Source organism: Cetorhinus maximus, chromosome 8, assembly GCF_964194155.1.
Source record: "Cetorhinus maximus chromosome 8, sCetMax3.hap1.1, whole genome shotgun sequence".
Taxonomy (NCBI): domain Eukaryota; kingdom Metazoa; phylum Chordata; class Chondrichthyes; order Lamniformes; family Cetorhinidae; genus Cetorhinus; species Cetorhinus maximus.
Window position 1 is genome coordinate 127,798,396 of NC_135886.1, and position 72,089 is coordinate 127,870,484.

The 72,089-nt window shown below is 44.2% G+C and overlaps 1 protein-coding gene across 1 annotated transcript; it reads left to right on the plus strand.

Moving 5' to 3' along the window:
• The first annotated feature begins 20,867 nt into the window (after nt 1-20,867).
• On the plus strand, nt 20,868-48,039 carry LOC144683339 (G-protein coupled receptor 83-like). Its single transcript, XM_078546277.1, has 4 exons — nt 20,868-21,344; nt 29,021-29,146; nt 35,655-35,788; nt 46,719-48,039. The coding sequence occupies exons 1-4, from the start codon at nt 20,949-20,951 to the stop codon at nt 47,335-47,337; spliced, it is 1,275 nt and encodes a 424-aa protein (XP_078402403.1). The 5' UTR covers nt 20,868-20,948; the 3' UTR covers nt 47,338-48,039.
• The last annotated feature ends 24,050 nt before the right edge of the window (nt 48,040-72,089 follow it).

Sequence of the window (72,089 nt, forward strand, 5' to 3'; positions counted from 1 at the left end):
TGCCTTACCCTGATGGCACAGATGAGATCATTCATTCTCTTTCCGCACTGGATGGCCAATCTCTTCTGTGCAGCATTGGCACTGGTCACCATTGCCATCACCTACGAAGCCAGAGTGGTGAGATTGCTGTCCCTCCTGCGGCAAGAGAGGGGCTAGAGGGCATCATGACGGTGTTCCACGGCATCCAAAAGGCATTCCAGCGATGCGTCACCGAATCAGGGGGCAGCAGTCTTCTTGCCTTTTGGGGCCACATCTTCTGTGCAGCAGTCCTGGGCTGGAAGCACTGAGAAGCGTGCATGCAGCTGCACTTTAAATATGACACTTGGCGTGAGGAAGTGGTGAGGTGACGACATGGTGGGCAATGAAGAGCCTGCCCGCCTTTGAAATGGCATGTTTCCCAGGAATACATGATTAATGAGGCGGGACTGAGATGATACAGTATGAAAAGCCGCCATTATGGACAGCAGGTAAAATGTCCTTTCTCCTACTTGCTACCGCACTTAGTGCAAACCTAGGACGATGCGGCCCTAGATTTCTGATAAAGAGATTTGATAAGGCAAATTTTTGGAGCAGAGGGGGTAAGAACATCGAGACCAGTGAAGGGACAGGACCCTGCCTAACAACCACATGTAGGCAGATAACCAGGTTGGCCTTGATCTCTCTACTGAGGACCAGGGTTTCGCTATTGGGCTTCTAAATTGCACCTTGACTAGAGTGGATCATGAGAAATCTGCTGTTGCCAACAGTAAACAACAGCGAATTAGTCTTTCTAAAACCTCCAGACTCTTCTTCAGTGGACCGAGAAAATGATTAGAGGCCTGCAGTGTTTCATGGCTTCACCCCAGGGAAAAGCAAGTGTGACAAAGAACTCTTGAATTCTTAAGACCTAAATGTACGCTCCCTTTGTAATCATAATTTTCTCTTGAGTCTGCATGTATGTGTATGATTGTTCAAGTCGGTGTGGTTGCATATATTCGCAGGGGTTGAATAATAAACTTTGATCTTTCTTTTAAAACTTACAAGAGAACCTGTTATTTATCCTTTCAGTTACAGCAATCAGGGGTTACAATATATTTTTTATATCACCGCTGTCTTTCGTCAGTCAAGATCTGGAATGCAGAGGAACTGTCCCTATCATCTCTCCCCTCTCCGTAACAAAGGACCAGAATCAGATTCGCCTTGGGTGTTCTCCAGATACCAACATCCAGCAAGTGTCCAAAGGCTGATAATGTTATCCACTGATTTGCGAATAGCATCAGTTCTGATTTCCTGAACTCCTAAAAACAGACTCTCGCTAATCATGCTCGTGTTCTTCCTGCCAGAATCTCCCCCAATCCCCCACCATTAAATGGAAAACTCAAAACATGAGAACGTTATGAGGACCCCAATCCTTGATATCATTCTGCTGTTCATGAGCTGCTGTTCCTTTTCGAATGCTCCTTTCGATCTAGAAGCTCAGGGTTAGGTTTTCCATTTTTAGCGCCGAGGCACTATCTGGGCATATTGCAGGAAAACCTGGCATGCTGTATTGCAGGCCAGTAGTAGAACCCACCTTGATATTTTTCAGAGCAAAATCCAATGAGTTAGGCAAGGACCATGAGAACATCCCTGCTCCAAGGGTACGTGGAAAAAGCAGGAAAGTGGCAGATGCTCATTTGGAGAGCCGGTACAGACATGATGGGCTGAATGGCCCCCTTCTGCGCCATAAGAATTCTGTGGTTCTCTGTGATTCTACATTTTCCTTTGCGCACTCCACTCTAGCAATGATTATAGGAAGTAAACATTTCAGTGTTTTCAGCATTATTGCTAAATGTAAGCTCTTGTCTCCAGTCAGAGAATAAGACAGTGCAGTAGGTAGCAGTTCAGCCCATTGTACATGTACTGGCTCTTTGAAATAACTAACCAGTTAGTGTCCTACTCTTTCCCCACAGGTCACACGTTTCCTTTTTCAGTATTGAAGCAATCTTTGATACCAACTACCATAAACTATTTGTTAGACTGCAGTGAGGAAGGTAAAGTAGGGGGAGAGGTTGTCAATTAATATTCTAATTTTGGAATGAGTTTTTAATTTGATATGGCAATAACTCTTTCACTTCAAATGCCATTGGATGTATTGGATGTTTACAACAATGTGGAACACTGGTGGCAAAATGAGTCACACTGTCCTAGCAATTGAGAACAATCATGTCAAGAACATAAAATTTAATCCTTTGTTTACTGAAGATAATAATTGTGAAACAGAAGTAAAATACTGCAGTTGCCAGGTTTCTGGACCATTCAATAATACTAGTGAGATCGATGACTGACCATAATTTGTAATCACTTGGTTGATGAATCATACGAATTAGGAGCAGGAGTAGGTCTCTTGGCCCCTCGAGCCTGCTCTGCCATTCAATAAGATCACAGCTGATCTGAATGTAATCTCAACCCCACATTCCTGCCAATAACTTTTCACCCCTTGTTAATCAAGAATCAATCTAGCTCTACTTTAAAAATATTCAAAGGCCCTGCTTTCACCGCCTTTTACGGAATAGAGTTCCAAAGGCTCACTACCCTCTGAGAGAAAATAATTCTCCTCATCTCTGTCTTAAATAAGCGACCCCTTATTTTTAAACAGGGACCCCTAGTTCTAGATTCTCCCACAAGAGGAAACATCCTCTCCACATCCATCCTGTCACGATCCCTCAGGATCTTAAAGGTTTCAATTAAGTCTCCTCTTACTCTTCTAAATTCCAGTGAATACAAGCCTAACCTGTCCAGCCTTTCTTCATAAGACAGCCCGCCCATTCCTGGTATTAGTCCAGTAAACCTTCTCTGAACTGCTTCTAACACATGTACATCCTTCTTTAAACAAGAAGACCAGTACTGTACACAATACTACAGGTGTAGTCTCACCAATGCCCTGTACAACTGAAGGATAACCTCCCTACTTTTGTAATCAATTCCCCTCACAATAAATGATAACATTCTATTAGCTTTCTTATTTACCTGCTGTACCTGTATTCTAACCTTCTGTGATTCATGCACTAGGACACCCAGATCCTTCTGAATCTCAGAGCTCTGCAATCTCTCACCATTTAGATAATTTGCTTCTCTTTTATTCTTCCTGCCAAAATGAACAATTTCACATTTTCCCACATTATACTCCATTTGCCAGATCTTTGCCCACTCACTTAACCTATCTATGTCAGCAGAGGTATAATGAGGCAAAGTGTGAAAAAAGCAAATACATGACTATTAATATTTATACATGTCAATTCTGGCCTGTTTACTGTAAAGTCAAAAACCTCTTTTTCTATTCATTAATGGGATGTGGGCATCACTGGCTAGGCCAGTATTTATTGCCCTTATTAAGAGGTAACCACTTTGCTGTGGGTCTGGAGTCACATGTAAGCCAGACCAGGTAAGGGTGGCAGATGTCCTCCACTAAAGGACATTAGTGAACCAGATGGGTTTTTATGACAATTGATTCATGGTCATCAACAGACTTTTAATTCCAGATTTTTTATTGAATTCAAACTTTACTATCTGCCATGCTAGGATTCAAACACAGGTCCCCAGAGTATAACCCTGGGTCTCTGGAATACCAGTCCAGGGACAATACCACTTCACCACCACCTGCCCTAAATGTTCTTAGAAAGCGAACCAATATATTGTGCAGTGAAACAATTAAAACAAATTATTAAATATTTCATGTTTGCTGAGAAACTAAATTAATTTTTCTGGTACTTATGCAGTGGATATTTATTGCAGCATTTTTTCAAATTGTATGTTTCATATTCAAATTCCATTCAAATTTTCCACTTGTGTTCTCTCTGGGAGTTATTTCGGCTTCAAGCAGTTCTATAAAATGGACAATGTCAACTCAGCTATTCATTATGCATCTCTTCAGGTTTTAGTTTTGGGAGAGGTATGTAACGGACATAGGGTGGTCTTGAGGTGCAGTCGTAGTGCTCCTAACTCTGCACCAAAAGCATTGGGTTCAAATCCCACTTCAGGACTTGAAGGCCGTGGAAGATGCATGCACAATGTGGCCAAATAGGCTGATTACTGTCCTGTAAATCCTTCCAATACACCTGATGGCAGGTAGTGAGAGCAGGAGAGTTTCCTGGCAGAAGGCAACAGCAAACCATTGCAGTACTTTACCAAGCATAATCATGGACCAATCCAATGGAAGTTCGTAGTTGCCAATGCCCTCTTAGGGCACGGTACCTGAAGGAGGAGAATATAATGGGCAGCTTGATATTGCCCATGTTTACAATATCACAGAAAGTTGAAACAACCCATTGCTTGTGGACAGGATCCAAACTTTAGATGCTTCCCATTTGCAAGCCAAAATGTAAGCAGGAAACCATCTTACATCCTAGACATGCACAGCAGCCTTTTAACATCCAGCAGAATGCAATGGGGACCCAGAACCCCGGTAACTGCTGATAACAATCTTACTGAGTAAACTTACTTAGGTGTAGTTCAGCTTTAGATATGTTTCAAAAATGTCAATACTGTATTAATCCTTAATTTTCATCATGTACAGTGCATTAATTGACCTTGCTTTCCAATCAGAGCTACAAGTTTGTTGTTCTCCTAAAATCCATTTATCAAGGAAATATTAAGTATGCTACATTTCAGGTGTTAAAATCAAAGAGTCTGCATTCTTGAAACACACTAAGCTAACTCCCATTGTGCCCTCTTATCTCAAACAAATGCCTTCAGAAGATATTGCAGTCTTTAATGAAAAATCCATCATCATCTTTAAAACATCTTTGGATGCATAAGAGGAATTGGTTGCTAAATAATAATTCAGCTGCATTAAACAGTTGAACACATGACTAAGAAAGAAACTGGATATAACTACTTAAATCTTGAAATATTCTCATTTAAAGGTAAAAGGATCCTGCCTTGAATTTCTCATGCCCTCAGTTGTTTGAAAGGGAGATTTTTGTCTTCTTAGATAAAGCTGGATGCCAGCCTGCCATCTTGTTCTGGCCGTTGGCGAACTAAACACTCACTGGTAAAGACCAGTGGCCAGAAACCTAGAGCCGCATGGTGTGTATTTGTGTGCAAACCAGTGAGAGGACAATGGTTCTATGCAAGGTTACCCAGTGGGAACACATCATTGCAACAAATTTAACTAATGGCCTTTTACCAGATTCCATTAGCACGATCTTCCATGAAGTACTATGGGGAGGCTACACCCTACACAGGTGCGGTAATTATGGTTTTATCTGATGTATAATATACCTTTAAGAAGAATATTATAAAGGAAGATCACATGATCTTGAGTAACCGACAGAAGAGTAGCGTGGGCTACCTCTGTAGTGAGTAGTCAGTAGTGTAGAGATAGGGGTTTGAGTGAAAGCACAGGTGAGTTGCTGCTGAATACCTTTGTAAATAAACATGATGTTTTCCACATTAGAAGCGTCTGCTGATCAACTCTATCTATAATACCAACTCAGCCACCACTTACAACAAGCGTGTGACAAGGATCCACAAGACTAAACAAACTGGCGATGGGAGTAAAATAAGTTAACGGAAGAAATCAACAAGAATGAAATTGGTCTGCACCTCGCAGAGTAATTGTAAGTATAATTTCTGTTCAGATCGACAAAACTACTTCCTCACAGAATGCCGCAATTCAGAAGAATTGATCCTTTCGTTCCAGCGATAGACGATTGATCTCATTATATTATATTCTTTTTCCAAGCGAGCAAGATTACAGGAGAAGAGAAGAGGCGAGCGATCCTTTTATCCACGTGTGGGAATAAACCTTACGGCTTGATTCAAAGTTTGACGGCACCTAGTGCCCCAGATTTGAAAAATTTTGATGAATTGGTGGGCCTCGTGAAGGGTCATTATCAGCCAAAGCCCTCAGTAACGATGCAACAGTTCAAATTTAACTCCAGAATTAGGGCCTGGGGAAGCCAGATGCTCGTTATGTGGCAAGTTTGAAGCAGTTAACAGAATATTGTAAGTTTGGTACATCTCTAAACGACATGCTCAGAGATCGATTAGCGTGCAATGTGAATGAGGACACGATTCAGAAGAGATTATTGTCTGAAAGAGATTTGGATTTTAAGAATGTGCTAGAGATAGCACTGGCCATGGAAAGTGCAGTAAGGGATTCAAAAGCCATACAGGGAGTGCAAAATGGTGCTGTCCTCCACTTTGAGCAGGTCACCCCAGCCAAAAAGAGTGCGAAAATGCAAGAATCTGCCGAAAAGCGGGAAACGGAAAATGAAAAGAAATGACTTCGCAGCAAAAACAAAGAATGATTTCAATGGCGGTCGAAACAAGCAGTCTTTTAATGATTGGTAGTTTAAAAAAATTGAATGCTTTTGCTGTCATAGAAATGGACACAAAGTGAGACAGTGCAAGGAAAGAATCAGGCAGACTTTCAAACAAAAGAAAAACCCCGTGTGATCTACCATGTAGAAGAGCCTGAAGCAGCAAGTTCAGATATTTATTCATTGTTTAATTTGAAGGTTAGAAAGACAGAACCAATATACGTAACAGTGAAAGTAAATGGCAGACCTGTTAGAATGGAAGTGGACACAGGAGATTCCACGACAGTAATTAGGGAACATATCTTCAGCTTTCTGAATTATGGTGAACACCAATTAAATTTAGAAGAAACTGATGCCAAACTATAAACATACACGGATGAAAACATTCAGGTCAAAGGCATAAGCAGAGTAACTGCCCATTATGGAAGCCAATTGGTAAAGCTGCCAGTGCTGGTATTGAGAGGCAGAGCACCAAGCCTTCTAGGGCGAAACTGGCTAAGCGAAATCAACCTTGATTGACCACTGAGGTTCTGAAAGGAAGCTGGAAACGTTCCTGTTTTTGAAAAAGTATGTGTAAGGGCTCAACAGCCTGAAAAAGAAGCAGGCTATCTTCAGCCAAAACATGGTAGAACAGCAGAAGGAACTCTAGGAGACCATGCTTGATGACAGAGTTCGAGATGAGGTGAGCAACCTTTGAAAGCTAAAAGAAAACCGACTGAAAGACCTTCACACACTACAAGATTCCCTCAGGTCAAAGTTTGTACCTCTGGAAAAGTATGAAAAGAAACAGAAAGAATTCAGCATTTCTCTGAATAAACTGAAGGATGTTTCAGCAGAGAAGACACAACAATGCTCAATTTTCCAGAAGACGGCAAACAAATACAAAAGAGAGATGGAAGAGCTGAAGAGTCAGATAAATGAAACCAAAGAGACTTTGGAGGCAAAAGTTGCAGAATATTCTAAGAAGCAGACAGATGATGAAATTTTGGGAGACCCAACCATGGAGTTCATTCAAGTGGAGCTTACATCTGAGAGTAGCCTGGCCAATATTGAAGTCGAACAGAAGGCCGAGATTAAAGTCAGTGCTAGAAAGAAGAAGGCATGTAGAAAGAAGACACAGAAACACAAATAAGGCTTTAATCCTGGCAACATATGAGTACACTTCTGTACATAGGCCTGGAAATCTAATTGCAATGTCCCAGTTCCACAAGAGCTTGTTTTATTGTTATATTTCTTAGACTCCTCGCTGGTATGTGCTAGACAGATCAGAGCCTGGACAAGTAGGGACCCCATCCTATCTGAACTACAAGAACAAGTGCTTCATGGTTGGTCACAAGAGCCTGTATCTGATGAAATGAAACCATACTTTAACAGAAGACATGAAATAACCAGCCAGGATGGCACCTTATTGTGGGCAGCATGAGTGATAGTTCCTCCAAAGGGAAGAGAGCCACTTTTAATTGATGCCCACTCAAAATGGATGGACATATATAAGGTGAAGTCACCAACGTCTTCTGCTACAATTGAGAAGCTACGTCAAAGTGTTGCCATTAATGGAGGGGAAATTTACCGTGGGGGAGGCAGTATAAGTGAAGAACTTTGGAGAAGGACCAAAGTGGTTACTGGGCGAAATAAGTGCAGTGACTGAACCTCTATCTGGAGATGAAAGGCCAAGTCATGTGGAGACATGTGGATCATCTAAGGAAGAGAGAAATAAATCAGCAAGAGTTGATTCCACCAGTGTTCACGACCAGGTCAATGTTTCCCGATGAGATAACCCAGCCCAGTACAGACATGTCTGATGTACCTGCAAGAGTTGAGGATACAGATCTGCAGGTGCCCACTGAAACACCTGATGTTCAGACAACTCCAGCAAAGGAGGTTCCTAACAAAACATCTGAAGCTGTAGAGCTGAGACGTTCTACACGCCTAAGGAATCCCCCAGAAAGACTGAATTTGTAAATTACTTGCCAGTGTAAATAATTTGCTATCTTGAGAAAATTGTACTTGTAAATATAAAATGTATTTCTGAGTAAAGGGGAGGGGTGTGGTAATTATGGTTTTATCTAATGTGTAATATACCTTTAAGAAGAATGCTATTAAGGAAGATCACATGATCTTGAGTAACCAATAGAAGAATAATGCGGGCTACCTCTGTAGTGAGTGGTCAGTAGTGTAGAGTTAGGGCTTGAAGTGAAAGCACACATGAGTTGCTGTTGAGTACCTTTGTAAATAAACATAATGTTTTTCACCTAAGAAGTGTCTGCTGACCAACTCTATCTATAATACCAACTCGGCCACTACTTGCAACAAGCGCGCGACAAGGATCCACAAGATCCTATAACAGGTGTTCGTGTATACACTCAATCTGCCATGCACATGCCTGGATCTGAAACTGCCTGAATGAATTGACATGCCATGTCTTAGGTGATTTTCTAGTGGAGGGCATAGGCATCAAACTTGCTGATGACCTTCTACTGTGTGGTAGCAGTCCTAAAGAGCTTCTTCACAACTTGCAATGTGTAAAAATGCTCTGTTACAATGTAAAAAAATACTTGTGCCTAACAGCCCCTAAAACTGTCATCTGCCCTAAGACTGTGACTATTCTGGGATGAGTTTGGCCCCAGAGCACCTTGGAGGCTAGCCCACACTGCCTGGCCACCCTCTCTAGCTACACTCCACCGGAGAAGATTTCTGACATGAGATTTTTCAACAAGGTCCTTCCATGAGTCCTTCCTCCGTGTTCTCCTTACACAGCCCCCTTGACTGCCATTACCACCAGTTGCCAGTCCAATGAAAGGATCAGGTGGACAGATGATCTCGCACAAGCTTTCAGTGGCACAATCTACTCTTTCATCTACTAAAACCCGTTACCCTTCCCGGTCCAGGCTCTGAGTTATCACTGATGGCGCTGTTATGAAGCATGGAATTGCATCCACCCGGTATGTGACCTGTGGCAACAGCCTCAAATGTACCGGTTTTTTCAGTGCTAACCTGTGTGTGGTCATCAAATCACCTGGTTGCCTTGAAGAATTGAAGCTCTCTCCATCACAGCTTCTGTCAAGCACTTCAGCCCATATATTGTGCAGGCCAAGCACTGTCCTTGTGTCCCCACAGACAGCGGGCGTCTGAGAAACTGTGCAGAGGAGAATTTTCTGTCAGTCCCTGTGTTACTACCTTCCTTTCCACAGGTAGTTGCAACTACGCCTCTGTCAGACAACTCGCTGGATCTGTGAATATCCCTTTGGGTTTTGCAAGCTGCAAAGCACCTGACCGTGAGGGCCCCATGGGCTAAGTCAATTCCCTCATACAGCAGACCTCAGGTTCCACCATCCATCAGATATTTATTGATGACATTGTGTTAGGCTCCATTAGACCAGCTTTTATCAGCAGACCAGCACGGCTAGCTAACCAGTCTAACTGACCCCTCCTTCGTCGTATGCATGCCCACCATCCTTTCAAAGAAGCTTACCAGCATTCGCAATGTCAAACAGTACCTCCACTGAGCAGTGCACTCCACTGCACGAGATGGTTTGCTTATCGGTTGGTGTGATGAACCCTTGATCCCCTTCAGGGAATACATTATCGTTCCACGTGATGTTCCTGGAAGGCCTTATCACCACCTACGTCTTGGTCATCCGTCATGTCATGAGCTCAGACTGGTCACCCACCAATACTTCTGTTTGCTCAATATGGATGCCTCCATTTAATAGGTTCAGCTAGCTGCCATGCTCACACTGCCCTCCAGACCATCCCCCACACTGTCGTCCCCCACAAATGGTTAGTGTTTCATTTGCTGCTGATGTTATTAAGCGTGAGCGACATGAGAGTCTGTCACTTCTTACGCTATCACTTGCATCATTGCCAATAAACAACACAACATCTTGAGGGATGCTTTCGGCTTGTGCATTGGGCCACGTCCAATGGATGGCACCCTCGCTGTCAGGTGGACTCATTCTGCCCCTGGGTTTTCTGTCCTGTTAGGTGACAAGCTGCTCCAGGAACACCACATTGCTCCTGAATTCGGGAGAGCGAAGAACCCTAAAAAGCACCAGGTAGCAAAGAAGGCAGCACATTAATTGGAGGATGTGCTCCTACGCCACGAACTACATGGAGGCCCTATCACACCATTAGCCCTGTCCATCGCCACTGCACGACTCAACTCACGCCTTCGTTTTCAGGGCCTTTCTGCTAGGTTATTACGGACACAGATAGACCAGTTCACCAATGTGCAGACTCTCCTGTCCGATGAAAGGATTACTGAGAATTAACATCGGTTCCGCCAGGTCAATCACCGAACAGTCAGAAGTCCAATGCTCCCCTGGGACTGCAACCGACATACACCTCAGTTGATATTGGTCATCTGGTCTACCTTCGCACTGAGTGCACTAAGCCACAGGGCCCACCAAAGCTACTTTTTCACCTCGTCAATAACAACTGGTGCAATATTCGCAAATTCACTGGTTCCCAGCTCCGTATCACAACTTATCGAGTTAAGAGACCTGAATGCAGCAAGGTCCCTTACTTCTGCACTGGCTCTACGACCCACTCCACTTCCGGCCACGATCTTAACACCCGTGGTGAACCCGGGTGGCTGGTCGGCTCTGTTCTTGCAAACCCTGACATACCAGCTGAGCTACATACGCCGTCCACAGCTCCAGTGGTGTCAGAAGTGTCAGCTGTTGGGTCCACTGCACAAACTCCTATGATGGATCCCATGGTCCTGTCTCCATCACTGCATTCGGGACATACCCATGAGTTTCCCCACTATGTAGAGACAGTGATACCTGATCCAGGGCCATGGTCTTCGTTGTCTATTCGGTCTAGTAGCCCTCAGCTTATGATCCTGATCCTATAGCACGGGTTTGTAGCACACCTAGTCAGCAGTCCTCCGGTACCACTAGTTCTGTTCCCTTGACGCCTGTTTTAAGACATTCCACTCATCAGAGATATCCCCCAGACCATCTAACAGATTTCATACTTCTGGATTGATGCTGGAATTCGGTTGCTGAATAAACCCAGTGTCTACAGGGTAGTTCACCCTATGAAATGTGTTTGTCTGCCCAGTATGAACACCATTTGCTGTGATTCCTAAGCATCTGTTTGGTCTACCTTTCACAAAGACATTTTTGTTTCTTACATTTGCGATGTTGCATCCTTTGGCCACATTTGTTCACTTGCAAATGCATTTTGGTGCCAGAGCATTGTTTATGTGTATTCATACTGGTTGTTTATTTTGGGCATCGTTAGTTAGCACAAGTTGGGTATGTGGTGTACAGTTGGAGAGAGAGAAAGAAAAAGGTCAAAGCACTATAGGTTGTCGCCCTCTGGTGGCTGGGAGCCATTTGTTCCTTTATGGTTGCAGCCAGCTTGCTTCATTACTTTGCACTGTTGACTTGTATGGTGGCTGCCTTAAAGTTCAACGTTTTCACCTCAACACTGTTGTGATCCGGTGTGTGTGCCAATCTGAAAGTAAACACAGCCTACTGGCACAACGCTTCAGGTTGATGAACTTTCATTGGAGCCTTGATATGTTAACTCTGTTTCTCTCTCCACAGATGCATCCAAACCTGTTAAGTATTTCCAGTGTAATCTTTTTTATTACAGGATATTGCGAGCAACGGCAAATTCCTGGTCCTAAAGGATGCAAAGGACTATGAGGTATCAGTGAACCTGACAGGATGTCCACTGCAGGTCTGAAACATGTAACATGAAAGATTAACCCGGGCATATTTGTTTTACATGTACTCCTGTTTTTCTTTCAAGGCAGCAAGGTAAAGCTGCATTATTCATCAAGCTTTTTTGGGCTCACAATTCCCCCATACAGTTTTACTGCCTTCACCATGACTTAAATGGACCTATGTCACACATACCAAGGAGGTTTGGTGGGTGAAGGGTTACTCCAGGTCAAAACAATACAAAAGAGTGAGGATTCTCTCTGGTCTGCATTTCTCGTGAAATTTTGTACTTTTGGAACACATTTACAATTTTGCTAGAAATATCACCCCAAAAGAAATCTTACTAAACACAATTACAGTGTCAAAGCACATAGCAACCAGAGCAATTCACCACTTTCTGGTCATCACCAACCTGTGCTGAATTCGCTGATTTTAGCTATGATGCTTAAGGAATACTTAAGGCATTTCAATTTGGCCTGGTTTGCATCTACTTGTCACTGATACCAAGGGCAGGATTTTTCCCGCAGGCTTCGGGATCTCGACATTTGGGTCAAATGGGGTCTAGATGTCTGCACTGTATGGAAAACAGCCACCCAGGAGTGTTTTCCCCCAAAGGGCAGGCACACTTTCCAATTAATGATGGTGGGAACCTCTTGAAACTGAGAGCCAGTAGGATGCCCTCCAGCCCTGAAAAGCCGAAGCTCATCTTGCCACTACTGGGTGAACAGAAATTTCCTCCAATTAAATACTGGGAAGGCGGAAGCCATTGTTTTCAGTCCCCACTCAAAATTCCATTCCCTACATATGGACTTCACCTCTCTCCTTGTTTAACAGTCTGAGATTAAGTTAGACTTTTCACAACCTTGGTGTCACATTTGATCCTGAGATGAGTTTCCAAATTCATATTCACACACCATCATTAAGATGGCCTCTTTCTGTCTCCATTACATCAGTGTTCAACCCTGTCTCATCTCATCTGCTGCTGAATCCCTCATTCATGCTTTAAATTCCTCTAGACTTGACTATTCCAACACACTCCTAGCTGGCCTCCCACATTCTACCCTCGGTAAACTCGAGGTCATCCAAAACTCTGCTGCCCGCGTCTTAACTCGTAGAAAGTCCTGTTCTCTGAACATCCTGCTGTCCTACATTGACCCATGATCAAGCAACATTTGATTTTAAAATTCTCATCCTTGTTTGCAAATCCCTCCATGGCCTTCCCCCTTGTTGGGCTGGATTTTTGTCACCTCATGGAAGCAGGAATCGGCTCACAAGATGTAGAACATTGAATGTTTTGGCAGAAGAAGTGATTTTCCTATGCCTTCCCGACTCTGCGCCATTTTTATGCAGTCTTTTCATGGGTTGGGAAAGGCCTTGGGTGAAAATCGCACACCCGCCTCTTCCAAGCTCATGGTTACTATTGTAAAGACCACAGGAAAATTGCATTTCCTCCCACACATAAACTTGTGTGCTGGTACAGGTTTTGGAAGCCCTAAAAAACGCGCCTCCTTGGTGAGTTGATGACCACTGGGGGAAGCCTGCTGAGGAGTCGGGAACATTCTGCCAAGTAAGTGTAAAATTATTTGATTCCTTCAAATGTCACTATTAGATGCTGTATTGTAATGCAAATGTGTTTTTAATTCAATGATTCATCATAGGGCTCTATCCTGCAAAGGTAAGTTGACAATTACATTGACCAGCATTGTGGAAGTGTTGACATGCATGACAGTACTTTATCTATTGATGAAAGTGCCATAATGCATTCAAAAATGTAAAAAAATGTGTTGTTAAACACTCCTTTAATATTTGCTGCAGTGATTTAAATGCACAGACAGCTCTGAGTTTGAAAAAAAATCCCTGCTGTTGAAAGTTAAACAAAATCTAAGTACCAGCTCCCCTCCATTGATTGACAGGCAATTTGCTTTGAGACGGAAATGTGACACCACCTGTTACTTGAATTTGTATCTTGGAGCTGCAAGTTGATGTTTTTGCAGCTGTAGCCATTATGAATGCTTTGCTGGGTTACAAAATCTGATAATGGCCTGAGCTCAGCAGATTTTCTATTGAGACAGCTGCTCAGGGGAATGATTGACAGTTTTAAGGGGTTGTAATATCATAATCTGCCATTGATGTGGTTTCTGACTACATGGTTGTTTGTTTAAGAGATTTTTTTTCTATAGGAATACAGATTTTTCTTTGCAGCATGAATGACACATTTTTGAATGAGAGCTTTACTAGATTGTCGCAGGTTTAATATTTTTACACCTGCATTTAAATGGATTCCTATTGTTATAGCTTGGCTTCTGAGGATTATACCTTGTGAATACTGGGTGAGTGGCTATGAAGGTAACATGGGAAAATGGGGTGGCATGGGACATCTGAAGGGGCATGGATGGGCACAGCTTTAGAGGGGCCTTTAAATAATGTTGGGAGCTGGGCTGCTGCCTCCAAAAACCAAGGGCCTTCTACCCAGCAGCGTCCACACTCCATCAAGGCTCGCAAACTGTATCGTGACCCCAAGCCCTGCGTGAAAAAAAAATCCTGGCCAAAGTCAGTCCTGAGTCACCATGTGCATTTTGGAAATTGGGAAAAGGGCCCAACTTACATTTTGCACACTCACCATGAGAATCCAGCTCCCTATCTTTGTGACTTGCTCCAATCCAAAACCTTCTGAAATATCTACGCTCCTTGAAATTTGGACCTTTGTGCATTCCAAATTATAATTGCTCTGCTCCACCATTGGTGGCTGTGCCTTTTAGTTGCTTAGGCCCCAAGCTTTGGAATTTCCTTTCTGCACGTCACAGACTCACTTTCTCATCTTCTTCCTTTAAGACACTTCTGAAAACATACCTCGTCCACCAAACTTTTGGTCATCTGACCTACTGAGTGGAATTAACACAGCCCGCAGCAGTGGGAAACATGGTGGCTGCTCCCACTTATTCCCAGGAGAGGCCACTCTTTTGGTCTGCTGGCAGCGGGAAAACCTCTTTCGTTTGCTTTGGAGGCAGGAAGGAGCAAATGCGAAAAGCCTTGCCCATTTGTAGCAGGATGTCAATTAGGTTCATTAATTCTCTCTGAGCTGACTGGAATTTAATGCTGGCTCAGAGATTAAATGGGAGTTGCATGGCTTTCTCATGGCTCCTGAAGGCCACCCAGCAAACCCTATTGGGTTTGCCAGTAAGCTTGCGGGGATGTTGCTTGTCGCTGTCAGTCACTGTATGCACAAACGAGGGGCCTGGCATCTGGAATGGTGGGGAGGGGGGTGGGGTTGGGGGTGGCGTGGCAGAAAACCACCACCTTGCCCTTGCCTCCAACCCCCCAGCCCCCACCCCTGTGAGCCCCTCCACATGATTCCCCCATCCCTCCCTCGCCTACCTGTGTTCCGGGACCTTACGACACAATCCCTGGTGAAGTCCTCAAAGCATTACCGGCAGCAGATACTGCCCCCGGTGGGCTTGCCAGCAATGGCGAGCTGCCAGCTTCTGATTGGCCAGCAGCTCTCAGTGGGTGGAAAGGACCACTGGGGTCCAAAATTCCAGGAAAGGCCTGAGTGCCTGAGTTGAGTGTCTGAGAGGCATTTTTTTTTTTTTTTTTTTTGTAAAAATATACTTTATTCATAAAAAATCTTCAATCACATTCCAAACCATTTCAAAAACAACATTACAAGGGTACAATCCAGGTTAAACTTTTACAAAATGTATCACCAGGTGCATCAGTACAAACAATATTACAATCATTTACAGCCTTTCATTTTGATCTGTACAGCCCGAGGGGCTCTAAACAGTTCCCAGTCTCTCGGTGCGCTGTGGTAGAAAGGTCTTAGACAGCGACCCTTCCCCATTGCGCCTTTGCGGCAGCTGCCCCAAGCTTTAGTGCGTCCCTCAGCACGTAGTCCTGGACTGAGAGGCATTTAATTTGATTGATCCTCCCCCCACAGAAGTGACGCAGGTCTCCGACCGGTTCTCCAATCAGTGGGCAAGATCCTCATCGCCCACATTAAATCCAGCCTGATATCTACTTATTTGGCTGTATGTCATACTTTGTTTTATAATGTTCGGGTGAAGTGCCTTAGAATGCTTCATTACGTTGAAGGCACCATATCAATAAAAGTTGTAAGAGAGAGAGGGAGTGCCTCAAAATGAAGATGCCCTCTCTCCAACTATTTTAACTTTTAAATTTAAAAGTCCCCACAGCATTGGGCCGGTATCATCATGGCGACCTGCACCTACAGCTGAGGCCAAGCAGCTGGGAAGGGCCTCAAAGCCGACTTGCAACCCTGATGACCTGGTTTCCATCCGGAGGCTGCCTCCAGGCAATTGGTCTAGTCCCTGACACCTTGGGGATCCTGGAGACCAACTGAAACATTTCAATCAGCCTCTGACCATAGACCTTAGTTGGCTTTCAACAATTGTTATGAGGCTATTCATATACCTTGCGGGCAGGTAGTCCTGCCATCTTCAATCCTGCCTCTGGAAAAATGGCTCTGGCAAACTGGCATAAGGGCAAACGGTCTGAAATGCCATGCCCACCCGCCCCAGCACTCGCCCCCATCTGGGATAAAAAGGTCCAGTCCCAAGCACCCGGAATGGAAATTGTTCCATTGCCCAACATTAACATTCTCCATTTTAATGAGCAAATCTAAACTCAGCAGCAATTTCAGTCTTGATAAGCAGCTGAAAATTGTATGTAAGAAGTCTTTTGTTCTGGTTAAGATTGTGTTCAGCTGTGAATCTCTCATAGTCCTGCCAATGTCTGTCAAGACTCACACAGGAAGAATGCCCACGCGGGTGTTGTATTTGAAGGCAACTTGCACCTGTGGAACTGTACCCCAGCATGAGTCACCAATTTCAGGAGAGGAGATGAGAAAACTTAAAGGGAAAACAAAACATTCTTATTCCCCTCAACTGTCTAATCTGCCAAATATTTGTTGTCACACCTGCTCTTTGATTTAGAATGTGAAATTATATGAGTCAGTCCCAGCTCTCTATTTATGGGAGTTCAACAGAGGTAGATTGAAACATCAAATCACTTGGAAATAACTTCCTGCGCAATAACTTTCTGCCTGATTAGAATTCTTCAGGTAAAATATTCAATGTTATCCAGTTGCAAATAAAGTTGCAATATCGGATTTTGTGCTGGCCTATTATTGTATGACATTTTTCTGATTATAATTTTACTAATTTTTTTTTTTATAGATGTTGGATATGGGGCTAAAGGATAGGAGTTTTCCTAACTTGGCACTTATTGGCAATCTCATTCAGATACAGCTGTTATGGAAAGTGGAAAGATGTCACCCAGAAAAGAAGGAGTGCTCATATGAGGGCAGAACTGATAACATGGAATTCCAAGGAATTTACAGCAAAGAAAAAGGCAGCTAGGTCCACTGGTCCATGCCTGTTCTTATGTTGCACAAGAGCCTCCTCCCAACCCACCTCATATAATCCTATCAGCATAACCTTTTATCCCTTTCTCTCTCAGGTACTAATCCCATTTAATGCACCTGTGCAGATTCATCTCAATGACTCCATGGGATAACAAAGTTCCAAATTCTAACCAGCCCCTGGGTAAAGAGGCTGCTCTAGAATTCCTTATTGAATTCGTTGGTGACTACCTTTTATTTATAATCCCTGGTTTTGGCCTCCCTCACAATTGGGAATGTTTTCTTTATGCTTACCCTATCTAACCTCTTCATGATTTTAAAGACTTCTATTTGGTCACTCCTCAACCTTCTCTTTTCTCAAGAAAAGAGCCTGAGGCTGTTCAATCTTTCCTGATATTCAGGATCTCTCAATTCTGTTATCATCTGATACCACAATTTGCAACCAGAATAGAAGACAGTTCCATTTTGAGCACCTGGCTTCAGCCATTCCTGGCTCAGGGTGGTCTGTTGCTGACACAGGTTGTCCAAAAATGGAAAACTAGTTTTTGTCTTGATGAGCACAAAATTCACCTTTAAAACAAGTTTGGTTAAATAGCAATGAACAAGTTTCAAGTGTTTAGAGCCAGGAAGTTACTGTTTGCAAGAGTATCCAATGGATGTTTGATATTTTTGTATGTCCAAGCCCCAGGGAATTGCATATTAGCCTAAAATTGCACCTACAGAAGAGGAGTGGCATCATATCGAAATGAAAATAAAAAAATTATAATATTAATAATTGAAAAGAGAAGGTCATGTTAAATGGAAAGTGAATTGCTTATGAGTTGCAATGATGAGTAGAGCTCCTTACAGTCCTTTCTGAGTCTTGTTTGCTGTTCATAAGTTATGTGGATGAGGCTACATCTTGCCATAATATTATAACATTTTCTTATGAGATCAGGCTGTAGGATCAAAGAAAAGTAAGAAAAATAAGCAAAAATTCCAAGGATCAGATGTGTCAATGAACAACCTAAATAAAAGCTTGATAAATATGTAATTTGGAATAGGATTGAAGGGTATATGGCTAAGTATAGACAGGTATAGTGGAATACAGAATATGGCATATAAGGAAGGAGCTGGCAAGAGTATATCACGTAGGCTATCTGTTTGAATTAGTATTCTGTTCATCTGCTTGATTGACTTTTGGACAGCTGGCAATAATTTTGCAGAACCTTTCACCAGAGAATTAAGTGGTTTGAGTAAGATACAGGATTGATGGTCCATGTGACTTTGTCCAATCCCTTGCTTTCATATGCTTATATATCACTGTGACTGTCAGGGTGCATATGAGCCACTCATATGCACACCAGGAAATATTTATGCAAAACATGAATTAACAGATGGGTTGCAATAATAAACATTAAGCAACTAACACAAGGTAGCGTTATAAAATTGGCCAGCATAGCCACATTTTTAACACAACCAAAATGAGCCTGTTTAAAATTAGTATAGTGTTATAATTTCTCTTCAGGCTGACTGATTTTAGATCAATTACTCCTTACTGTACAGCCTCCTCTTGCTCGCGTATTGCTTTATACAACATTACACTCAAAATCTATTGCCAGTTCCAAGATCATAATTCACTTAAATTCAATCTCTTATGCCACACATTTTATCATTTAACCCATGAACCATTAACAAATAAGAATGAGAAAGAGGGAGCTGTTTTATTCTAAGTGAAATAATTAAGCTCCATAAGCCCTTTTTGGAGCATTTTCTTTCTTTTTCCTGAACACACTGACTTCTGCTGGTGGTAAGGTTACAAAAGAAGCCTTTGGGTCGTAAGTGATCATTCTTCAAATTTCAGCCTGTTAAGCTCCGGAAACTATTCATTGGGGGAATGGGAAAAAGTTATAGCTCTGTCCAATTCTGTCTTTACTTGAAATCCACTCCCTAACAGGAATCATTGGTCAGGAGTGAGAGCCTTGGTTTCTTTTGCTCCTTGGGAACATAGGAACAGAACTAGGCCATTCAGCCCCCTGAACCTGCTTCTCCATTCAGTTAGACAATAGCTGGCCTGTACCTCAACTCCATTTACCTGTCTAGCTTCACATCCCTTATTACCCAACAAAAATCTATGGATATCAATCTTGCGAGCTCCAAGTTCTCCAGCATCCACAGCCTTTGGGGCTGAGAACTCTAGGCTTTGATGATCCCTTGTGTTCAAATGTGCTTCCCAATTTCCCTCCTAAACAACCAATTTTATGATCTTAACCTGACCTTAACTTCCACATGATGGGAAAAAGTTTCTCTGCATCTAGCCTATCAAAACCTTTCAATATGTTTAGAAAGTTCCTTCTCCAGGGCCACATCAGCAAATTGCATACTCCTTCCTACATTCTGGCTAAAATCAGCCAATGCAGCACAGACCTTGGCATTTTCCAGTGTCTATGACCAATTAAAAAAATAATAATTGTCTAGTGAGTCATAAAGACAATTTGAAAGGATTTTTGTTTGTTCTTTTGTGGAATCGTATGACGCCCACCCGGTGTCTTTTCTGCCTTCAATGAAAATTTTCTTCTAACCTGTGTGTATAAAAAATACTTAGGGCTGCCCTACTACCCTAGTGGTGGCACCTCACACCTGATCAGCAGATGTACAAAGGTGAAACCTCTCACCATTCCACTTGCCACCGCCCGTACTCTCTTTTCAAGTTAAAAAAGAGCAGCAGAAATAGTTATGAAGCTTGACATTATATATAAAGTCCTTTCTAATCTCAGTTGGTGACACTGCTCGTGAGTAATGTGAGGCCTTCAGCTGCTAATGTTCTCCCTCATCTCAACATCATCGCAGAGATAATTGCGATGGGGAAATGATGTAAGAAGCACTTTTTGAGTTGAAGTCAAAGGTTAAAGTATTGTTTCACCAGAGATTAGCTGCTGGTGGGTCCCTATATCTAAACTTCATAGAGCCCAGCCAGGGTGGGGGGACAACCAGAAATGACTGTCCTTCTTTATTTTATCTTTTTAGACACCATTTGTAAAGAATGTTCATTCACTTGTGAATTGTTTGTCTGAAATGGGACTTGTGTTTTATAACATATATATGTGACTGCTTTATACTTACCTCTTGGGACTACCATGAGAAAATGGGCTATTAGCTAGTAGTTTTAACTGAATTCGTTTCAAAGCAACTTTCCGGCTGGTACATGAAGGTGGGGTGGGGGTGGGAGGTGATTGGGATGTGATGAAAGTTCTGACCCATTTGGACTAGCTTTTGTGGTAAAATGAGACAATCCCGGCGGCGGCGGAGGAGACCGTTGGATTGGCTGATTGGCTGCAAGGAGGCGATGCGATTGGCTGCTCCGGAAACCCCGCCTCTTCATTGCTTTTCAACCTCTGTATAAATGATGCTCACGATTCAAAGCCGCAATGTTCGAGGGACAGAGAGGGGATAAAGTCTAAGAGAAGGACATGTTTCACCCCATCACAGGAGAGAGAGCAAGACATTGTCAGTGTATGAGGGGTGGGGGGTGGCTGCAGCTATTTATTGCATTGACACAGTGACCAAGCTGTTGATCTGATCGCTGAAGAGACCCAGATGCCTCGAAGTTGCTGAAACTGTTGTGAAATGAACGCAATGGGTCGCTATCCGTGGCTGCCCCTGCCCTACGTTACCAGCTCCTTCCGAAAGAACGCGGAGGAGGGCAATGGCAGTGACTTTCTCTCGGCGTTGTATGGTCTTTCCAACGCCTCTTCCTTCTTCAACTGGCGCAACCTGACCATCGAGGACTGGGGCGTCTTCAGCAACCACACCAAGTATGAAGCCGAGTCCCAGAACCCGACGGTCAAAGCTTTGCTGATCGTTGCTTATTCTGTCATCATCGTCATCTCGCTGTTCGGGAATGTCCTGGTCTGTCAGGTGGTGATCAAAAACAAGAGGATGCATTCTGCAACCAGCCTGTTCATTGTCAACCTGGCCGTAGCAGATATCATGATCACACTTCTCAACACCCCCTTCACCTTGGTAAGACCTGCCTGTTGCCTTAACACCAAACTGGAGGCACTCCTGAGGTCTCCAGGATTATTGGGAGCTCAGGTTGCAAGCAGTTGATTGTTGACACTTCATGAGAAAGTGGTGAGCTAACCTTTAATTTGGCTGCGGGATAGAGAGAAAAAAAACCCGGGAGATCTCCTGCCCCTGGTACATTGACAGGCAGAAATGTTTCAAGTTGCCTGTGTTTTATAATGGTAATTGTAAAAAAAACTGCTAATTAATCCTGGTTTTAAATGAAGCCGCTGCTCACTTAAAATATCTTGGCACTAGGCTATTTTTCAAAAAGCAAATGCAAATGAGGAAATATTTTAATTGATAATGAGTCACCCTGTACATTTGGGATGTCACTGTGAATTCTCAAAGAAGAGGACATAGGCATTTTGTTAAATATTAATAGCATATCTCTGCTGCTAACTGTTATGAAGCTTGATGAGAAGTGTAGTGGCCCCTGAAACATTTAACAGTTTTGCTGCCTGGCAGTCTTTTGGGGAGCGAGTATGGAGAGCCGGGTGTTATTATTACTCTTAGGGGTTATTCAGTGATGTCCAAGCTCATGTTAGGGAGCCGGGCTCAAGGGGAGAGTGGGTTAGAGGTAGGGCTGCAGCACTGATTCCCCGAAGCACATTCTCTTTCGACTGAACGATTTTTGAATTCACCCTGTTAGATACAAGGTACCTCCATCATGTATCTCCATGTACATCAACGGTCAATTCTACATGCCACTTTTACATCTGGCGGGTACCCAGGATTTTAGCAAAAGACCCTTTCCAAATATTTTTGATATGTAATGGTTTTATATTGCCATACTGCTCAGGGACATTATATTACCTTTCTTAATTATCATTTCACCTCTATCCAGAGCCCCAGTCGGATCTCCAAGAATTCTTCCCATCTGCGCATATGAAATGCAGCAGTGAAAAGTGACATTATTGTCAGTGAGAATCTGCACATTAAAATCTAAGGGTTTAAGTTACCAGGGGTCCAGGGAATAATCCAAACAGATCGTGCATCTTCCTGCAGTCTAGACCCTCTTGATTTTAAAGAGTACATTGCTGCTGAAAACAGCCTTGTTCTCCTGGATATTCCTCAGCATGCTCCAAAGGGCATGTGCTGGGTCTGACAGCTTTTAACATTGTCTTAAACTGAGACTGAAAGAAACAGTCAGGGCTTCTACTTTCAATTAAATTAACTGATGTCACTGCTTGATAATTAACCTTTAATTGAACTCCGAGTGCCTTTTACAACCATTTCCTCACTGGGAGCGCCCAGTCCTGATATTGATAGGACCAGTTTAGCAGTTCAAGATTACAAATATGCTGCAGATCTCAAATTAGTCATGAGCAATATTACCTGAAAAGATTGATTTTTTTTTTAATGATTTATTTTATGGCAAAAAGAAACTTAAAAACAGCTTTGTCAATTATACATGAGATATCACCAAATATTGAAGGTAGTTGGCATAAATGGGTCTTTTTCTGGTTGGCAGGATGTGGTGAGTGGTGTGCCACAGGGGTCAGTGCTGTGGCTTCAAATTTTTACAATTTACCTAAATGACTTGGATGAAGGGACAAAAGGAACTAAATTTGCTGATGACATGAAGATAGGAAGGAAAGTAAATTGAGAAGAGGACGTAAGGAGGCTACAAAGGTTAAGTGAGTGGGCAAAGATCTGGGAAATGGCGTATAATGTGGGGAAATGTGAAATTGTTCATTTTGGCAGGAAGAATAAGAAGAAACTTATTATCTAAATGGTGAGAGATTGCAGAGCTCTGAGATTCAGAGGGATCTGGGTGTCCTAGTGCATGAATCGCAAAAGGCTAGTATGCAGGTACAACAAATAATTATGAAAGCTAATAGAATGTTATCGTTTATTGTGCTGGGAATTGATTACAAAAGTAGGGAGGTTATGTTTCAGTTGTACTGGGCATTGGTGAGACTGGAGTACTGTGTAAACAATTATAGGCCAGTTAGTCTTACATCGGTGGTGAGCAAATTAGGAGAATCAATCCTGAGAGATAGGATTAACTGTCATGTAGAAAGGCATGGACTAGTCAGGGATGGTCAGCATGGATTTGTTAAAGGAAGGTCTTGCCTCACAAATTTGATTGAGATCTTTGAGGAAGTAACAAGAAAGTAGTGCTGTGGATGTTGTGTACATGGATTTTAGCAAGGCATTTGACAAGGTCCCACATGGCAGATTGGTCAGGAAAGTAAAAGCCCATGGGATTCAGGGTAATGTGGAAAACTGGATAAAGGTTTGGCTTTGTAACAGGAAATAAAGGGTAATGGTCGATGGATGCCCTTGCGAATGGAAAGTTGTCTCAAGTGGTGTTCCACAGGGCTCGGTGTTGGGACCCTTGCTGTTTGTGTTATATATTAACGATTTGAAAGTGAACGTGGGGGGCATGATTGGGAAATTTGCAGATGACACCAAGATTGGCCGAGTAGTGGATAGTGTAGAGGATAGCCATAATCTCCAAAACGATATAGATGGGTTGGTGGAGTGGGCGGTAAAGTGGCAGATGGACTTTAACATAGAGAAGTGTGAGGTTCATACATTTAGGGAGGTCAAACAGTTACAGGGATTACAAAATAAATGGGAATATACTAAGAGGGGTAGATGAAGTGAGAGATCTTGGCATAAAGTACACAGGTCCCTGAAGGCAGCAGTTCAAGTAGACAAGATTGTAAAGAAGGCATATGGAATGCTATCCTTCATTGGCAGAGGTATAGAATATAAAAGTAAGGATATAATGTTGGAATTGTATAAAACACTGGTGAGGCCACAACTGGAGTATTGCGTGCAGTTCTGGTCACCGCATTACAGGAAGGACATAATAGCTCTGGAGAGAGTGCAGAGGAGGTTTACAGGAATGTTGCCAGGGTTGGAAAAGTGTAGATATGAGGAGAGATTGGATAGGCTGGGGTTATTTTCCTTAGAACAAAGAAGGCTGAGAGGTGACTTGATTGAGGTGTAAAAATTATGAGGGGAATAGATAGAGTGGACAGGATAAAATTGTTTCCCTTGGTGGAGAATTCTAGAACCAGGGGACATAGATTCAAGATAAGTGGCAGAAGGTGTAGGGGGGACATGAGGAAGAACTTTTTTACGTAGAGGGTAGTGGGTGTCTGGAATTTGCTGCCCAAGTTGGTGGTAGAGGCAGAAACTCTAAACTCTTTTTAAAAGTACCTGGATCTGCACCTTAAGTGCTGTAAGCTGCAGGGCTATGGGCCAGGTGCAGGAAGGTAGGATTAGAAAGGGCACCTGGGTGTCCTTGGGCTGGCATGGACAAGATGGGCCGAATGGCTTCCTTCCTGTGCTGTAACTTTTCTATGGTTCTATGGTTCTATTGCTCTCCTTTGCTAATCAAAAATGTAAATGTATTAGAAACAGTTCAGAGAAGGTTTGCTGGACTGATACCAGGAATGGGTGGGAATGAGGAAAGGCTGGACAGGTTAAGCTTGTATCCGCTGGAGTTTAGAAGAATAAGAGGCAACTTGATTGAAACCTTTAAGGTCCTGAGGGGTCTTGACAGGGTGGATATGGAGATGATCCCAGGAATGAAAGGCTTAACATATGAGGAACGTTTGAGGACTCTGGGTCTATACGCGATGGAGTTTAGAAGGATGAGGGGGGATCTGATTGAAACTTACAGAATACTGAAAGGCCTGGATAGAGTGCACGTGGGGAAGATGTTTCCGTTAGTAGGAGAGACTAAGACCCGAGGGCACAGCCTCAGAGTAAAGGGAAGACCTTTTAGAACAGAGATGAGGAGAAACTTCTTTAGTCAGAGAGTGGTAAATCTATGGAATTCATTGCCACAGAAGGCTGTGGAGGCCAGGTCATTGAGTGTATTTAAGACCGAGATAGATAGGTTCTTGATTGGTAAGGGGATCAAAGGTTACGGGGCGAAGGCGGGAGAATGGGGTTGAGAAACTTATCAACCATGATTGAATGGCGGAGCAGACTTGATGGGTCAAATGGCCTAATTTCTGCTCCTATGTCTTATGGTCTTATGGTCTTATGATGTTTCCTCTTGTAGGAGAACTAGGGGGTCACTGTTTTAAAATAAAGGGTTGCTCATTTAAGACAGAGATGAGGAGAACGTTTTTTTCTCTCAGAGGGTAGTGAGTCTTTGGAACTCTCTTCCTCAAAAGGTGGTGGAAGCAGAGTCTTTGCATATTTTTAAGGCAGGGCTAGACAGATTCTTGATTAAGGGGGTGAAAGGTATGTGGGGTTGAGGTTACAATCAGATCAGCCATGATCTTATTGAATGGCAGAGCAGGCTCAAGAGGCCAAGTAGCCTACTCCTGCTCCTAATTCATATGTCTGTATGCTGTTCATATGAAGTCACTAGCTGGCTTCCCAAGGTTGATTTTGGTTTATAATCTATGTTATTCAGTGCTGTGCATTGAATTCATCTGCCTGATTTTACTTTCATTATTTCAATTGATTGAGCCCACCTGATATACCTGTCTGCATTTAAGTGTACAGTCATATCATTGTTATATATGAACACATGAATTAGGAGCAGGAGTAGGCCCTTCAGCCCCTTGAGCCTGCTCCACCATTTCATAAGATCATTGTTGATCTGATTGTGGCCTCAACTCCACTTTCCTGTCTGCCCCTATAATCTTTGACTGCCTCATCAATCATGAATCTAACTCAGCCTTAAAAATACCCAATGACCCAGCCTCCACTGAAGTGAATTCCACAGACTAATGACCCTCTGAGTGAAAATCTATCTCCCATCTCTGTCTTAAATGGGAAACACCTTTATTTTTAAACTGTGTTCCCTAGTTCTAGTCTCTCCCATAAAGGGTAACATCCTCTCACCATCATGTTGTGGCACACTTAAAGCATTGTTTCAGATTAAAAACAAAAAATTCTGGAAAAAATGTTGGATCATGCTGGAGTTGGCAGAAATGTTGTGCTTTCACAAAGCGCTAACCCTTGTTCTGCTATTAACACATTCTGCTTCATGCCCCTATCAGCACCTTCTTTAGTCTTTAACATTACCATTAACACTCCCATTGTATTGTTTCCATGACACCTTTGTCAATCTCTCCTGAGCTCCCACCTATCTCTGGCCTTCTATTTTGCTCTGCCTGCTCCAACTCCCTCAAACAGTGAAAAGTCCACCATATTTCTACTTTAGCTCTGAAGAAGAGTCATACAGACTCAAAATGTTAACTCTGTTTCTCTCTCCACGGATGCTGCCAGACCTGCTGAGTTTTTCCAACATTTTCTGTTTTTATTTTAGATTTCCAGCATCCACAGTATTTTTCTTTTATCTTATTGTTTCAGAATACTTAGTCTACTGCATATTACTTAAGGCCGATTGTCTGCAATCCCTCTTGAGGTCTGCAATCTATGGTCCTTTAAGACATGGGCCTTCAGATCTGTTAACATGCTGCACCACCACATTAACTTTGCTTGGCTTTCTTTTTAAAAAAATAAACACTAAAGACTTCTCCAACAGCACAGTTGATAAATGCACCATTGAGTGTGGTAGTCAGTTATACAGATCCCAAAGGTCTGAACTTTAATCCTTGGTTTTGGCTGTCACCTGAGTTGATACTATTTGCTGTTGTGTTCCTGATCCAAAGAAATAAATATTGGACAGGGCTCCTGCTCTTGATTTTTTAACCAGTACATCCTTCTGGATGTATATGTGTGTAGATGTTGAGTAAAGATAGAATCTGGCTCATGATTGAATAAACTGCTGCTATTCACATGTTAATAATGGCAACTTGTGTGAAATACCAGTGGCTTTTTGACTTCTCTGGAGTAGAGCCATACCCCAAGTCTGTGCTTCCAAGAAAGGAGCAGGTAAAGTTGTGAGGTGAGGTAAAAACAGAAGATGCTCTCTGGCCACAAGTGAGGTGCCAGAAGTCTGGAGGACTGCTAATGTTGTCCCATTATTAAAAAAGGGAGGAAGGGATAGACCAGGAAATGACAAGCCAGTCAGTCCAACCTCGGTGGTGGGGAAGTTACTAGAGAGAATTCTGAGGGACAGCATATATCTGCACTTGGAAATAGGTGGATTAATCAGGGATAGTCAGCATGGATTTGTTATGGGAAGATTGTGTTTGACAAATTTGATCGAATTTTTTTGAGGAGGTAACCAGGAGTATTGTTGAGGGTAATGCATTTGATGTGGTTTACATGGACTTTAGCAAGGTTTTTGATAAGGTCCTTCATGGCAGACTGGTCAAGAAAGTAAGAGCCCATTGGATCCAAGGCAAAGTGGCACGTTGGATCCAAAATTGGCTGAGAGCCAGGAAGCAGAGGATGATGGTAGAGGGATGTTTCTGTGACTTGAAGTCTGTTTCCAGTGGGGTTCTGGAGGGCTCGGTGCTGGGGCCCTTGCTGTTTGTGGTGTACATAAATGATTTGGACTCAAATGTAGGGGGTATGATCAAGAAGTTCATGGATGACACTAAAATTGGTAGGGTGGTTAATAGTGAGGAGGATAGCCGTAAACTGCAGGAGGATGTCAATGGACAGGTCAGGTGGGCAGAGCAGAGCAGTGGCAAATGGAATTCAACCTGGAAAAGTCTGAGGTAATGCACTTGGAGAGGGCTAACAAGGCAAGGGATTACACTATGAATGGTGGGACCCTGGAAAGCACCTAAGATCAGAGGGACCTGGGTGTGCATACCTACAGATCCCTGAAGGTAGCAGGGCAGGTAGATAAGGTGGTTAAGAAAGCATATGGGATCCTTGCCTTTATTAGCCGAGGCATAGAATACAAGAGCAGGGAGGTTATGCTGGAACTGTATAAAACGCTGGTTAGGCCACAACTGGAGTACTGCATGCAGTTCTGGTCACCACATTATAGGAAGGGTGTTATTACACTGGAGATGGTGCAGAGGACATTTATCAGGATGCCGCCTGGGCTTGAGGGTCTGAGCTATGAGGAAAGATTGGATAGGCTGGGGTTGTTTTCCTTGGAGCAACGAAGGTTGAGAGAGGACCTGATAGAGGTGTATAAGATTATAAGGGGCATAGATAGGGTGGATAGGAAGGCACTTTTCCATTAGTGGAGGGGTCAATAACCAGGGGACATAGATTTAAGGTAAGAGGTAGAGGGCTAAGAGGGGAGTTGAAGAGAAGTTTTTTCACCAAGAGGGTGGTGGGAGTCTGGAATTCACTGCCTGAAAGGGTGGTTGAGTCAGAAACTCTCGTAAAATTTAAGAAGTGTTTAGATATTCACTTGCATTGTCTTTGCCTCCAGGGCAATGGGCCAAGCACTAGAAAATGGGGTTAGTGTAGTCAGATCTTTGTTGACCGGAGCAGAAACGATGGGACAAATGGCCTCCTTCTGTGCTGTAGACGCCTATGAGTCTATGAGTTTCGAGTCCGTATGACTTCTTCAGGGCACTTGAAGAAGATTCATACAGACTCAAAACGTTGGCTCTGTTTCTCTCTCCGAAGATACTGTCAGGCCTGCCGAGTTTTTCCGGCATTTTCTGTTTTTATTTCAGATTTCCAGCATCCACAGTATTTTGCTTTTATCTTGTGAGGTGAGGCGTTTACTGCTTAACCATTTTATATTTATTTATTCCTGGCATTGAAGGATGCATTATCCATAGAAGAGTGAATAAATATTGCAGTACGATAATTTCTTGTTTCTTTTCCAGGTTCGGTTCGTAAATAGTAACTGGGTGTTCGGGAAGCTGATGTGTCACGTCAGTCGGTTTGCACAATACTGCTCTGTGCACGTGTCTGTACTGACCCTCACTGCTATTGCTTTGGACCGACATCAGGTACTACATAGACTCCAAAGTTCTGAAATTAATAAAGAGCAAACTTCTACCATTGGATAGGAATCCGGGGAATTTTCCCACTCTGGTGGCGGGTTTAAAAATCGAGAAGTGTAAAATGCTGAAAATTCCTTTTCCACAGTGTAGAGAGGCATAACAGAAGTCTTATCTGTGATACAAAGCAGGCATCATAATAACCTACCCCGGTGCCCTATTTTTTCTCCCTGCCAGTCCCACATCATGATGTCATTGCTTCCTCCATTCCCCTGCTATCAAAAGGACCATTCTTCAAGAATGAGCATAGGCAATGAAAGCTGACAAGCAGTTTGACCTTGGGGCCATGATACCCAATGGCAGTCCTTCCTTCACCACATGCACAAACACGCTATTGGTAAGTGTCAAAAAGCAGTTCCCCAATTAACATCAGCAAACTCAAATAAAAACAGAAAATGCTGGAAATACTCAACAGGACCAACAGCATCTGCGGGTAAAGAAAGAAGTAACATTTCGGGTCTGTGACCTTTCATCAGAACTTTCATAAGCTACCTCAGCACAGGCAGAGGATCGAATGTGGGACCATTTTGCTTTATCACTTTCGGGATGTTCTCAGGAGGAGCACTTAATACTTTGTTGATTAACTAAAAATCAAATAATTCTGTGTTGATGTATTTTTATTTGGTGTAGACATATTGTTCATAAAAGGATTATATTAGATACATCCCTTCATGGTATAACTGACACTTTAGTCACTTGACAAAACCCAAGGACTATTTATGTAGGATAAATTCAGCGAAAGGTACTGACTACAAACAGTAAATTTCATAAGACCCCATGAGTCGCAAACCAACTGGAAATGATAGAACTGTGGGCGCGCTAGTGTCAGTGAATTCCTCACTCATGTCTAAACCGCATTCTCTGAAAATTTATCCCCAAATGTAGGTGTAAAGATTCTAGGGTTATTGCAGTGCCAGTGGGGAGGGAGTGTGGTAGGATATGACATTGTTCGCCTGTTTCAATTCTTTGGCCTGTGTTCTCTGCAAACATGACTCTCTGTTGGCAGTGCACGATTGTGGAGTTCTTCATTATATCAAAGGCCACTCATGAGGGAAATGCTTATCTTTCTTTCATAGGCACAGTGCTAGGAAAGTGAAATTCTTACCAAAAGAGAGCAGTAATTCACACATTCCAGCACAGTGGTAACAGTTTAAAAGTGAGGAAGCCTTAGACTGATAAGGTCACTAATACTGAGATTACCAAAAATAACCTTTACATATTGGGAAGAATTCGAACCAGATTCCATGTTTAAAAATACATATCACTGGGTGATGAGTCCACAATATAAAAATTGTAATAAAGACAATATTGTTAGAAATTCATAAGTCAGAGTGCATTGTATTAGCTGGAACTTATAAGGAGAAATGTATTTAATTAATGATCTTTAAGCAAATGCTGTAACTGAAGGACTAAGACCTATAATGTGGGAAATCACCAAGTTTAACAAAAGCAGGACGCAAAAGGGCAAAATAAGAACTGGTTAAGAGGCGACAGACTTGGTTTTTAAATCCTACAGATTGTTTGAGAATGAGAACACTTGAGAGAGGCAAGGAGTTCTGCTGTTTTGGGATCCTGGGAAAGGACACATTAAGATAGGATGCAATGAGTCTCAATTTCAGTATGGTGCTTGGAAAAGCAAATCAGATGGTGTTTTTGGAACTTAGGGGAAACCAGATAGTAGAGTTCAAAGATGCAATGTCAAAATAATGGGCAGAGTTTTACATCCCACGGGTGGCGTTCGCCCGACCCGATCGGGCGTAAAACTGCACGAGATGACGTCGGTTGAGCGTCTCACACAATGTTTCGCTCAGTGGGTGCGTGCAAAAATCGGAAGCCCGCCTGCCGACAATTAAGCAACCAATTAAGCCCATTAACGGCGCAATTGTCTGCGATTTTTTTGTGGCCCATCCAACCTTACGGTTGGCGGACGGGTGAATCAGCCAGGCGGCCTTTACATTTTTCATCAAACCTCCTCCATGGGCGGGATGAAATCTCTCCTAGGAAATAAAATAAAAATAAATATCTGTGGACAACATTTTTGTGAGGTGTGCTTTCAGGTGCTTGATTGTGATGCATGGACGTTTTTGTTTTGCAGCTTCTTACAGCTTCATTTAATGATTTGCCAGTCTGCAGCTCCCTGAGGCAGCTGTCTGCCTTCAGGGAGCTCTCTCGCAGCGCTCACCCACGCCCGTGAGATGGTGTCATCGCCCGCCCTCTTCCCGCCCGCCCCCACCTTGGCAGCGCTGAGCTTTTCAGCGCGTGTTTCACGGTGGCTGGCCGTTAATTGGCCAGTCCGTGCAAAATTGCGGTCGGGGGCCGATCGCGGTTGGGGGTCCATTTCCCAGCCGTTCCCGGACCCGCCGATCGCACACGCCCGACAACCTAAAATCAGGACAACCTGGCAAATCAGAAGAAAGACTGTCATGCAGCAAGATTCTTTCCTGTCTATCCAGGGGCTTTATAGAAAGCTGAGAAATGTGGAAAAGTTTGACAGTTATCATCAATAACTCAAGCAATTGCATAACTGTCAATACAGTTCAGGTCATGTTATTCTCTACATTTCCTAACCGTGTGCCAGGCTAGTATATTACAGTATTTTTTTTCTGTTTTTAGTTTGCCTTTTTACAAGTTCTTTCCTTTCATCAAGGTAAAAGATCTCAAAGGTAACTTAAATAATTTTGCACAACTAGTGTCAACATCAAAAGTTCCTGTGAGTTGTATTGCTTTCTTTAAAAAAAAACAGTTGGAAAAGCATTTTGTTCACGTAACTGCAACTTCTTCATTCCCTGGTAAGCTTTCCTTCTGACTTATCTGAATGAGATTGACAATTAGTGTGGGTCGACAACCTAACAAGGTTTTGCTCCAGGCTCATGTTTGCTAGGAATTGAGCCTTGAATGACCAAGATCAATAAGGACTGTTTAAAGCCTGTAGTCTAGATTTAATTCATATTACCAGTTTGCCAGTGATTACTCCGTGGAGTGGCTTGAGGCACTATAATTGATTCTTACAAGAGGGGAAAATCAGTCAAGTGGGGCAGAATTTTTAGATCGGTGTGTGGGGGGCGCTCCCGACCCGATCGGACGTGAAATCGCACAAGGTGACGTCGGGTGAGCGTCCCGATGTCATCCTGCGCTCGCACGATATTCCGGTCAGCGGGCGCACGTGAAAGTTGGAAGTGTGGCTGCCGACAACTAAGAGGCCAATTAAGGTCATTAAAGTTGTAATTGTCTCCGATTTTTTGTGGTCCGTCCAACCTTACGGTTGGCGGACGGGCGAATCGGCCAGGCGGACTTTGCATTTTATCATGAAACCTCATCCAAGGGCGGGATGAGGTTTCCGTTATTAAATTTTTTTTAAAAATCAAAAACTATGAACAGCATTTTTATCAAGCTTATATTCAGGTGACTGATTGTGATGTTTGCACATTTTTTTTCCAAGCTTTATTTAACTGTTTTAAAGTCTTTAGTCAGCCCCTGCTCTCCTCCCGCCCCCACCCCGGCAGCGCTGACTGAGCATTTCAGCGCGTGCTTCACTCTGGCTGACTGTTAATTGGCCAGGCAGCATAAAGTCATGGTCGGGACCGATTGCGATCAGCAGTCCGTTCCTCGGCCAACCCCAGACCTGCCGATTGCGCCCGCCCGCGACCTAAACATCCTGCCCCTTGTTGCTATCCAGTGACCACTGCAAAATAGCGATATCGCCCCAAAGCTTCTCCTCGATTATGCTGGTCACTTCAGTGCAATTCTGACAACGTTGGCATAGCTGCTGCAAAAAAAATCACGGAATTTTAAGCACCAATTGTGTTCAGTGCAATTTGAGTTTCCTCAATCTTTCAGGCTAGTGTTAAACGCGTTGCCCCTCCCACAAAACGTAGCCACTTGCCCGGGCTGAATTAATCACCATTGGGAGTTTCTGCTAATTGCGCTCGTTTGCAAGCCTTTGGCGCGGCTCCAACAATTAAGCTAGGTTTTTTTGGTTCAACATTTCAGCCACTTTTGATATTTTGTGGATGGAATTCATTCCCGGTTTTCCGGCAGTGGTCACAGCAGCCTGGGAATGGAAGAACGGCTCCATCCGGAGCAGGCCACCAGCCCAGTAAAACTGGGAGCTCCAAGGTGGCATTGGGCAAGGGCGAGTTTTGTTGTAAATTTTTGCCAACAAATTTTCCCTTGCCTTCCCCTGCTCTCCTGAGGGTTGTCCGCTGACATGTGCTAGGAACTGAGCTGAGATAGTCCCAGCGTAAATGACATTTTAAAATAGGACACTTAACATTTTATCATCTTGGCTGAACTCCACATTTTGTTGGCTGTTATGTGGTTTTCTGTGAAGACACAGTGATTAAAGTTGTTTGGCATTGAAGCAGAGCCTGATTGCATCTTCATTAATGCCCACCCACATACAGTTCCAACAGAGCCTAATTAATAGTGTCTTTATTGTTGCCCACCCACAGTAAAGACTGAATTTGGTGAAATCCTCAGGATGGAGCTCTGTTCAGACAGAAGGTTACAGACCTGAAAGGTTAACCCTGCTTCTATCTAGATCCAATCTGACCTGTTCTTCTTTCAGATTCACAACATCTTCAGTATTTTGCTTCTGCTATTACAATTTGCATCGAATGGGCATTCTGACTACTATATTTTCTATGTAGCCCAGTTTTAAAAATTTGCTTAGACCATGAATAATCGAAATATGAAATATTAAGTTTCACTCGTGGGAAACCTGCCATCCTTACCTGGTCCGGCCTACATGTGACTCCAGACCCGCCAGCAATGTGGTTGACTCTTAAATGCCCTCTGAACAAGGATAATCAGGGAGAGGAAATAAATGCTAGCCTAGCCAGCGACACCCACATCCCATGAATGATTAAAAAATTATCAGAGAGATCATTGACCTGAAGCAAAGGGCTGAGAGACTATATCAGGGTCCCCAGCCTGTGCATGCCGTCAGTGTGTCCACCAGCACAACCTTTTGACCGGTGACCTCCTGATTGGCCGCCTCCATGGGTCCTGATATGGGAGGCCCAATCAGAGGGCCTTCAGCACACAATGGCTGGCAGTCCCAACAAGAGTTGCTGAAGTAGAAAGGCAATCTTGAGGGAGCCTCAACATGGAGGCATCCTTGGATGTCTTCTGCAAATCTGAGAACGAAGAGGCCCATGAATGGTTGGGACATAACTGTGGAGGGAGAAACCCCTCCACAGGATTGGTTAGGGCACGGCAATCCTTTCATCCTGAAAGCTCTTTCATTGGGGCTTAGAGTCTCTGGCTCCAATGGCCCCTTGGCCTGCCGTAGGGAGGCCACCTCGAAGGAGCTTCCAGGTTCTGTACTTGGCCACTACCTTTGGAAAATTTCACCTAATTGGGACCTTAATTGTCCTTATTGGCTGCCGGCCTCCTTGAAGCAGGTTATTAACTTTGCTCCCAGCCCACCCCGGGAAATTCCCCCGGACGTGGGATGACGCCAGTGAACCATCCTGACGCCGCTTCCGTCTGCTTTCCCGACCTCCCTCCACCTCCAAACCCGGCTGCATGGGGCCAGGAAAGTTCAGCCCCGTCACCCCGAATTTGATCGCTCTGCAAATGCTGCCTGACCCGCTGAGTGTCTCTATCATATGTTTTTTGTTTTTCCTGCACACACTGTCATTGATGGGGCTGAATATGGATACTCTTCGAAGTGGGAACTGAATAACTTTGGACAGCTTAGCTAGATCAGTAATTCAAGCAATACCCTTTTATGTTAGAAATGATCTTGAAACCCTATTGAAGCATATTATGCATTCCATGTTGTGTGGTTGAGCAGGAAATTCAGAGCAAATCTAAGCAGCCTCTACAAATTGAAAGGAAGAACAAATCTGCCCTATTGGTAATACGATTTCTAATTTATTTCCCCTTCTGCAATGAGAGACAAAACTAACTGGATCACTTTGCTTTGTAACTGTGGACAAAACAACAGGGGCTTTTTGTCCTGGCAGAGCTGCTGAAGTACCTTCTGACACTTCCCTTTCCTGCAGTGATTTCCTGATTACTTGCTACTTAACAGCCTTTTGGAAGTCATTTACAAATGATTTCAGAGCCTGTGATCTAGGGAAAAACGCGGCCATATCTCACTGTTCATCACGCCAGCTAGAAAATGTGTCTATTCCTGCATGTGGACATTTGCTAATGACTGCATTGGTTCTGAAGTCCTATCTGGTCAAATTGTCTGCTGCTGCTTGTTTCCCAGACACATGAGAAATAGCTGCTTGGGTGAATGCTTCCATAGGTAGTTGGCACCTTGGGAACAGTGCCCCTGCATGACTTGATGTCTTTAGCAGATGGAGGAGAAAATTGAAGGGAGGAAAGGTCATTTCTTTGCACCAGGAAGCTTTGCACGTAGGCCATACATTACCTGTATACCCTAGGATGCATGGGACACCCATTGAAGAGGTTTGATTCCCTTCTGCTTTGCTTTGCACAGGTTATCATGCACCCACTGAAACCCAGGATGTCGACAGTTAAAGGAGTCATCTGTATCATCGTCATTTGGATCATGGCAACCTGCTTCTCCCTTCCACATGCAATCTACCAGAAGCTATTCAGAGTTGAATACAGGTGAGGCAGAAAGCAAAGCCAGTCAGGGAATATTCACCTCCTTTTATTATATTCCATTTCACATAGGTGCACTTAAAAAAAACTTTGACCTGGATTTTGAGGTTGTAGTGAATTCGCCATCATTACTCTATGAAATTGACAGAAACTTTCTTTCATTCATTCATGTGATATGGGCATCGCTGGCTAGGCCAGCATTTATTGCCCATCCCTAATTGCCCTTGAGAAGGTGGTGATGAGCTGCCTTCTTGAACCGCTGCAGTCCGTGTGATGTAGGTACCCCCACAGTGCTGTTAGGGAGGGAGTGCCAGGATTTTGACCCAGCGACAGTGAAGGAACGGCGATATATTTCCAAGTCAGGATTGTGAGTGGCTTGGAGGGGAAGGTATCTGCACATGAATAGAATCCAGAACTAGCTGCTAGCAATTCTCTGCTTCTCTACCAGGTGCGCTTTTGAAATCCCCGCAGATGGAAATTTTTAGAAATCACTGAACTGACAAGAACATCTCCTTTTATGTTGTAATATCGCTATGAAATAACCTGGAAAAGCTACATTTTGTAAATACATTGTAACTGGGTTTTTAACAGTGTGCTATTTCATAACTGCTGCTGAACAACTTTCTGGCCCTGGAAAACTAATTTTATATTTGTGCAATGTCAAACTTTCCATCATAATAAACATTCCATAGTTTTTTTTATAATCATTTTTTTGTAAGTTTGTTTATGATACTTCAGCTTCCAATGTGTATATCCCAACCTTTATTTTGCTCAATGTAAATTTTAGTTAAATTGTAGGATAATTAATGCATTTCATTCCTGGTTTGCTGTCTGTGAGAATTCTTCAATGTGATTGGCAGCTTGCCCTGCTTGATGGTATCACTGTTACTGGACACCTGCTCTGATCCCCCTGTTTTGCTGCATGAAATAAACTGTCGTCGAGAAAGGGAATGCCATATCACAGAGATCACTAGCCTGTTGTGGGCAACTTTCTTGAAGAAAGTTGCCCACAACAAGCTAGTGATCTCTGTGATGTGGAATTTCCTTTCTCGACGACACCATAATGGTGAACAGCGTCGATTGGCTGATGACCACAAAATCCAGGCCATAATCATCCTTATGTGTATTTTTGTTTATGTTCAAACAATGAATGGTGATAACCAGACCAAAGAAGTTGATTTTAAAGGACTTACTGAGGTCTAATGTATAAAGAAGCACATTACCAGTCGGTCTTCGGTTTGTATCGGCGTTAGGTTCCACTATCTGCTAAATTTAGCTTGAGTTGGCGCCTATAGGAGAGATGGGGAGAAATGTGGGGAATAAATGTTACTGTTAGCAGGGCCCAGCTATTCTCACGGCACAGAAACTGAACTGCGCAAAAAGTAAGTGTTAGTACAGGGAGCCAGGCTAGCAAATAAGTATGGGGAACCTATGTGACTGGGGCTTTGCTGCACTGAGGACAATGCCAAAGAAGGTTTTAAGGGAAAATAGCAGACTAGTGGGAATGCACTGCTCAGTTGCTCTCAACCCAATTCAATTGCAAGATTGGAAATTTGGAAACTCATAGCAACCAAATCAACTCTCCTAATTCAATATAAAACCTTCAAAGTATCTGTGACACATTACAGCTTCAATGGTCATGTTGAAAATGGTATCTCAGGTAAAGGCACGATATAATAATAACTCCCTCAGCAATCTAAAAAAGGCCCACAGTCACATTCTAGTTGTGTTTCAGGTTGCATCTCAGGGGAGCCTGCACATTTTGGGAATTTTGGAAGCACACTGAACCAGGTAAAAACACTGCGAGCATTGACATGAGGCAGCAGCAAGCTGGTAGGGGAGGAGGGGTGAAGTCCAAACTCAGGAGGAACTCCCAGGTTTTCCGAAACATCAGTGGACATGCTGCTAACAGAAGTAAGGTCAAGGAGGAACTGAGGGAGGAGGTCCATAAATGAACATGGCAGGTGCTATGGAAGGAGATGGCAGAAGCAGTAGTGCCATCTCCACCGCTGCACGTACTGTCACATAGTGCTGAAGAGCCTTAATTACCCATGAAGTTGGTCATAGTAAATGAAGGCACAAGTCCCCAAGCACAAGTGAGGATGATATGGACATAACTCATCTCATTACCTACCTACCCTTGCAGTATAAACTGCTATGACAGGATCCCGGGTCAGGTTCTCCAAATTTGTTATGATCCCAGATGAGGTACCTCAAATTGTTATGCTTGTGGGTGAGGAGGGATGAACTGGCTCCCCTTCTTTATTCAACCCCCTCAGTTGGGCACAACAAGGTTAATTTAAAAAGGATCCCTTCCCTCGTGTCCACTCCTCCATCACCCCCTACACCTCAACCCCCTCCCACGGCACCATGCAACCAAAGAAGGTGCAACACCTGCCCCTTTACCTCCTCCCTCCTCACCGTCCAAGGGCCCAAACACTCCTTTCAAGTGAAGCAGCATTTCACTTGCACTTCCCTCAATTTAGACTACTGCATTCGCTGCTCCCAATGCGGTTTCCTCTACATTGGAGAGACCAAACACCTTCAGTCTGTCCACAAGCATGACCCAGACCTCCCTGTCGCTTTCCATTTCAACACACCACCCTGCTCTCATGCCCACATGTCCGTCCTTGGCCTGCTGCAATGTTCCAGTGAAGCTCAATGCAAACTGGAGGAACAGCACTTCATCTCCCGACTAGGCACTTTACAGCCTGCCGGACTTAATATTGAGTTCAACAACTTTAGATCATGAACTCTCTCCTCCATCCCCACCCCCTTTCCGATCCCCCTTTTTCCAATAATTTATAATTTTATATATATATATATATATATTTTAATATATATTTTGATTTTCCCACCTGTTTCTATTATTTTTAAATGTATTTCCATCCTTTGTTTTATCTCTACCTTTTAGCCTATTTCGATCCCTTCCCCCCACCCCCACTAGGGCTATCTGTCACTTGCTTGTCCTGCTTTCTACCCTTAATGTCACCATTAGCACATTCCTCAGCTAATATCACCACCGTCAACACCCCTTTGTCCTTTTGTCTATGACATCTTTGGCAATCTCTTCTTTGCCTCCACCTATCACTGGCCCTCTAGCCAGCTCTACCTGTCCCACCCGCCTTCAACCAGCTTATATTCCACCTCATTTCTTTATTTCTTAGTTCTGATGAAGAGTCATACGGACTCGAAACGTTAACTGTATTCCTCTCCGCAGACGCTGTCAGAGCTGCTGAGTTTTTCTAGGTATTTTTGACTTTGTTTCAGATTTCCGACATCTGCAGTATTTTGCTTTTACCTTCCCTCGTGGATATCTTTTCCTAGCCCATTTGTTTTAAAAGAAGTCAATTTAACCAGGCTGTCTTGAGTCAGAGAAATAGTCAGCTTATTAGTTACTAAACACAAGGAAAAATAATACAAATGCAACACACAGATTAGAAATGAGAAATTGAATCCCAAAATAAAAGTAAAAAAATAGATATACAAATCGGTCCTTTGGCTTGTCCGTGGGGAGTAGATGGTGAAACGTTGTGGCCGTTGAGTTGGGGTGATTCCGGTAGCGCTGGCTTTGGCAGTTGAGCAATTGGGTTGGAGATTCTTGGTTCTGCAGGTTAGCTGAAAGGAGTTGTCCTGTTTCCTTTTTGACTGGGGCTTTACTGACTTGTGATTTGCTTCCAACAATCAGAGAGAAAGTCTTTTTTACTTGCAAGCCCATTTAGTGTTCTTCAGCTGTGACCCTCACAGCACACAACACACCAGAACAGAACCATACTAGCATGCAGAAATAGGGTTGCAGTTGGCTTTTTAAACCCCTTTCCTTGATTATTCCTGGAAGAGAAAAACAAGCATGTATTTCACCCAGATCTGTTTCTTTTTTCAACTCAGTTTGTGTTCACAGTCTGGGATATAACTCAACAGGAGGTGGTTTCAGCTGAGATGGTAATCATTTTCCATTACCTCCGCAACCACAGGAGATTACAGTTCAGTGTGCGTTGTATCTTTTCCTTTCAAGTGCCTCTGCTGAAGTAGGCCTTGTCACACCTTTCAGGTGTGACATTCCTTTGCCTCTGAACTAATTGGTTAAGTAATCGACATAGGAATTTTCCAAAAAATGGTTATCTTACAGCCTAAGCCAGCTTTTGCTTGTATGCCCTTTTTAAAAAAAAACACATGTCTTACTTAAAAGTTCAGTATGTCCATAAGTAATTCGGGGATAGGATCCATGGTCACGACAAAACAATTGGGTGAATGTAAAACTTTAATATTCGAAAGAAATGTCAAGAATCGTGGAGGTGTTTTTATCCCACCATATCATTATGTTTATGGCCTGACTCAAGGGTTAGTGGTGGTTGCCTCAAGGAAGAGGTTATTAATGCTGGCCTTCACTTGAAAGCAATATCACTATGTTATAGATGCAGGTGTATGAAAGCATGGGTAGTGCAATCAAGTTCTTTCTCCATGCATTTCCTCCTTGGAAAGAAAAGCCTTGCCACAGAAGTAGGAACAGTCTCAATGGGAGCACTCTAAGCCCATGAAGAGGCACCACTAAATCCTTCGGAGCCACAGAGGAGAAACAATGGGAACTGCAGGAAGTAGGAAGTGAGCTGCCAAGAAGAAGTTAGTAAAGGCTGGGTACAGTCCAGCACAGCACGTTGTTGCCAGATGTTCATAGTTTATAATAACAAATAAAAACAGAAAAAAATGTTGGAACTACATGTTAGAGCTGGCAGCATCTATGGAGGGAGAAACAAAGTTAACATTTCAGCCTGAAACAGATGCTGCCAGACCTGCTGTGTGTTTCCCAGCATTTTCTGTTTTTGCTTCAGATTTCCAGTATGTGCAGTATTTTGCTTTTGCTCCAAGTTTGTAGCTGGTCTGCTACTGAATTGCAACGCCTATAAAGAAAATCCAGAACGTTGACCCTCTAAAATTATTTTATTTTCTTTATCCTATTTTTGTAATCAAGAAGATGTGCATTCAGAGAACAGCTTGGTAAGTCAAGCTGAACAAGTCTTTCTCCAGCCTCACCATGAAATCTTATGTAGTCAAGCACCAATCTAAATACATCATATGGGAGGAGGTAGTTAGTTAGAGAGAAATATCACTAGATAGTCCTAGTGAGCGAAAGGCCCTGAGGATGGTAGTGACTGGATTGAGGGGGGATGGTGGTGGGTGGGTGTGGAGTAAGGGAGTTGGGATAAACCATTGCTGAATAATAAGTAGAGGAATGATTTCTTTGCTGAGCATACTTGGAACCCAAGACTCAGGAATCCAGTTTTCAAAAGGCCATGACACAAATATTAATCTTGTGTACAGGTGGTGGATAATGTTCACACCTATGGCAGAGATAGTGGATAAGTTACAGGAGTCTGCGGCCTGCATCTGTGACCTATGCAGGAAGTATTGCAAGATAGTGACAATGAGACTAACACCTTCTCACCTACCCCCTCCCTATCTGCCTCCCACTGTTAACACGTTTTATAAAACTTGTTTCACTATACCCAGAAGGGAAAAAACAGTTCAGACCAGTACTCTTATTTCCCAGTTTTTACTGGTGTTCCATTTTAAGGGGCAGGATATTGAGGTCGGCGAGAAGGGGGGCGGGGCCTGCTCGCTGACACATAAAATGACACGGGATGACATCAGGCAGAACTCCCGACATCATCCTGCCTCATTTCAATTTTCAGGAAGGCGGGGGCGCAGCCGAATCAGCTGTGCGCCCGCCGACCTGTCAACGGCCAATTGAGGCCATTTAAAAACTAATTCAAGTCGTTAATAGACCTGCCCGTCCAACCTTAAGGTTGGCAGGCAGGCCAGGAGCCCTGGCGGGCTTCAGAGAAAGCATGAAACCTCATCCACGGGCGGGATGAGGTCTCATGTAGGTTTTAAAATATTTACTAAAAGTTTGAATAAAAGTGATGGACATGTCCCAACTCATTTGACAGTGTCACATGAGGGGACATGTCAGGGAAATTTTATTTTTGTGCATTGACCATTTTTGAATTTGGTGCCGATCTCCCTGAGGCAGCACTTAGCCTCAGGGAGGTAAGTGTGCTTTTTGTGTGCATGCGCGAAAGAGCGCACTCCCGGCTTAGGGAATCCCCCACCCAACGGGGGGAAAATTTTTCCCAAGGTATACAAGACCAGTTTGGACCAGTATTCTGATTTCCCAGTTTTTACTGTTTTTTCATTCTGGTTAGGCCAGCACTTTTATTGCCCATCCCTAATTGCCCCTGGTCGTGAGCTGCCTTCTTGAACGTTGCAGTCAATGTGCTGTAGGTACATCCACAGTGCTGCTAGGGAGGGAGTTCCAGGATTTGACCTAGTGACAGTGTTCTCATGCATCTATTGCCCTTATCCTTCTAGATGGTAGAGATCACAGATTTGGAAGATGAGGGTGCTTCAGTTTGGGGCCTATTCCCCTTACAGTTATAGTACAAACGGAGCTGGAAGTAGGTCCTTCAAGACATTAGCACCACTGAGACATGAGTGACCTCAGTTCCTGAAGGTTTCAATCGAATTGTTCAGCCATTTGTTTCTCAACCTACTGCCACTTAACACCACATAGCAACAGAAAATTACGGGCTAGAATTAGCCAGGTGATAGTTACCAAAGGTAGACATGGTGGTAAAAAGTAGTTGGAGTTTATAGGAATTCAATAGTAAAATAGAAATCTGTTTGGAGCTATGAGTATACAGATTGTTTAATTGGTGGTATGCAACTTTGGAGCCTGAGTGATCAGGAGAGAAAGGCTCCTGTATTTGTTTTTTTGTGTTACATTTATTGAAAACTGTTGTATAGGAGTTACTATTCGTATCTCTGGCTACTGGTTAAATGTTATCCTGAGCCACATCTTCTCTCTCCTGTGCAGATTCCTCATGATCTAGTGATGGAGGCTATGTTCTTTTTACCTCCGCTTTCAGAGCAGATAAGGTTGGGGAATTAAGCCCCCGTGCATTTCCAAGTTATGCAGAAAGCTGCAGTAATTTACAGCACCTTTACTGATGAGAATCCAACTAATAATGTGATTCTGCTTTGAACTAAGCTTTATCTTCTCGGAGCTAATAGCACAGGGTTCATAGTAAGCGAATTTTTAAAATATTTATTCTTTCATGGGAGTGGGCGCCACTGGCAAGCCAGCATTTATAGCTCATCCCTAATCGCCCTCGAACTGAGTGGCTTACTAGGCCATTTCAGAGGGAACCACATTAATGTGGATCTGGAGTCACTTGTAGGCCAGACCAAGTAAGGATGGCAGTTCTCTTCCCTAAAGAAGTTGATGGGTTTTTCCTGACAGTAGCCCCATAGTCATCATTACTGAATGTACCCTTCATTTCCAAATTCTATTCATTGAGTTTAAATTACATCAGCTGCTGTGGTGGTTGGATTTGAGCCCATAGCTTTAGGCTCAACCTCTGGGTTACTAGGCCAGGAACACTGCCATTACACCACCACCTCCCTCTAAAGCTGCATAGGCTATCCTTTGTCCCCACTAAAGAGTGACACAAAAGCTACAATTGTATCCAGTGCTACAGACATTAATGAGTATACTGTTGGAGTTGTAGGTGCAATGCAGTTAAACAGTGTTTTTTTTCCATCTGTGCACATGTAGGTTGGAAGTTCAAATCCAGCACAATGTATTGGGGTTCCTTTCCTTGCTAGATGAAAAAATGCCCAGTTTGAAATGAACTTGGGCAACCTCAAACCAGTTTCTAATGGATGTGGGCCCAGAGCAGCAACAGTTTCGCTGTTGTCTCATCAAATTATTAAATAAGCTCTTGAATGCCTATGGCTTCATTTGCAGCCCGGGCTGTGTTAACTGATCACTACCACAATGGTACAATGGCATTGCTGTAGCGCCTTTAATCTACAAAAGACTTTTCTGACCTGAGAATGTTGGATGCTGGCAGCAGGTATCTGAAGGAGGAAGGTCCTTCAGCCACAACACTGAAGTTAATAATGGGAAATAGGAGTCAATGGTCAATTAGCCAATTCAGGAGTCATTAAATGGTCTATACATCACAACTATCATGCTATTGTAAGGATAAGTCATTGAGGTTATTTTACAGGTTTTGACCAACATCCTAGAGTAATGTATCATGGTTATGTGTGTCTAGAAAGTGAATAGAGGCAACCTGCCCACAAGAACTAAGTGCAAGGAATGTTCTGTGCTCCAGATAGGCTCAAAGCCTTCCTGAATTTAGCGATTAATGAGCCCTAGATAGTAGCTGGGTATCCCCAGGTTGTGTACCGATGGAGAGGATTGCAATTCTGACTTGCTGCGTCACTAGCAGTGACCCTTTGTGAGAAAGGGGAAGCAGCTATGTTAGGGGGTGGTCGTAGGGGCTGATGGTGGGAAACTGAGAGGGCTGGGGTGGCTATCAGCAGAGGGAATCAGTAATTGGGAAAGGGAGGAAGAACCGGCTGCGACATTCAGAGCTGTATTTGGTTCAGGCTGTGGAGGTGATCCCTATATTTGTTTTTTTTAATTTGCTTATAGGACATGAGCCTCTCTAATTGCCCTTGAGAAGGTGATGGTGAGCCACCTTCCAGAACTGCTGCAGTCCATGTGGTGTAGGGACACCCACAGTGCTGTTAGAAAGGGCGTTCCTGGATTTTGAACCAGCGACAGTGAAGGAATGTCAATATGGTTGATGTTGGGATAGTGTCTAGCTTGGAGGGGAGTTTGCAGGCGGTGGTGTTCCCATGCATTCGCTGCACTTGTCCTTCTAGGTGGTAGAGGTTGCAGGTTTGGAAGGTGCTGTCGAAGGAGGCTTAACAAGTTGCCGCAGTACATCTTGTAGATGGTACACACTACTGCTATTGTGTGTTGGTGGTGGAGAGAATTATTGCTTAAAGTGGTGGATGAGGTGTCAGTCAAGTGGGCTGCTTTGTCCTGGATGATGTTGAGCTTCTTGAGTGTTGTAGGAACTGCACTCATCCATGTAAGTGGAGAGTATTCCATCACACTTGTGCATTGTACATGGTGGACAGATTTTGAGTGTCAGGAGGTGAATAACTCAATACAGAATTTCCTACCTCTGACCTGCTGTTCAACCATTGTGTTTATATGGCCAGTCCAGTTAAGCTTCTGGTCAATAGTAATCCCCAAGATGATGACAGTGGGGGATTCAGCAATGAAAATGCTGTTTTATGTCAAGGGGAGAGGATTGGATTCTGTCTTGTTGTAGATGATCATTGCCTGGCACTTGTCTGGCACAAATATGATGCCACTTGTCAGCACAAGCATGAAGGTTATTCAGGTCTTGTTTGTGAGGGAATGGACTGCTCCAGTTTCTGAGGAGCTGTGAATTGGACTGAACACTGTGCAATCATCAGTGAACATCTCCACATACGTTGGAGGGAAAGTCATTGATGAAGCAGCTAAAGATTCTTGGGCTTAAGACTCTACCCTGAGGAATACCTGTAGTGATGTCCTGGGGATGAGATGATTGACCTCCAACAACCACAGCCATCTTCCTTTATTGTGTTAGGTATGACTCCAACCAGTGAAGAATTTTCCCCTGATTCCTATTGACCTCAATTTTGTTAGGGCTCCTTAATGCCACATTCATGCTGCCTTGTTGTCAAGGGCAGTCACTCTCACCTCTCCTCTTGAATTCAGCTTTTTTGTCCATGTTTACTAATGAGGCCTGGGGCTGAGTGGAACCTAACCTGAGCATTGATGATCATGTGATTGCTGTGAAATTGTGGCTTGATAACACTGTTGACAGCACATCCGTCACTTTGCTGATGGATGAGAGTGCAGCGATGGGGCAGTAATTGGCCAGATTGGATTTGTTCTGCTTTTTGTTGACAGAAGACACCTGGGCAATTTTCCACATTTCCAGCTAGCTGCCAGCGTTATAGCCATATTGGAACCATTCCTTGGAAAGTATACGTATGGACACATAAGGACAGATTTAGGTTTGGATAAATACCCTCTAAAGCTCTTGTGACCTGGGCTCACACATAAAAACACGTGGACGCCTACTTCCCCAGGACATGTACCCCAACAAGCAAAAGATACCTTCAGGTGAACAGCAGAGAGGGTACAATTGGAGCGTATAAAAACAGGCACTCCGAATTTGACACAAAGAAAATGCTTGCAGTTGTATAGCGCCTTTTACAACCTCTGGACATTTCAAAGTGGTTTACAGCCAATTATGTGCTTTTGAAATATTGTCACTGTTGTAGAAAGCGTGCAGCCAATTTATGCACAAGCAAGATCCCACAAACAGCAATGAAATAAATTACAAGGTCATCTCTTTTAGGTGTAAGGGTTTGGCCAACATTGAAGGATAAACAGCCAAAATATTAGGGAAACTGCACTGCTCTTCGAATAGTACCACGATAGCAGAGTCTCCATTTAACATCTCATCCAAAAGAAAACACCTCCAACCATGCAGCACTCCCTCAGGGCTGTACTGAAATGCTAGTCTAGAATATATGCTCAAGTCCCTGGACTGGGGCTTAGACCCACAGCCTCTAACTGAGAGGCGAGCATGCTACTACTGAGCCAAGGGTGACGCAGGGCACTAATTGACAGTAACTGAACAATCTTATGTGGAGCATCAGAGAGTAGCTAATTAAAAATAAAATTAGAATGAGAACTGAAAAAATAGTTGGTGATCCAGACTCTCATTCCTATTCGGTGGCATCCTCTTGTCACCCTGTAAGTAAAGAGATTTGAAGTCACATTGGTGTGGAAGTTCTTTGTGGGCAGTAACTCAAAACGGGTGGTATGGCACTGGCTGCTTGTTATAAACCCTGCTAGATATTCAGTTTCTGTTGAGGTCAATGGGACTGACTAGTGGGTCGGGTGTAGAATGGGTGGCCAATGCGATACCACCCGGGTTGCGCTACTACCTACTCCCGCGTGTGCCCATCAACTAAAGAAATTGCTTATCTACTTGTCTCTTCTGTGTTTCAGGAAAGAAAAAGTGCGAAGTTTATGTCTCCACAGCTTCCCACAGCCAGCAGACCTGTACTGGAAATACATGGACCTGTCTACTTTCATTCTCCTATACGTTTTGCCACTTTTAATTATAACTGTGGCCTACACAATGGTTGCAAAGAAGCTGTGGCTACGGAACGCCATCGGAGACATCACCGTGGAGCAGTACTTTGCTCACAGACGCAAGAAGAAAATGACGCTGAAGATGCTGATGCTAGTGGTGGTGGTGTTTGCCGTCTGTTGGTTTCCTCTGAACTGCTATGTGGTGCTGATCTCCAGCAAGGCCATCAACACCAACAATGCCATATACTTTGCTTTCCACTGGTTTGCCATGAGCAGCACTTGCTACAACCCCTTCATCTACTGCTGGCTTAATGCAAATTTCCGAGCCGAACTCAAATCCTTGTTGGATATCTGCAAAAGGAGAAGAGCCACCCATGCACAGCCCCTTCCCTATACATCCCCTCCCTACAGACAGGCATGGATTGAAGGCAGGAGCCACAAGAGAATCAATCAAGCTCAAAACTTGAGATTTAACACCAACTCTGCAAGGACTGATATTTCCATTGTTGAACCTATTGTGACTGTAAGCTAAACTGGAAAGGGAGGTCATTCTAGCTGCCACAAGTCTATAACCAAGATATGCCCAGGGTTTCCCAATTTTAAAAAATTCATCCTTGGGACATGAGCACCGCTGGCTAGGTCGGCATTTATTAGCCATCGCTAGTTTTTCCCAAGAAGGTGGTGATGGGCCACAATGGCAGTGTGATGCCACTATGGCTTGCTAGGCCACTTCAGAGGTCAGACGTGGTAAAAGACAGGAGGTTACTTTCCCTAAACGACAGCAGTTAGTCAGTTGGGATTTTATGACAATCCGACAACTTCATGGACATTTTTTACTGAAACCAGCTTCTTACAGTATTTCCATTTCTTTTAGAAACTGAATTGAAATTCCCAAATTTGAGCTCATTATTCATCTAGGCCCCTGGATTGCAGTGATATAACCACTGCTCTATTGTACCCCTTTTAATGAGGGATATGGACAATTAAAGCTGACGAACATTTAAGAATGACCCAATTTCCAAGGAGATTATGGGAAGCTGGCTGAAAGGTTGAAAAGATTCCTGAATTGCTATTCTAGCTCAGAAAATATTACCGTAATCTGGTGAAAATATGTCTTCTGTTCGTTGGACCAGTGTGTCTTGCTGGCATTCTATATTGGGTGTTGCAAGCTTATTTTTCGTTGTGTTGAATCACTGCAGTTCTCTTCAAGAAGTCAGATAAACAGCATATATATATAATATATATATATATATATGGATAGTCCAAATGTATTCTTATAAAGCTTTGTATCGTGTTCTGTGAAGTGGTCATTTTACTTTGTCAAAAGAACATATATATATATATATATATACATGGAAGTTATTGGCTCAGATTAGACTGCATGACTGAGTGCACAAATTAATCAAATTATTTTATTACTAAGTGTGTCCTGCCTCCATGGCTACATGTACAAATTGGCAGAAAGCATGCATATTAACAACTTGTGTACAGGAATCTGTTGTTTAATCCTAGGAATAATTTTCGGTTTTATCTCTGGACCTTCTATTTAAGTCTTGTAGTTTATAATCTTTAGAAGAGATTTGTTCCTTTTTGTCATAATTTAGTATGCAGAGGGAGAAAATGAAACCTTTACTTTTTATTTTCAATATTTTTACTTTTGCCGTAGAAATGTTTTCAAAATTTCTGTTTAAAAAGTGATCAAAGCCTACATTTAAAAAATAATCATCTTTGATTTGTTTTGAGGACGAAAGACTGCAAAAGGACATGGGAGGCCAATCAACCCATCCAACTCATCCTTCCTTAATGATCGATAGCCTGCCTTCCAACCCTGAAAGTTTGACCAACACATGTTGTGTTTTTGAATCAATGCCTTTTAGGTAAATTTGAAACAGTGAAGGCCCTAGCACAAATCTGTGAGGAAGCACATCATTAACTAAGGTACCCATGGCCTCATGTATAGCCTTTCACGTTTGTGGTAAGGTTTACTGGAAGTCCAGGCACTTCGTGTCCTCCAGTATCCACTTGGAAGGCCACTTCCTCAAAAAGATCAAGGAGGTGTTTTTTTCCAGGAATCTGCCCCTTCTGCAACCACGTTGGCTGCGAGTGCTATTTTCAACTCACAAGTCGCGATAAAACGTTGAGGTAAATTTGGGTCGGAATTCCAGCTAGGACTTTATTTGTCCATCTCAAATGAAGATAACCAACCAATGTTTTAGACTAGGAAGTAATTACAAGCTCAGTTTTAGTCTTTGTAAGAAATTAGTGGCTCCAAATATATTTGAGCTAAGAAAGGGTTAACCGATGGTTGCTTGAGCTTCTGTTGTGGTTGAGCATGGACCCGATTCTGCCGTTTAATTGTTCGACTTGTCTGTTATGTAACCTGCATGATAATAAACGCACGTGGGACATCCAAGATGTACAGGATTAATTATCCTGAGGTTTCAATCAACATTAGCCACTTGCACCATGAAATAATGCATGAAAGCTCAGAGAAGCTGTTTACTGAGTGATTATTCTGCAGGATGGAGCCATGGGACAAAGGAAATCCCACTTTAATCATTAGGCCATTTTGAAGAAGAGAGATAGACCATATATGGCAAAGAAAAGGATCCGCAGACCTCAGAAGTAGAGATTCCAGACATTCACCACCCTCGAGTGAAGACATTTCTCCTCGTCTCAGTCCCAAATGCTCGACACCTTATCCCAAGGCTACACCTTAGTTTTAGACTCTCCAGCTGGGGATCAGCATCTATCCTGTAAAGCTCTCTAAGAATCTCATATATTTCAATGAGATCACATTTCATCCTTCTAAACTCCAGAGAATAGAGGTCGAGCCTATTCAATCTCTCCTCCCATCCTAGGATTTGTCGCACTCTCTCTAAGGCAAGTATATCCTTCCTTAGTTAAGGAGACAAAAGCCGTAGACAGTGCTCCAGATGTGATCACACTGAAGTACTATGTAATTGCCGTGTGACTTCCATGGTTTTATATTCCAACCTTCTAACTGAGTGAAGATTTGGAGTTTGTGGAGAGGAGAGTTTTAAGTGTTAATTTTGTTCTTAAATTTTGCTCTTAAAATCTAATCTAGTCTATAAGTAGCAGTAACTGGAAAGTACAGTGTAAGCAGGCTAAGTTCGTTCTTTCTTACGGTTTAGACACTGTAGCTGTAGGAGCTGAGTAGTTAATTAGATAACTGGTTGAATCCAGTTACTATAGGCCCCGTTCTGTTGTATAAATTCAGGGTTCTTTAGAGCTGCCGACGAAGAGTGAAGACTTGGGGGAGGATTTTCCCATCGTCGGGCGGGCGTGGTGGGTGGGACCGGGAGCGGCCGTGAAACGATCCATCGCCCACGATCGGCCCAACCGTGACTTCAATGAAGGGCCAACCAGCAGGAAACATGTGCTGAGGCCTCAGTGCTGCCAGGGGGAGGGCGGGAGGAGCGCGAGCGCTGAAGTTTGCACATGTGCAGGGGGGTGCGCTCACTGAAAGCTCCCTGAAGGCACAGAGCTGCCTCAGGGAGCTGAGGCATTTAAAAATGAAATATTAAGATTTGAAAAATAAGGGAACCTGTCATGGATTGAAGATTGTTTAACTAACTGAAAGCGGAGAGCTGGCGTAAATAGTTATCTTCCTGGTTGGCAGGATGTGGCGAGTGGTGTGCCACTGGGATCAGTGCTGGGGCCTCAAATTTTTACACTTCATATAAATGACTTGGATGACAAGGGACCGAAGGAACGGTGGTTAGATTTGCTGATGATCACATTGGGGAGAGTGCAGAAGAGGTTTTCAAGAATGGCTCCAGGGATGAGAAACTTTAGTTACGGAGATAGATTGGAGAGGCTGGGATTGTTCTCCTTGGGGAGAAGGCTAAGAGGAGATTTGATAGAGATGTTCAAAACCATGAGGGGTCGGGGCAGAGTAGATAGGGAGAAGCTGTTCCCGCTTATCAAGAACGAGAGGGCGCAGATTTAAAGTGATTTGCAAAAGAAGCAAATGTGACGTGAGAAAAAACCTTTTCACACATCAAGTGGCTTGGGTCCGGAATGCTCTGCCTGGAAGTGTGGCGGAGGCAGGTTCAATCGAGGCATTCAAGAGGGCATTAGATGATTATTTGTGCAAGGTTACAGGGAAAAGGCAAGACAATGGCATTAGGTCATGATGCTCATTTGGAGAGCTGGTGCAGACATGATGGGCTGAATGGCCTCCTTCTGTGCCATTACAATTCTGTGAGCATTGGTCCTATAGAGAGTGCATCTGGGGGATTGATAATGGAAAGTAGGGAGATGGCAGATGAATTAAACAGGTATTTTGCTTCGGTCTTCACTATACGGGACACAGGTAAGATCCCGAAATAGCTGTAAATCAGGAAATGGAAGGGAGGGAGGAACTGAGGAAAATTACAATCACCAGGGAAGTGGTATTAAGCAAATTGTTGGGGCTGTGGGCCGGCAGATACACTTCACACTAAGGCCTTGAAAGAAGTGGCTAGTGAGGTAGTTGATGCAGTGGTTTTCATTTTCCAACATTCCCTAGATTTGGGGAAGATCCCATTAGATTGGAAAATAGCAAATATAACTCCTTTATTCAAAACTAGAGGGAGACAGAAAGCAGGAAACTATAGGCCAGTTAGCCTAACATCTGTCATAGGGAAAATGTTAGAAGCTATTTTTAAAGATGTCATAGCAGGGCACTTAGAAAAATTCAAGGCTATCAAGCAGAGTCAACATGGTTTTGTAAGAGGGAAATCATGTTTAACCAATTTGGAGTTCTTTGAAGGAGTCACATGATGTGGATGAAGGGGAACCGGTGGATGTACCATACTTAGTTTTCCAGAAGGCATTTGATAAAGTAGCCCATCAAAGGTTACTGCAGAAAATAAAAGCTCATGGTGTAGGGGATAACATATTGGCATGGATAGAGGATTGGTTAGCTAACTGGAAGCAGGGTGTTGGCATAAATTGGTCTTTTTCTGGTTGGCAGGATGTGACGAATGGTGTGCCAGAGGGATCAGTGCTGGGGCCTCAAATTTTTACAATTCATATAAATGACTTGGATGAAGGGACCGAAGGAATGGTTACTAAATTTGCTGATAACACAAAGATAGGTAGGAAAGTAAATTGTGAAGAGGATGTAAGGAGGGTAAGAAGTGACTTAGATAGGTTAAGTGAGTGGGCAAAGATCTGGCAAATGGAGTATAACGTGGACAAATGTGAAATCATTCATTTTGGCAGGAAGAATGAAAAGGAAGCTTATTATCTAAATGGTGAGAGATTGCAGAGCTCTGAGATTCAGAGGGATGTGGGTGTCCTAGTGCATGAATCACAAAAATTTAGCATGCAGGTACAGCAAATAATTGGGAAAGCTAATAGAATGTTATCATTTATTGTGAGGGGAATTGATTACAAAATAGAGAGGTTATGCTTAGTTATACGGGGCACTGGTGGGACCACATCTGGAGTACTATGTACAATACTCATCTCCTTATTTAAAGAAAGATGTAAATGCATTAGAAGCAGTTCAGAGAAGGTTTGCTAGACTAATGCCAGGAATGGGTAGGTTGTCTTATGAAGAAAGGCTGGACAGGTTAGGCTGGAATTTAGAAGAGTAAGAGATGGCTTAATTGAAACCTTTAAGATCCTGAGGGGACTTGACAGGGTGGATATGGAGAAGATATTTCCTCTTGTGGAAGAATCTATAACTAGAGGTCACGGTTTAAAAATAAGGAGTCGTTCATTTAAAACAGAGATGAGGAGAAATTTTTTCTCTCAGAAGGTTTTGAGTCTTTGGAACTGTCTTCTTGAAAAGGCGGTGGAAGCAGGGTCTTTGAGTATTTTTAAGGCAGAGCTAGACAGATTCTTGGTCAACAAGGGGGTGAAAGGTTATCGGGGTAGGCAGGAATGCGGTAACATTCAGGTCAGTCATGATCTTATTGAATGGCAGAGCAGGCTTGAGGGGCTGAGTGGCTGACTCCTGCTCCTGATTCGTTGTTCATAATTGCTTACTATACCTAAAGGTTGACTTTCTGTGATTCATGTACAAGGTAACCCAGGTTCCTCTGAACATTAACATTCACTATTCCCTCAACCTTTAAAAAAATTCTGCTTTGCCATCCTTCTCACCAATGTGGATAATTCCATACAATTTATTCCATCTGCCACATTAATTCTTACCCAATCACTTAACCAGTCTACAAAAACAAATACTGCAGATGCGGGAAATCTGAAATAAAAACAGAAGATTCTGGAAATTCTCAGCAGATCTGGCAGCATCCACGGAGAGAGAAACAGAGTTAATGGCCAGGAGTTTTGGTGGGACCAGAAATTCCTGCCCAAAGTCAATGGACATTTGGCTGCCACTCCGAATTTTCCATCCTGCCCGCAACGGGTCCCGGACTGGGACCGGAAAATCCCGGCCAATGTTTCAGATCCATGTCATCAGATCTCTACCAGTTACACTCTGCCAGTCCAAGAATGACCCATTTATTCTTACTCTTTGGTTTCTGTCAAGGTGGCCCATGTGCCGACTGCAAAACTGCACAGGCCAAAAAAAAATTTCAATCAATTGCCTTTTTAATGGGTTTAATTGCCCACCTAATTGCCAGTGGATGCGCAAGGGTCTGCCAACAGTAATATGGTGTGATAGCACAATGACGTTGGGATGCATGCCCGATGTTTTCTCATGCAATTTCACATGAGGTTGGGTCAGCCATATGCCCGATCTTGCAATGTAAATTTCTGGCCTATGTCTCTGGTCAAAATCCATTGTTCATCTTAGGTTGGTGGCTATTAGCACCTCTACAGGTATAACAAGTTTTGATGGCTCTCTCTTGGTTCTAAGTCCAGGCTGGGGAGACAGACTGTCTGTTGCTCCCTTGTTTCATTAATTGTAATGGGCCCACACAATGATACGTGTGAGATTCCACAAGGACGAGGGTTGAGCTTTGTCCTGTAATTACTGTTGGAAGTTTCCAGAATTGTACCCAACTTGCAAATCATGTGGCCTGTAGACCCATGTTTTTAGTCCAGCAAAGTCCATTTTTAAATAAGCAGAAGGTAAAGTTTGATTTACAGTTTATGGTCTCTTTCATGTCTTATGGACATGAGTTTTACAACCTGTGGATATCTTGTTAGGTTTTTCTCAAATTCTATTTTATCTCTCTTTATCACTTTCTTGGACTTCCTTAGATGATTTTTAAAACTCTCTCAATCCTCAGAGTTGCTACTCTTCTTGGTGATATCGGAAGTCCCTTTTAATCAGATATTCTCTTTAGCTTCGGTTATTAGCCAAGCTTTTTCCACTTTTCTAGTGGAGGTTTTATTTCTCAAGGGAATGTATATTTGTTGAGAATTATCAATTACATCTTTAAATGTTTGCACTTTCATACTTTTGAATTTAATTTCACAATTTATCTCAGCTGACTCAGTTCTGTAATCAGCCTTCTTTAAAGCTAAAACCCTACTTTCAGGTTTAACCACATCAGTCTCAAACTTAATATAAAATTCTATCATAATATAAACTCACTTCCCTAAAGAATCCTTTACTACAAGATTACTCATTAACTCTGTCTCATTACACGATACTATATCTAAAATAGTCTGTTTCTAATTGTTTTCTCAATGTATTGTTCTAGAAAACTGTCAAATGCGTTCCATGAGATTGTCATAGACTCTACTTTTGCTAATTTGGTTTGCCCAGGACATTGGTTCCAGCCTGGTTTATGTGGAGTAAATTGCAATAGAACAGCTCCCTCTTTCCCTTGTATTGGTTCCAGTGTCCCATAAATTGAAACCTCCCACACCACCATTACTGCCATGCATTTAAACCATTAATCTGTTGTCTCTATGCCAATGTGCATGTGGCAGAAATCATAATCCTTAGATTATTACTTTTGAAGCCTAGTCCCTCAAATTCCTTCAGCAGGGCTTCATTCATAATTTTAGCTGCGCTGTTGGTTCCTAAGTGAACCACGACATTTGAATTCTCCCTTTCCTTCTCCAATTCCTTCTTCAGTCTTGAAGGCATCCAACTTCCCAGCTCTTCTCTTATCCCAACAACTGCTTCTGTTCCGTCAGATCATCTGCTTGGTATCAAGTCACAGGTAAGCTACCTCTTTCAATTTAATACTGGGAAGATCAAAGCTCTTGCTTTTGGACCCCACCATAACCTCTGCTTCCTTACAACTTATTTCATCCCCCTTTCCTGGCTGCTTGCTCATCTGAGCAACACTGTGAGAATTGGTGGCAAACAGCCCCTCAACTCTGTTCTGCTATTCAATTAAGTCATGTCTGATACATATCTTAACTCTGGGTGGAATTTTTGCCCCCTGGGAGCAAGCTGGCAGACGGGACAGTAAGCTGGGCACTATGGCAGCAGTACCACGCCCATCGCCTACCCACCCCCACTGGCGTTTTACAGCCCTTGGACCAATTGAGGCCTTTAGATGGCTAACTAATAGCCACTTAATGGCCTCTTAACACCACCGTTGGTATTTTACCAGAGGCAGGGGATGTCCATGCCACATCTGGCAGTCTTTTTGCAGGCTGAGGGGGGGTCCTTCCTGCTTGGGCACCCTCAATGGAGGCTGTCCTCCAAGGGAGATCCTCCAGCCCTGTGTGTTCCCCCACCACCCTGCTAAACCCGGCCCCCTCAACCCCACTGCCATGGCCAGCCAACCTGGCTGCAGCACGACCCCAGACTTACCCGAATCTCCAGCTCCAGTGACACTCTTGGTCGGCAGCTCTTAGAATCAGTACTTCCTCCTCGATGGAAGGGCAGAATTCTTGCCCTGAGCCAACTGATGGCCCGACAGCTGTTAAATCGCTGCAGTGCGACCCAGCCAAGCGGATGGGGGCTCACCCTGAATTTTCAGCAGGAGAGTGGTGCCAGTGCCTCTGTGTAAAACTCTGGCCTCCATCTACACATCTTAGTTCTGTGATCCTTAAAACCCTTGCCTAACAAAAATCTAGCAATCCCAGTTTTGGAATTTTTAATTCAATTTACCTCAGTATCTTTTTGGGGGTCAGTGCTCCAGATTTCCACTTAATTATTGTGTAAAGAAATGTTTCCTGATATCACTGTGGAACCATAGAACCACAGAAAAGTTACAGTGCAGAATGAGGCCATTCAGCCCACCATATCTGTGCCGGCTAGAAAAAAGTGAAAAAGAAACTAGCCGCTCAATTTAATCTCACTTTCCAGCACCTGGCCCATAGCCTTGCAGGTTACAGCACTTCAGATGCAAGTCCAAGTACCTTTTAAATGAGTTGAGCGTTTCAGCCTCAACCACTGATTCAGGCAGTGAATTCCTGATGCCCACCACCCTCTGGGTGAAAAAAGTTTTTCCTCATGTCCCCTCTAATCCTCTACCAATTACCCCCTGGTAATTGACCCCTTAGCTAGGGGAAACAAGTTTTTCCTGTCTACCCTATCTAGGCCCCCCATAATTTTGTGCACCTCAATTAGGTCACCCCTCAGCCTCGTCTGTTCTAAGGTAAACAACCCCAGCCTATCCAATCTTTCCTCATAGCTGCAATTTTCAAGCCCTGGCAGCATTCTGTAAATCCTCTCTGTACCTTCTCCAGAACAATTATGTCCTTCCTGTAATGTGGTGACCAGAACGGTACACAAAATTCCAACTGTGGTCTAACCAGCGTTTTATACAGTTCCATCATAACATCCATGTTTTTATACTCAATACTTCACTCAATAAAGGAAAGCATTCCATATGCTTTCTTGACCACCTTGTCCACTTGTCCTGCCACCTTCAGGGACCTGTGAACATGTCTCTCAATTCCTCAACCCCTCTCAATATCCTCCCGTTTATTGAGTATTTCCTTGCTTTATTTGCCCTCCCCAAATACATTACCACACACTTTTCCAGATTGAATTCCATTTGCCACTTTTCTGCCCATTCAACCAAACCATTGATATTCTGGAGATAACAACTATCCTCTTCACTATCAACTACGTGGCCAAATTGTGTCATCTGCAAATTTTCCAATCATGCCTCCCACACTTATGTCCCAATCATTAATATATACAACAAACAGCAAGGACCCCAACACTGAGCCCTGTGGAACACCACTAGAAACCGTTTTCCATTTGCAAAAACATCCATCGACCATTACCCTTTGTTTCCTGTCGCTGAGCCAATTTTGAATCCAACTCGCCACCTTCTCCTGTATCCCATGGGATCTCACTTTTCTGATCAGTTTGCCATGTGGGACCTTGTCAAATGCCTTACTAAAATCCATGTAGACAACATCCACTGCACTACCCTCATCAATCCTCCTTGTTACTTCCTCAAAAAATTCTATTAGTAATACACGATCTTCCTCTAACAAAACCATGCTGACTATCCATGATCAACCTGTGCTGTTCTAAGTGACAGTTTATCCTGTCTCTCAGAATTGATTCCAATAATTTGCCCACCACTGAAGTCAAACTTACCAGTCTATTATTTTCTGGCCTATCCCTTGCACCCTTTTTAAATAATGGTACAACATTTGCAGATCTGCAATCCTCTGGTACCTCACCTGTATCTAATGAGGATTAGAAAAAGATCCTCAGAGCATTCGTTATTTCCTCCCTGGCTTCCTTTAACAGCCTGGGATACAACCCATCCCGCCTTGGTGACTGATCCACCTTCAGGGATGTCAGTCACTCCAGTACTTCCTCACTCACTATGCTTATTGTATCTAATGTTTCACACTCCTCCTCATTAATTAGAATATCTACATCATCGCTCTCCTTAATGAAGACAGAGACAAAGTACTTATTGAGAACACTGCCCACATCCTCAGTGTCAACGCACAAGTTACCATGTACATCTCTGATAGGCCCTACCATTTTTTAGTTATTTTCTTGCCCTTAATGTACTAGTAAAACATCTTTGGGTTTTCTTTGATTTTACCTGCCAATATTTTTTTGTATCCTCTCTTTGCTTTCCTAATTTCCATTTTTGCTTCACCCCTGTACTTTCTATACTCCTCAGGGCTTTCGACAATATTAAGGGCAGAATTTTTCCCTTGATGGGCGGGCGGGCCCCACCAGCTCGGCGGCAGGCGGACAGCCGACACCCGCCACCGAAACGGGGCCCGCCGCCATTTTGAGTGGGCGGGCCAATTAAAGCCTGCCCAGCGGGCTGCCCGACAGGAAGCACCATGCGCTTCCTGTGTGGGGGGGAGGAGGGAATACCCAGCTGTCAAAGTGCGCTCTTTCGCGCATGCGAGCGAAAGAGTGTACTGTTCCCTGAGACAAAGTACTGTCTCAGGGAGATTACTGACTGTCCAGAAAACTTTAAAAATAGAAAAATTAAAAAATTATTAACATGTCCCTGTCATGTGACATTGTCACACCAGATGGGACATGTTAATAAATATCACATAAACTGTATTAAAGTTTTTAAAAACGGCAATGAAACCTCATCCCGCCAGTGGATGAGGTTTCATGTATTATCAGAAGCCCGCTGGGGCTCCTGGCCTGCCCGCCAGCCTAAAGGTTGGATGGGCAGGGCCTTTAATTATCTTAATTACTCTGTCAATGGCCTCAATTGGCCATTGACAGGTCGGCGGGCGGACAGCTGATTTCGCTATCCGCCCGCCTTCCTAAAAATTTAAAGGGACCTGGATGATGTCGGGGGTTGCTCCCGACGTCATCCCCCGTCATTTTCCCGTCGGTGAGCAGGCCCCACCCCCAAATCGCCGACGGGAAAATTCAGGTGTAAGTCTTTTGTGACTGTCATAAGTTTTCTTATTCTGCTTTATCTTGGCCTGTATGCTTCTGGATAACCAGGGTGCTCTAGCTTTGGCAGTATCACTCTTTTTTGTGGGAACATGTCTACACTGCCCATAGAATCTCGCTTTTGAATGCCTCCCACTGATTTGACACTGTTTTCCCTTTGTAATAGCTGTATCCAGTCCAGTCTCGCCAGCTCAACTCTGAGCGTCTTAAAATTTGTCTTCCCCCAGTTTAGAACTTTCACTCCTGTTCTATCTTTGTCCTTTTCCATAATGATGCTAAGTCTAACTATATTATGGTCACTATCTCCAAAATTGTCACCCAATGCTACTTCATCCACTTGCCCATCTTCATTTCCTAAGACTAAACCTAGAATTGCATCTCCTCTCATTGGGCTTGTTACGTGTTGGCTAAAAAAGTTCTCTTGAATGCAGTTCAAGAATTTTGTGCCCACTGTGCCCTTCACATTGTTCATATCCCAATTGATATTAGGGTTGTTGAAGACCCCAATGATTACTGCCCTATTGTTTTTGCACTCAGAAATCTGCCTACATATTTGCTCTTCTAACTCTCTTCCACTATTTGGGGGTCTATAGTACACTTCTAGCAGTGTGACTGCCCCTTTTATATTTCTGAGCTCAACCCATATGGCCTCATTTGATGCTTCATTTAGTATATCATCCCTCCTCACAGCTGTAATTGATTCTTTAACTAATAATACTACACCCCCACCTTTTTTATTCCCCTCCCTATCCTGCCTGAAAACTCTATATCCAGGGATGTTGAGCTGTCATTTTTGCCCCTCCTTAAGCCAAGTTTCTGTTATAGCGTTGATATCATGCTGCCATGTTTCTATCTGTGCCCTCAGCTCATTGGCCTTATTTGTTATACTCCTTGTATTTACATATATACTTTTTAACGCTGCCAAATTGCTGTGCTGTACACTTTTTAACCTGTGCTTCTCCTGTCTTTCAGAGTCACCCACTAATTCTCCATCTTCCATTCCCTGCTCTGACTTTGCCCTCAGGTTCCCATCCCCCTGCCAATCTAGTTTAAACCCCAACCCCCAACAGCACTAGCAAATCTTCCTTTGAGGATATTCGTCCCAGTCCTGTTCGGGCTTGGCACAACCACCGTGCTAAATGGGGGAGATTTCGAACAGATCTAGCAACTCAAGACTGGGGATCCATGAGGCGCTGTGGGCCATCAGCAGCAGCAGAATCGTACTCAAACACAATCTGTAGCCTCATGGCCCAGCATATCCCCCACTCTACCATTCCCATCAAGCCAGGTGAGCAGCCCTGGTTCAATAGAAAATGCAGGAGAGCATGCCAGGAGCAGCACCAGGCAAACCTAAAAATGAGGTGTCAACCTGGTGAAGCCAAATCACAGGACCACAAACAGCATAAGTAGCAAGTAATAGACAGGGCTAAGTGATCCCACAGCCAGCATCAAGTCATGAATTGTGGTGGACAATTAAACAACCCACTGGAGGAGGAGGCTTTGCAAATATCCCCATCCTCAATGATGGAGGAGCCCAGCATATTAGTGCAAAAGATAAGGCTGAAGCATTTGGTACCATCGTCAGCCAGAAGTGCCGAGTGGATGATCCACTCAGCCTCCTCTGGAGGTCCCCAGCATCACAGATGCCAGTCTTCAACCTATTCGATTCACTCCACGTGATATCAAGAAACAGCTGAAGGCACTGAATACTGCAAAGGCTATGGGCCCTGACAATATTCAAGCAATAGTACTGAAGACTTGTGCTCCAGAACTTGCTGCGCCCCTGGCCAAGATGCTCCCGTACAGCTACAACACTGGCTTCTACCCAGCTACGTGGAAAATTGCCTAGGTATGTCCTGTACATGAAAAGCAGGACAAATCCAACCCGGTCAATTACCACACCATCAGTCTATTATCAGTCTTCAGTAACGGTAGGGGTCATCAACAGTGCTTTCAAGCAGCACTTGCTTAGCAATAACCTGCTCACTGATGCCCAGCTTGGGTTCCACCAGGTCAACTCAGCTCCTGATTTCATTACAGCCTTGGTTCAAGCATGGACAAAAGAGCTAAGCTCACAAGGTGAGGTTAGAGTGACTGCCCTTGACATCAAGGCAGCATTTGACAGAATGTGGCATCAAGAAGCCCTAGCAAAACTGGAGTCAATGGGAATCGGGGATAAATCTCTGCTGGTTGGAGTCATACTTAGCACAAAGGAAGATGGTCGTGGTTGTTGGAGGTCAGTCATCTCAGCTCCAGGACATTACTACAGGAGTTACTCAGGGTTGCGTCCTAGGCCCAACCATTTTCAGCTGCTTCATCAATGACCTTCCATCATAAGGTCAGAAGTGGGGATGTTCGCTGATGATTACACAATGTTCAGCACAGATACTGAAGCAGTCCATGTCCAAATGCAGCAAGACATGGACAATATCCAGGCCTGGGTTGAAAAGTGACAAGTAACAGTCGTGTCACACAAGTGCCGGGCAATGACCATCTCCGATATGAGAGAATTTCACCTTCACCTCTTGATGTTCAGTGGCATTACCATCACTGAATCCCCCACTATCAACATCCTGGGGGTTACCATTGACCAGAAACTGAACTGGACTAGCCATATAAATACTGTGCCTACAAGAGCAGGTCAGAGGCTAGGGATCCTGCAACGAGTAACCCACCTCCTGACTCCCCAAAGCCTGTCCACCATCTACAAGGCACAAGTCAGGAGTGTGATGGAATACGCCCCACTTGCCTGGATGAGTGCAGCTCCTACAACAGTCAAGAAGCTGGACACTGTCTAGGACAAAGCAGTCTGCTTAATTTGCATCACATGCATAAACATTCACTCCCTCCACCACTGACGCACAGTAGCAGCAGTGTGTACCATTGACAAGATGCACTGCAGGAATTCACCAAGGCTCCTTAGACAGCACCTTACAAACCCAAACCACTACCATCTAGAAGACAAGGGCAGCAGATAGATGGGAACATTACTACCTGGAAGTTCCCCTCCAAGTCACTCGCCATCCTGTCTTGGAAATGTATCACCTTTCCTTCACTGTCGCTGGGTCAAAATCCTGGAACTCACTTCCTATCAGCACTGTGGGTGTACCTACACCACAGGGACTGCAGCGGTTCAAGAAGGCAGCTCACCACCACCTTCTCAAGGGCAATTTGGAATGGGTAATAAATGTTGGCCCAGCCAGTGAAGCCCACATCCCGTGAATGAATGAATAAAAAAAATATATATCTATATGTCGGATCTGGAGTGCTTCATTAGCAAATGAACCATAGATGAAGTAAAACTGATCAACTTGTACTTCCTCTGATTCCTTATTTAATCCTGTAATTCTCCGGTAGACTAAACATTTGCAGGATTTTCCCCTGGTCGGGGGTGCAACAGGCTGGCCCGGGAACGGCCGCAAGACTGACTGCTGCCCGCGATGGGGCTCCAACCGCGATTTCACACTGGTTGGCCAATTAATGGTCAGCCAATGTGAAATGCTCGCTGCTAACCTCAGCGCTGCCGGGGTGGAGGCGGGAGGACCGCAAGTGCTGAGGTCTGCGCGTGGGCGGGGTGAGCGCGCACTGAAAGATCCCTGAACGCACAGAGCTGCCTCAGGGAGCTGAAGAATTTTAAGTACAAAAATAAACATTTTACCAATGATAAAAACATATCCCCCCATGTGACTCAGTCACATGAAGAGGGACATGTAAAAAAAAATGATGTTAAAACATTTTTATTATTTTTTTAGTAACCCTTGGAAACTCATCTCGCCCGTGGATGAAGTTTAATGAAAAATGCAAAGGCTGCCTGACCTTTTCGCCCACCCACCAATTGAATGGTTGGACGGGCAGCGAAAAATACAAATTAATTAATTGCTTAAGGCCTCTTAATTGTCAGCAGGCGCGCACTGCGCAATGATGTTGGGATGCTCGCCCGACATCATCGCACAACGTTTGGGTCGGGTGTGCGCCCGCCCATGAAATGGAAATTTCTGCCCATTGCCTTCTCTAAGACTTTGATCTGGTTTAGCCCTATCCTTAGCCAAAATGCATCTGGCTCTTCTAATATTCTATCCATGGCCTTTTACTGTTGCTGTACTTACAGCTTTAAATATCGCTGCCCCTTTAAGACTATCAGTGCAGTAACCATTTGTTTTTTTAACTTAGGCCATCTGCAGCTGTCAGTTTCTTTGTCCATGATTTTCCCGTGCTTTTTTGTGTTCAACGGGATCCTCGAGATTGTGGGCCTTCTCAAAAATTTTTTAACTTTCGGAACTGTTAACTCTGCAGAAGCTCTTGCTCTTCATGACTGAAAAGGTCTCCCTCACAATCAGGAGAACTTTCCTGAGAGTGTGCTGGAGGCAGGTTCAATCGTGGTATTCAAAAGGGAATTGGATTGCTCTCTGAAAAGAAGGAATGTGCAAGGTTACGGGGATAAGGCAGGGGAGTGGGACTAGGCAGAATGCTCTTTCAGAGAGCCAGTGCAGACTCAATGGGCGGGATTTCCGTGCCTGCCAGTGTCGGGCATGTTCAGTGGCGTGAGCAGACAAGTTGGCACGGTCTGTTTCACGAGGGCGTGAAACCAGTTCACGATTGTCCGCTTAGCCCGCTGATGGCGGGCCGTGTTCTATGCCATCGGACATCAGGAACCCCATTAGGCCTGCCCACCGGAATCATTCCACCCCCCCACCGCCCCCCCACCACCCCCCAATCCCCAAATCGCTGGGTTGTCCGTCCACGTCGGTCGAAAAGTAGGTGTGACGTGCAGAAGCTGGGGCTTACCCGCCAGGGCTTTGCTCACATCGTGGATGCCAGAGGAGCATGAGATGCCGGAGTGCGACACCCACGGCACACTGGCATGCTGGGTGGGTTCTAATGGACATGGCTCCACCGCGTAGCAACCCACAGAATTTGGAGAGTCGCCATTGATGCTCACAATGGGTGATGGTCGAGGGGGTGGGAGAGGAAGGGCTAGGAACGGCTGGGAGAGGAAGAGGTGCCGGGGGGGTGAGGTTGGGAGGAGGGTAATGAAGATGTCAGAATGGGGGTATGTTGAGAGGGGAATGAAGATGTCGTGGGGGAGGTTGGTGGGGAGAAGGAGAACGGGGGTGGGGGGAGGAGGGAGTAACAGGGGAGAAGATCGCAACTGGGGAGGTAGGTGTAAGGGGGGTGGAAGGTGCAAGGGAAGGAGTGTGGAGAGGGGAGGGTGTCCACGGGAGGAAGGGGTGCGGTTAGGAGAGGGTGTCTCGGCGGGGATGGGGTGCGGCGAGGAGAGGGTGTCTGCGGGAGGAAGGGGTGCCGAGAGGGGAGGGTGTCCAGGGGGAGGAAAGGGTGTGGAGAGTGGAGGGAGTAAAGCTTGAGGAAGAAGTAAGAGTGGAGGAATGAGTCAGGCCAGGGTTCGGAGTAAGGCTGGAAGAAGGAGTGAGGCTGGAGGGAGAGGTAAGGCTGGATGAAGAAGTCGGGAGGGGGAAGGGACTAAGGGTAGCTGAAGAGGTAAGGGTGTAGGAAGGAGTCAGGAAGGGGGAGGGACTAAGCATTGGGGGAGTCTGGGGGGGTGGGGTGGTGGTGGGGGGAATGCGGGTGGTGGGGAAAGGGGTTCCAGGGAAGGGAGAGGTTCTGGGGAGGAAAGGGTTCTGGGGGAGGAAGGGATGTGGAGGGAGGAAGGTGTGTGGAGGGGGGGCAAAGGTGAAGAGGGGGGCAAGGGTGCGAAGGGGGGCAAGGGGTGCGGGGGGTGAAGGGGTGCAGAGGGGGGAAGGGGTGCAGAGTGGGGAAGGGGTGCGGGGGGGAAGGGGTGCGGAGGGGGGAAGGGGTGCAGAGGGGGGAAGGGGTACGGGGGGGCATGTGCAGGCGAATGTGCATGGAAGGGGCCAGGTAGGTCCATGTTTGCTACCTAGAGAGTAAACTGAGGGTGGGTGTGGTAAGGAGGAAGGGTGAGAATGACCCAGAGCAGAGTGAGGTGATAGGATGGGAGAGTGAGGGTTCGATGGTAGTGGTAGATGGGGCAGTGAGGGTGATGGTGGGGACCCTGAGTCAGATATAGACCCTGGTGGTGAGAAGGATGAGGTCGGGGAGGTGAATGTGGATGGGGGTGGGATTTTCGGGAAGGAAGGGAACGTGCACGTTCACCTGGACATCCCTGAAGGAAAAGGGTTGTGACTGGTAGGTAGCGGAGGAGAGGTGGAAGGTGATGCTGCGGGGGTCAACTGTGATGAGGGAAAGGAAATGGGTGACTGGGGGAGGGTAAAGGTTAGGGGAATGAAAGTAAAACTGAATTAGCTCCATGCTGTCCAAATCGAAAGTGAAAAGAGAGTTGTGGTGGGTGAGATCAGGTGCTGCATGAGAGTGGGATCATTGGGTGGGTGGAGGTACAGTTCAGCCCAGATGGACAATTGAAAGTGATACCCAGCAGGCAGCATTCAAAATGCTCAGGATATTGAGATGAGTATGAAAGGTGAAGGATCTGCATACATGGGAGAGTGCTTGCACAAGGCTCTGAAAGGCCCTGCCCGCACACAGTTTTCCCTCCAGAAGCACTCTATAGTGACGGGTCTCCCGGGCTGCTTATTTCCACCTCTTCACTGGAGGAGGAGTCCTCTTGGCTGCAGATGAGTACATGGAGGGAGCTGAGGGACTGGCTGACTGAGGGTGTTGGTCCCTTGGCAGAGCTCCCTGTGAGCCAATGTATGTGAGGCTGCGTGTGAGAGTTAGTGGTGTTGTTCCTGGAGGTGTGAGATCCCTGTAATGTGCGATGGGTTTGTGAGTGTGTGAGTTGAGAGTGATGAGAAGAGTGAGTTAACCTGGCAGAACAGATGAGATCATTCATCCTGTAGGGGCACTGGGTGGCTGGCCTCTTTTGCAGGGCATTGGCGCTGACCACCGTCTCCCAAGTCTGGTTGGTAACACCACTGCCAATCGTGCGGCCAGAGCGGGGCTAGTGGACATCGTGGCGGGCCTCCACCGCATCCAGAAGGCGTTCTAGTGATGCGTCATTAAGCCTGGGGACTGCAGTCTTTTTGCCTTTGATGGATATCTTCCCTGCAAATAGCCGTGACCTGGAAGCACTGAGATGTGTGATGGACTTTAAATACGATGCCCGGTGTGATGAAGCGGTGAGGTGACAGTGTGGCGGACAAATGAGAGTCCGCCCGCCATGGAAACAGCGTGTTTCCCAGGAATGCATAAATAATGTGGTGGGATTGGGACGATATGGGGTGAAAACCCACCATTGTGGCCAGTGGGTAAAAATGTTGTTTTACCCGCCCACTAACGTACTTAGTGCAAATCTGGGACAATTCCACCCAATGGGTCGAATGGTCTCCTTCTGGACTGCAGGCATCCTGTGATTCTGTGATTCCAAGAAGGAAAGGCAATGCCTTTAGTTGTTCTGTGATAATCTTCATCTAAACAGAAAACGATTCCTTAAATTGCCCGTGCAATTGTTCATTCCTTTTCACTTGTAAGAAGTGATTGCTTTCAAGTCTTCCTGACAGCCTGAATATGAAGTTTCATTCGTTCTGGTAAATTTAACAAGAATTGAATCGGTGGTGGCAAGGTGACAGCTCCAAGCTCTGTTGATTGTTTCTGTCAAAAACCTTTTTCAAGTCTTGAACTGTAGTGTTGTTTTGTAATTCTCTTGTCTGTCCAGAATTGTACATTTCACTGGGAAATTGAGCTGCCGATAGAGGCAGGAAGAAAAATGATGGGAATTTGGGGTTGCTCCTGTTTTACACCAAAGATGTGCCCACAGTGGGCGTGATTAATTCGATGTCTTCCCACTGACACTACAAACTGTGGCTGAAGGTCATCAGTGGGCACAAACCGGGCACAAGCTCCAAGCGAAGCTTTGGGTTTTTGGAATCCATGTGTTTCTTACTCTTAATGTGTTTTCATTGAAGGGAGTAAACAAGGCATCAAGATTCCAGTATTTCTACCTATTTTATGTACAACTGAATCTTTCAGTTGGACTTCCACCTGTGACTCACGAACACATCTTAGATTTGATGAATTGTTGAAGGCATTATTTACTACTGAATAAAAAACAGCTGAAGAATATGCTACTTTATAATGAATATATATATATATCAATTATAAATTTAAGATGATTGGCAAAAGAAGCAATGGCAACATGAGGGAAAGCTTTCTTACGCAGCAAGTGATTAGGATCTGAAATGGATCTGAAGCCTTAGCGTCAGGTGAAGGCAGATTCAATCATGGCTTTCAAAAGGAATTGGATAAACACCCAAAGAGAAAGTAATGACTGGGCTATTGGGAAAGGTTGGAGCATGTGAGACTAGCAGAGATGCTCTTACAGGGAGCCAGCAGGGACATGACAGGCCGAATAGCCTCCTTCTGCGCTCTAGCCATTCTATGACTCTAAATTTAAAATCAAGGTTCACAATGAGTAAGGGTGGGGAAAACCTTAACATGCACTACAAAGATATTAAACTTATTTGGTAAATGTTAACAAAGAAATTCCTTCTAGCAATTGAAGCTCATTTTGGAATTATTAAGAATTATTAAGGCTAGAGGGCAGGGTTTTCCCCTCGTCGGGCGGGCGCAGTGGGTGGGCCCGGCAAGGGCCGTGAAACCGACTGTTGCCCGTGATTGGGCTCCGACCGCGAGTTTGTGCTGGCTGGCCAATTAATGTCCAGCCAACGTGAAAGGCGCGCTAAGGCCCTCAGTGCTGCTGGGGTAGGGGGGGCGGGAGGAGCATGAACGCTGAAGCGTGTGCATGCGCAGGGGAACGCGCACTGACAGCTCCCTGAAGGCACAGAGCTGCTTCAGGGAGCTGAAGAATCTCAAATACAAAAATAAACATTTTACAAATAATATAAAAATATCCGCACATGTGACTCAAACACATAAAGAGGGACGTGTTAAAAAAAAGGATGTTAAAAAAATGTTTTTTTTTGGTAACCATTGGAAACCTCATCCCGTCCGTGGATGAGGTTTCATGAAAAATGCAAAGGCCGTCTCTCGCCTATTTGCCCGCCCACCAAACGACCGATTGAGCGGGCAGCGAAAAATGTGATTTAATTAATTGCTTAAGGGCCTTAATAGGCCTCTTAATTGTCGGTGGGCGCACTGCCAACTCTCGCGCACGCCCACCAGCCAAAAGATCTCAAGAGTGTGCGATGACCTCGGGACACTTGGCTGACATCATCGTGCACTATTTCACTCCCATTTGAGTAGGGCGCACTCCTGCCCGCGGCACACAATACTTTGTCCATAACTTCACTTTTGGAATTACAGTTAGACTCAAGACCAGAATGACAGAATCATTGTCTGCTATCCTTAATGGTTCTGAGAATCCTACGTGAAATGAGAGTCCTATTTGGAAATTCATATTGTCTGACATAAATTGGTATTAAATTGACAATCCCATTTTACGGATCCAAGAAGGATTGGGGAATGTAAATCTCATCCTGGTGTAATACGGACATTAGAAAGCTTGGAGCAGAAAAGCTATTCGCTCCATCAAAATCCTTCCATAGACCATTGTACTCTATGATATGTTCTACCCATCCTTTTTTTATTCATTCACAGGATGTGGGCTTCGTGGGCTGGGCCAGCATTTATTGCCCATACATAATTGCCCTTGAGATGGTGGTGGTGAGCTGCCTTCTTGAACCGCTGCAGTCCATGTGGTGTAGACACACCCACAGTTCTGTTAGGAAGGGAGTTCCAGGATTTTGACCCAGTGACAGTGAAAGAGCAGTGATATATTTCCAAGTCAGGATGGTGAGTGACTTGGAGGGGAACTTCCAGGCGGTGGTGTTCCCATCTATCTGCTGCCCTTGTCCTTCTAGATGGTAGTGGTCGTGGGTTTGGAAGGTGCTGTCTAAGGAGCTTTGGTGAATTTCTGCAGTGCATCTTGTCGATGGTACACGCTACTGCTACTGTGCAGCAGTGGTGGAGGGAGTGAATGTTTGTGGATGTGGTGCCAATCAAACGGGCTGCTTTGTCCTGGATGGTGTCAAGTTTCTTGAGTATTGTGGGAGCTGCACTCAGGCAAGTGGAGAGTATTTCATCACATTCCTGACTTGTGCCTGGCAGATGGTAGACAGGCTTTGAGGAGTCAGGAGGTGAGTTACTCGTCACAGGATTCCTAGCCTATAACCTTCTCTTGTAGCCATAGTATTTATATGGCCAGTCCAGTTCAGTTTCTGGTCAATGGTAACCCCCAGGATGTTGATAGTGGGGGATTCTGTGATGGTAATGCCATTGAATGTCAAGGGGCAATGGTTAGATTTTCTCTTGTTGGAGATGGTCATTGCCTGACACTTGTGTGGTGCAAATGTTACTTGTCACCTGTCAGACCAAGCCTGGATATTGTCCAGGTCTTGCTGTATTTGGACATGGACTGCTTCAGTATCTGAGCAGTCGCTGAACATTGCGCAATCATCAGTGAACATCCTCACTTCTGATCTTATGATGGAAGTAAGGTCATTGAAGAAGCAGCTGAAGACGGTTGGGCCTAGGACACTACCCTGAAGAACTTCCTCAATGCTCTTCATACATGTTCCCAGACGTTATAGAATGAAACCCTCCCTTACTCAGCCTGTAAAGAAGACAAAAAAAACTTTCATCATTCACAGAGACATGTGAAAACTTTGCATGTATATTTATATATACAGCAAAGTACAGTCACTGTTGTGATGCATCAAGGCTGGCAGTTGTTTTGCACACAAGCAGCAATTAGATGAAGGACTACTTAATCTGGTTTTGCTTGAGGGGAAATGTTGATCAGAATAACATCAATCCCTACTCTTCAGGTAGTACTGAGGGATCTTTCCTGCCAACTTGGACAGGCTGACGTGCATCTAAAGGACAGTACCTCTGACAGTTCAATATTCCCTCGGCACTGACAGATCAGTCTAGATTTTGTCTGGAGTGAGGCTCGAGTCAAAAATCTTTTGATTCAGACGCCATCACGATACTAATGAAAGCAAGGTAAAGCCACCTGGAAGTAATTGGATCATCTCAATTTATACCTACCACAGTTACCACCAATCAGTATCCAGTCCTGATCATCCAGCAACCACAGCTCAGTAGACGCTTGTAGATATCGGGTAAGAAGGGTGTCCAGTTAGGTTGTGATGCCCTCTGTGCTCGAATAGCCACCAGTTGCCTTTGTAATGGTCCACACTTGAAGAAATGCCATGTGATATAAATAACGGAGAGCCCCTGTGTGCACAGTCACCAGAAAAATTTAGCACCTTTGGGAAAGGAGAAGGTTTTTTTTTAAATAGTAAAAATTAGCCTAGTTCAATGGCTTTGGATTGTATATTATTCTTGGAAACAGGGAATATCACTCATTGAACATTTGCCATAATGTTAAATATTTCTGTTCAAAGACCACATCCACTGCCAACAGCACTGTCAATCGTGGTTTCTACTCCTGATAATTTGGTTTCTGACCCAAACATTAATCTTAACGCTAAACTAATCCAATTTCCAGCCTAATATTTAAACAGCACTTTTGATGGAATGACTCCATACTGCAGCAGCTGCTGTTGCTGGGAGTCTGTTTCACAGAGCAGAATATTATTTATGAAGGAGTGCTTGCTGTGTGCGGCATGTCAGGGATTGAGGCCCAGTGATTAGTGGATGGTTACACAATCATTCGTCTCAATGACCATGATAAACATGAAAATTAAGTTTAAATTCTTATTCAATTAGGGCGAAGCATCTTGAGCCAAAATAAATTCCATTCATACATGTAATGTCGCACATTTGAATTAATTAAAAGCCCCCACTTCTGATGCATGGGATATTTGAACTGATGGAGGACTGTGACCAAATCCTTTAAAGGAACAAATTATTTGAAGAAAAACAGTCTCTGTTTTGCCAATTTTCTTCAATTGTCATTATTTTTACACTTTGATGGTCCAAGGAGGCTCATCATCCAACCCCGCCATTGCTTGCTGTAAATACAGAGATTAAACAGTGACAGCTCTCTTCGAACCTGCCAAATATTCAGCTTTGATCATTCTTAAACGTCAGGTGCAAATGTTCCTGACCTACTTCTTTTTAAAGGCGCAACTGAATATAAATGATCACTTAGAAAAGCTGAAAGTGATTGTTGACTTGACTGGTGTGGATTCTGCCTGGTGGGGGAGTCTTGCTGCCCATTGTCTCGCATGGGGCTGGAGGAACTAAACCAATGGTGTCGGGTGAGGCAGGGATGGGAGTGGGGGGATGTTGGCAGGAATGGAAGGAGAGCATCTTGAATTGACCTCAGCATGGCTGCACTATAAGCAAGGGCAAATTAGCCAAAATGCATTGTGCATTGAAGCCTGGAGCTCTGCCCACCATAATCGAAAGACCTGACACTGCACACTGTCAGGGCTGACACACAAAGAAAGCTCACCTGGATGACATTAAAGAGCCATTGATCACAGAATCACAGAATCACACAGTGCAGAAGAGGCCCTTTGGCCCATCGGGTCTGCACCGGCATGTGAGAAACACCTGACCTACCTACCGAATCCCATTTACCAGCACTTGGCCCATAGCCTTGAATGTTATGATGTGCCAAGTGCTCATCCAGGTACTTTTTAAAGGATGTGAGGCAACCCGCCTCCACCACCCTCCCAGGCAGTGCATTCCAGACCGTCACCACCCTCTGGGTAAAAAAGTTTTTCCTCACATCCCCCCTAAACCTCCTGCCTCTCACCTTGAACTTGTGTCCCCTCGTAACTGACCCTTCAACTAAGGGGAACAGCTGCTCCCTATCCACTCTATCCATGCCCCTCATAATCTTGTACACCTCGATCAGGTCGCCCCTCAGTCTTCTCTGCTCCAACGAAAACAACCCAAGTCTATCCAACCTCTCTTCATAACTTAAATGTTTCATCCCAGGCAACATCCTGGTGAATCTCCTCTGCGCCCCCTCCAGTGCAATCACATCCTTCCTATAATGTGGCGACCAGAACTGCACACAGTACTCCAGCTGTGGCCTCACCAAGATTCTATACAACTCCAACATGACCTCCCTACTTTTGTAATCTATGCCTCGATTGATAAAGGCAAGTGTCCCAATCGCCTTTTTCACCACCCCACTAACATGCCCCTCCACCTTCAGAGATCTATGGACACACACGCCAAGGTCCCTATGATTAGAATCTTATGCTAAGGCATGAGGCTGCCAATGATGGTACAAAAGACAATGTGAATGATGCTTTTGACGTGGAGCGCAGCCTCAAACTTGTGGCACAGTTGGTAGCAACCCTGCCTCTGAGCCAGAAACTCCGGGTTCGAGGCCTACTCCTTGGTGGCCAAGGAAGATATGTTCATAAAATGGCCAAACAGGCTGAGAATCAACCTGCAAATTCTTCCAATACGTGCCCAATGGCAGGTGGTAATAGCAGGAGCGATTGCTGGCCAGCCAAATATTGGAAAGAATGTTGGCCCTCTGCCATCAATATCCATAGTTCCAGACTACAACATGCGTTTAAAAGTACATGTTGCCATAGCAACATGGACATCTTGGGTGAACTGTAACACACTCCCACAGCCTCACATTGAGTTTGCAG

Coding starts and splice junctions, on each gene's coding strand:
- LOC144683339 (XM_078546277.1), top strand. CDS start 20,949: ATGAACGCAATGGGTCGCTATCCGTGGCTGCCCCTGCCCTACGTTACC. Junction 21,345..29,020: donor TCAACACCCCCTTCACCTTG/GTAAGACCTGCC, acceptor TTTCTTTTCCAG/GTTCGGTTCGTAAATAGTAA. Junction 29,147..35,654: donor TTGCTTTGGACCGACATCAG/GTACTACATAGA, acceptor TGCTTTGCACAG/GTTATCATGCACCCACTGAA.